Source organism: Cetorhinus maximus, chromosome 10, assembly GCF_964194155.1.
Source record: "Cetorhinus maximus chromosome 10, sCetMax3.hap1.1, whole genome shotgun sequence".
In the NCBI taxonomy this organism is placed as follows: Eukaryota; Metazoa; Chordata; class Chondrichthyes; order Lamniformes; family Cetorhinidae; genus Cetorhinus; species Cetorhinus maximus.
The window spans coordinates 134,924,537-134,996,625 of NC_135888.1; the positions used below are offsets into that span (position 1 = coordinate 134,924,537).

General features: G+C 42.8%; 1 protein-coding gene and 2 pseudogenes across 2 annotated transcripts; all 3 read left to right on the top strand.

The window, feature by feature from the left end:
- Nucleotides 1-11,490: 11,490 nt before the first annotated feature.
- LOC144686060 (protocadherin alpha-C2 pseudogene) lies at nt 11,491-14,629 on the top strand (annotated as a pseudogene). The gene has a single exon (XR_013577841.1). The product of XR_013577841.1 is annotated as a protocadherin alpha-C2 pseudogene (transcript).
- A 7,909-nt stretch (nt 14,630-22,538) lies between these two features.
- Nucleotides 22,539-24,925, top strand: LOC144685368 (protocadherin alpha-C2-like). The gene is given in 2 exon segments (XM_078549772.1): nt 22,539-24,117; nt 24,120-24,925. Coding segments are annotated over 2 exon segments (2,385 nt in total).
- Nucleotides 24,926-43,864: 18,939 nt separating this feature from the next.
- LOC144685369 (protocadherin alpha-C2 pseudogene) lies at nt 43,865-54,347 on the top strand (annotated as a pseudogene).
- Nucleotides 54,348-72,089: the final 17,742 nt, after the last annotated feature.

Sequence of the window (72,089 nt, forward strand, 5' to 3'; positions counted from 1 at the left end):
TATCAAGGTATAACTCCAGTCTGTCCTTCAAGCCTCTGTTGGTTACTTCTAGAGCATTCCAATTAGACCCACTCCACTGTCCTTTTTCCAGTTTCTTGCAATTTTGATCCCTTGAAGTACCTATCCAATTCCTTTTGAAACAAGCTCTAGAGCATATCTCCACTACTCTTTCGGGCATTCTAGTCCACAACAGCATTGCATAAATATTATTGGGTGGAATTTATCATCTACTTGGAGGAGAGTTTGGAAGTGGTGGTGTTGGTGGAGGGCGAGGGTAGGGGAAGCGCTGGAACGTGTAATCCGGTAGAAGGGTACGCTCCCACCTCTCTCCCAGTAAAGTCCATGGCAGGAAGGCTTTCAGGTGACATTCCCGTCTGGAGGCAAAATGAGGCCACTTAAGTGGGCACTCAACATCATCGCCCATCAAAGCCCTTCAGGTTTGCCAGTGGACTACCAGGGAGGGAGGGAGCGGGACCGTCATTCACATTGTGCCCAATCGAGGGGCCCAGCATTGGGAAGACGGGTTCTTATGGGACGCCAACCCTGCCCTTGTTTCAGGCACTTCCCTCCTCGATGGCGACGCCTTCCCCGTCACAATCATTTCGCATAAATCACCTCTATCTGGAGATCCATCAGCGGTCCTCGTTGTTGACCCTACTGTTGTGCCAGTACTGGCCACTGCTGCCGGTGGCGCTGCTGGTGCTGGAATGCTGCAGGCAGCCCTTGGGGGCTGGATTTGCACCCCCCTGTGGGTTTAATCCGGTGGGAGCCCCGACACTGACCAGGTAAGTGCCCGATTGCCTCACAATGCTGTCGGGCCTCCCGGAGAAAAGCAATATGGGGCTACTGCCGGTCTCCAACCGATCAATGAGGCCCTGGACTGCACAGTAAATCCAGATCAACGTTTCCTCATGGGGCCTTTGAATCGTTTACCAATCAACTTACATTTGTGTGCCCTGGTTACTGGCCTTTCCTTGGCTTGGGACAGTTTTTCTTTATTTAGGCTATCAAAACAGTCAACACCTTGAACATCTCTATCAGGTCTTTTAACGTTTTCCATGGAGAATATCATATAGTAACATTGGAGCAGCAGTTGGTAATTTAGATCCGTGAGCATGTTCTCCTATTCATTCAGGTCATGGGCACTCTGCATTTGCCCCCATTGTCTTAATAGCATTGGTTAACATAACTCTATCAATTTCAGATTAAAAATTAACAATTGACCTACTATCAGTTACTAATTGTGAAAAAGACTTCCAAATTTCTACCATCCTTTGCATGTAGAAGTGCCCCCTAATTTCACTCCTGAAAGAACTTACTGTAATTTTTAGAGAACACCTCCTAGTCCGAGACTCCCCAGACAGTGGAAATGGTTTATCTCTATCTACCCTGCCAGTTTCCCTTATTTTCTTGAAAACTTCAATAAATATGTATGAATTCCGGGTAATGCAATCCTAGTTTGTGAAATATATCCTCATAATTTGACGCTTAGTGCAGGTGGCATTCTAGTAAATGTGCAATGCACCCCCTTCAAGGCCATTACATCCTACCTAAGGTGTCGTGCCCTAAACTGCTTACAGTATTGTAAGTGTGGCCTAACCATATCTTTGTATATCTGAGGCATCATTTCTTTCCCCTTGTATTCTAATCATCCAGATATAAAACCCAACATCCTGTTGGCATTTTTATTAGTTTTCATATGTGCTCATGACATATTAATGATCTGTATACATGAACCACTTAGTCTCTTTGTACTTCCACTTTTACTAGCGTTTCACCATTTAGAACGAACTCTCTTCTATCCCTTTAAGGTCCCAACTGGATGACCTTTAATTTGCCTACATTAAGAGCAAGTTGACAGAGTTTTGCATATTCACCTAATCTACAGGCATCTCGCTATAATTGTGTACTCCTTGTATACTGCTTTGAACCTGTCCATATTTGTACCATCAGTATTCTTGGATATGTGTTTTGCATCCGATCATATACGTTGATAATACATTTGGTGAATAATTGAGGCTCCAACACAGATCCTTGCAGGGTACCACCAGGCTGCCAGTTTGACTACTTGCCATTATCACTAATCTCTGCCTCCTGCTGCTCAGTCGCTTTCCTGAACAGGACAACAATTTGCCTTCAATGCCATGGGCTCAACTTTAGCTGACATGTTCTAATGAGGTAAGAACTAATAAATAACACCCACTTGCTTGTTCTCTATGTTAAACTTCTTTTTAAAAATTCAAACAGGTGTGTCAGGCAAAATCAACCTTTAAAAATCCATGTTGGTTTTCTCTGATCAGTGGAAAGTTTTCAGGACATCAGTCACTCCTTCCTTCATTACAGACTCTAGCAATTTCTTAATAGCAGATATTAGGCTAACTGGTCTATGCTCCCTGGTTTCTCTTTCACCTTTCATAATAGCGTAGAACAATACACAATTTTTCAATCTAAGGGAAATTGGAAAGGAGAAAACATTGGGAGGTTACAGTTAGGGCACTTTCAATATCCTCATCTACTTACTTTTAAATCCTGAGATGGAATCCGTATTATGCGGGGGATTTGTCAATCTTTAGTATTTTTTGCATTACGATTATTTTGTTTATGTTAATTTTTCTGTGGCCCGAAGCCTGATTTAACATTAGTTTCCTAAGGATGTCGAGCATGCCATCATTTTCCTCCACAGTAAATACTGGGGTAAAGTATTTGCTGAGCATACTTTCGCAAGGAGAACCCTTGACCATTAGGGTTATAAACTGCTTTTCAACCGTATTGAAGATTTTTTAAACAGCCACCCATCCCTCAGTATGTGCTTTTAACTATTTATGTAAAATTACACACATTTCCTGCCGTGATTGCTGCAGTACAACAGTGACAATACTTAAATAGCACTTCATTGTCTTTATAGCATTGATGGAAGTCCTGTGGTGAAAGGCTATATATAAATACAGGTCTTTCTTTCATTTTTTTATTTACGAATCTGACCAGTTTACTGTGGATAATATTTTCATCACCACATTTAAGTCAGCTTTACCCAAATCTAGAATTAAAAGAAGCTGTTTTTTGTTTCTCCATTTCATATGCAGCATTGTATACGATCATACTGCTATTGGATAACCTTCAAGCACCACTGGTCTGTCGACTAAATCTGTCTCATTTCTCGTTATTGTATCTAATGTGGCCAACCTTCTTATTTGTTCTAGGGTACACTATTGCAGAAACTATCCGGAACACACCCACTAAACTCACTACTTTTCTGAAATGTGCTGGTCTGCTTATCTAAATCTATATGAATGTTAAAATCCCCAACAATCTACTCTCGATATATTACATTAATTTCTAATCTCTGCATATGTACAATGTATCAGCTGCTAAGAGAGGACATAACATTCACGATCGTCTTAACTAGTTTCTCTGTTCCTGATTCTACCCATGGAGTCTCGGTTTACCGCTTAACTATCAATATATAATGTTTTACCACTGAAGTGATTTTATTCTTAATCACTAGCGCTACTCCTCTCTCTGTACCCTATCTTTCCGATAGATTTTATAACCTCGCAGATATAGTTCCCATTCTTAACCGTCCTACAGCTATGCTCAGTAAAGACGACCACGTCATACATTCCGAGTTCAATTTGTCCCTGTGATTCATCCAATCTGTTTCTTACATTTTGTGCCTTTGTATAAAGAGCACATATTTCGGTTTCACAGCCTTATCTATCGTTCTGCTCTAGTAGCTTACTTACACACTTATTATTTATCCCCCTTGGTTTAATTACATTTCAATTTTTACTCTTCCTTTCACCAGTAGTGCCTAAAGCACAATACATAACTTTGCTCTATTTTGTCCCGTTGTCTTTGTTTTCAAACTATTATCTATGCTGCCTTTTCCACCTGGACCCTCCCTATTTGATAGTTCAATTAACTTTTGAGTGAGCTATTTATCCTTTCCACTGGGATCCTCGTTCAAGCCTGGTGCGCGTTGAGCCCATATCAATAGTGCATTCATCCCTATTGCATTACTTCTGCCAGTATACCTAGGAATTCAATCTTTCTTCCCACACCACTCCTTCAACTACCTGCTCATCTCCTTAATCTGTTAATTGTCGTGCCAGTTTGTATCTGACCAGGGTAGCAATCCAGAGATTATAACTCTTGATGCCCTGTTCTGTAATTTATCTCCGAGTTCCTCATATTCACTAAACAGGAACTCTTCCCTTCTTTGTAATTTTGGTCCCAGTGTAGATGGGAGCAGCTGAACCCTTCTCAGTGGAACATAAAAACAGCAGATATAGGGCCAGAAATAGGCCATTTGATCCCTCGAGGCTGTTCCGCCAGTCAGTAAGATTATGACTGATCTGAGCGTGGCGTTAACTCCTTTTTTCTGCTGCCTACCAACTTCCCCACTACCCTCCACGCCCCTCTCCCCAACCCCCACCCCATGACCTCTGGCTCCCTTGCCGATAAAGAAACTGTCTAACTCAGCCTTGAATATATTCAATGAGCCAGCCTTCACTGTTCTCTGGGGTAGAACACTCCAAAAAGTAACGAGCCTCTGAGATAAGAAATTGCCCAGCATCTCCATCTTATATGGCTGTCCACTTATTTTCAAGCGGTGCCCGCCGTTCCAGATTTCCCCACGAGGGAGATGTCCTCTCAGCGCCTACCCTGTCAAATCCCCCCAGAATCTTGCATGCTTCAATAAGATCATTCTCATTCTTCTAAAATTCAATGAGTATAGGTCCAACCAAACCTTTCCTCATAAAACAACCCCTTCACCCCAGGAATAATCATCCTATTGGGTCTTATCTGAACATCCTCCAACGCAAGTATTTCCCTTCTTAAAGAAGGCCAAAACTTTATTCAATGCTTTAGGTGTGGTCTCACTAATGAACTCTACAGTTATAGCAAGACTTCCCTACTTTTCTTCAACACCCCTCTTGCAATAAATGATAACACTGCATTTGCCTTTCTAAGTCCTTGCTGTATCTGTACAGTAACGTTTTGTGATTCATGTACGAGGATACCCAGGCCCCTCCGTACCACAACATTCTGCAGTCTATCTCCATTCAACTTACATCGTGCTTTCCTATTCTTCTCAATAAAGTGTCAACCGAACAGTCTCCCATGCTATACACCATCTGACAAATTGTTGCCTACTCACTTAACCTTCCTCTCCAGTATCCTTTTAAAACAGTTCGAGATGGCCTTCACGCTGGCACAGGTGTTGGGGAGTGGGGGGCGCGTGGGGGAGGGGGCACACACCATGTAGGACTCAATTCTACTTACAAAGGATGCTGTGCGACCCCTGACTATTCAAGCCCACACAAGAGGAAAAACAAATCTTCCCTCAGCTCTTCCTATGCCACCTTTGAGCAAACAGCTGATCCAAGGTGTCAGCATCAATATTTTGCCTGGTCTTCCAACAGTCTGTAACTTTGGCCTCAAGGTAGTAAGTACATTATTTATTTTGCTCAAGTTTTGCATGTGTTCAATATAATAGAAGGTTCTCGTTCATGCTACCATTCGAGTAAATCTAATCTATATCCCCTCCAAGGCCGTGACTTGGCCAATATTTAATATTTGCAAATCGGACTGCTGCCACCCCGTGTGTGCGTAAAATCCGATATGATGACGTCGGGTCGCGTACCGGAAATTGATACGCCAGTTTCCAATAATGTGGTAGGCGGGCAGGTGCCGAAATCAGCAGCCCGCCGGCCATTTTAAAAGAAAACCATGAACAGTCAACTTAGCTTGTTCGCCAGCAAATTGATCTAAATATTACGCTGCCCATGCTATAATGCAGGCGAGAGTGATGAGTCCGCATTTCATTCTCTGTGGTAAAAAAGCTTGATGAAAGAGGGAACATTTTTTGTATGCTGCCCTATGCGCACCCCCCTTGTAAAGATGATATCCCTATTGGTGATTTCCCGCCTGGCCGCCAAATTCCGTCCAGGATTAAACATAAAATCGAGTTGACGCCTAACAAGCGTTTTATGAAGATTTAGCATAACGCCATTTAATTTCAGCTGTCATATGCCTGACGTTTGCTTAGTCAATGCCATCTTGAAGTCTATTAGTACCATCCTCATTGCTTACTAAATTCTCGAGTTTCTCGTCATCTGTAAATTTTTGGATTTATGCCTTGATTATCAAGCCCATGTCATTAACCTACATCAAAATGTGCAATATTCCTTATACTGAAATTTGGGAAAGAACGCTCTATACTCCCCTTGAGCATGAATGACAACCGTTCACCACCACTCTCTGATTTCTGAATCTTTGCCAATTTCGTATCTACACAGCCACAGCCTCATTCATCCCCTTTACTTCCCCTCTCCTCACCGTCCAAGGGCCCAAACACTCCTTTCAAGTGAAGCAGCACTCCACTTGCACTTCCCTCAATTTAGTCTACTGCATTCGCTGCTCCCAGTACGGATTCCTCTACAGTAGAGAGGCCAAACGGCGACTAGGTGACCTCCTGTCTGTCCGCAAGCATGACCCAGACCTTTCTGTCGCTTGCCATTTCAACACACCACCCTGCTCTCATGCCCACATGCCCTTCCTTGGCCTGCTGCAATGTTCCAGTGAAGCTCAACGCAAACTGGAGGAACAGCACCTCATCTTCCGATTAGCCACTTTACAGCCTTCCGGACTTAACATTGAGTTCAACAACTTCAGATCATGAACTCTCTCCTCCATCCTCACCCCTTTTTTGATCCTCTTTTTTCTAATAATTATATATTTCTTTTCCTACCTATTTCAATTATGACTTTTAAAATTTATTCCCATCCATTGTTTTAGCTTACTGTCCACCTTTTAGCCTATTTCGATCCCTTCCCCTCACCCCACCCCCACTAGGGTCATCTGTCACTTGCTCATCCTGCTTTCTACCCTTAATGTCACCATCAGCACATCCTTTAGCTAATATCGCCACCCTCAACAACATTTTGGCCTTTTGTGTATGACACTTTTGGCAATCTCTCCTTTGCCTCCACCTATCACTGGCCCTCTATCCAGCCCCACCTGTCCCAGCCCTCCTTAAACAGCTTATATTTCACAACAGTTATCTTTCTCTTTGGTTCTGATGAAGAGTCATACGGACTCGAAACGTTAACTCTGTCTTCCTCTGCATAGATGCTGTCAGACCTGTTGAGTTTTTCCAGCAATTTTTGTTTTTGTCCCATTCACCCCATCGCCTTTATTTTTTTAATACGTCTATTGCATTTTACTTGTTGCTGTTGTTGCGGTGCACATGGACTTTAAAAAGTGCCACACAACAGACTTGTGAGAAAACTTGTAGCTCATGGAATAAAAGGGACCGTCGCAACGTGGCTACAAAATTAGGCGTGTAATAGGAAACAGCGAGTGATGGTTAATGGATATTTTCGGGGCTGGAGGTTGGTTTGGAGTGGAGTTCCCCAGGGGTCGGTATTGGGACCCTTGCTTTTCTTGATATACATTAATGATGTCAATCTTGGTGTGCAGGGGACATTTTCAAAGTTTGAAGATGATACAATACTTGGAAGCATTGTGACCATTGCGGAGGGCAGTCTAGAACTTCAGAAGCACATAGACAAGATGGTGGAGTGGGCAGAGAGGCGACAGATAAAGTTCAATGCAGATAAGCATGAGGTGATTCATGTCGGTAGGAAGAACTTAGAGAGGCAATATAAAATAAGGGGTACAGCTTTAAAGGTGTGCAGAGGGACCTGGGTATCTCTGTGCATAACTCATTAAAGGTAGAAGGACAGGTGGGGAGAGCAGTTAATAAAGCATACAGTATCCTTGGCTTTATTAATAGGGGCATGGAGTATAAAAGCAATTACAAGGCACTAGTGAGACCTCAGCTGGACTATGGTGTTCAGTTCTGGGCATCATACTTCAGGAAGGGTGTAAGCCCATTGGAGAGAGTGCGGAGGAGGTTTACAAAACTGGTTTCAGGGATGAGAAGCTTCAGTTATTAGGTTAGATTGGAGAAGCAGGGATTGTTCTCCTTGGAGCGGAGAAGGCTAAGAGGACATTTGACAGAGGTGCTCAAAATCATGAAGGATCGCGACAGAGCAGATAGGGAGAAATTGTTCCCGCTCGTAAAAGGATCGAGAACGAGAGGACACAGATTTAGAGTGATTTGGAAAAGAAGCAAATGTGATGCAAGAAAAAGATTTTCCATATAGCGATTGGCTCGAGTTTCGAATGCACTGCGTGAAGTGTAGTGGAGGCAGGTTCAATCGAGGCATTCAAGAGCGCATTGGATGATTATTTAAATAGAAACAATATACAGTGTTACCGGGAAAAGACAAGAATGGCACTGATTCATAATGCTCATTCGTAGAGCCGGTGCAGATACGATGGGGTGAACAGCCTCCTTCCGCACCGTAACAAGTCCGTGATTCCGTGATGTCTTACCAAATGCCGTTTAAACGTCCCTCCGCCATATTAGCCGTGGTAACCTAATAAATCCTCACCAAGTCTGCGCTGAATTTCATTAATGATCCCACGCTATTCCATGGGTCCATGAGTGTCGGAAAATAAATGCTTGCCTTGTCAGTATTGCCCACATCCCATGAACGAGTAATAATATTAATAAAATTGTGCCACTTCCTTTGACTAAACCTTGGATGTTTAGAAAGCACTTACTTCTTAATAGGTTTTATTAGCCTGGCTTACATTTTCGCCAGCAATTTATTTTAGAATTTCTCTTTGCCCCCTCTTGTTGCGCATTTAGCTAACCTCGGAGCTTCTGTGTTCAACTTTGTTGTCTACTGTATCACAAACCTTACATTTGTTATAAACCTCTATTTTTTGTGTAACTTTAGCCTCTACATCTCATTCATCCAGTTCAAGCTATGGAGGCCATTCTTACCCCCGTCGTGGCAATGTTTCTACTCTGTACTCGGACCAAATCCTCTTTAAAGGCCTCTCCTTGTTCAATTACTGCTTTTTCGACAACTGTTTAACTGCATGTACTTGAGCCAGATCAATTTTCCACTCACTGAATTTATTCTTTCTCCAGTTAATCATTTTAAACCGGCTTTTTTTCATGGTTATTTTAAACTATTCACCTTGCAAACTCGCGATCACCACCATGTAGAAGGACAATGGCAGCAGACTCGTGGGAACACCGTTACCTGCAAATCACCCTCCAAGTCCCACACCATCCTGGCTTCGAAATATATTATCGTTCATTCACTGCCGTCGGGTCCAAATCCTGGAACTCTCCTCCTGACATTCTGTCAGTGTACCTGCACATGGACTGCAGCGGTTCAAAAAACACCTCATCACACTTTCACAAAGGAATTTGGCGATGGGAAATGAATACCGGCATTGCCAACGACGCTCAAATCACAGGAACGGATAAAAAGAACGCAGAAGTAAGGTTTAAAAATCTCACCTCATGTTTCCGGTACTTGTAAGAACTTGTAAGGAGTAGCATAACAGGCCAAACTAAAGCTGCACATAACCGCAGACTTCCCAGCTAACTATATGATAACAAAATATATAGGTGCCAGAGGGCTTCCTGAAGGATTCTGACAATGCGTAATTACATCAGTGTGATCAATGGCTTTCAACAACTGGTGGGACAAAATTATCCGACACGTTAGCGGGAAGGATAAACAAGACTAAATTATTTCGCAGCTCATAAAAACGCGATTTAGATGGATAGATGATCTGAGCCATACTTCCTGTCCCTCCTATTCTGTGACTTGTGATATCCACACTGAACCCATAATATCAGCCATGAAAGACTATAAAACTTACAATGGACCACTCATCCAAAATGGCGGGAAGCGTCATATTAATTAGTATTAGAAAGCATTGTTTAATTCAGTGCAGCGAAGCACGGTCAATTATTTTAAAATGCTAAGCATTAATAAGATAGCAACTTATTAGCAACTCTTATCCTGCAGCAGGAGTTAACATTTCGCTTTCAACAACTGTTATTCTCGCTTGGAAGTTCAATGGATTTCCTGGTAGAAAAGTATAGTTGGGAGATGGACTTACTGACAATACTTTTATTCATCTATCTTTAGAACGCTCAACTCAGTTTGCATGATGCAATAATACTATGATTGGTAGCCCACATGCTTTCCCAAGTAATGGGGGTATAGTTCCGCACATAAATCTCCTGACATCCATGCGAAAGTAGTTTGACGTTACCTTTTAAGTAATTATTTTTATTCACAAATACTATACAAGACACTGAAAAAAAAACTCATCAATGCATGCATGCTGTGCTGCTGTTTTGAGAATGTGCGACTAATAAATAGTGCAATGCTTGCTGTAGACGTTTGCATGTTAAGTAAACGCAGTGGCTAAGTGTTTCAAATGCCACCTCATTATGACGGGATAATTCTGTTCTCATCTTGCAAAGAATCACAACCACAATGAAAGGATGACGTCGAAATGCTTGTTGCTGCAGCATCAGACTGGTAGCTGCAGCGATGCAACCACGTTTCGATATTTGCGTTTTGCGGGTTTCGAAACTGGTTAAGTTCAATAACCCACTTGTTCCAACAAGCTTTCATCTGTTAGATGTAAACTGTTAACATTATACCAATTGTTATTAAATGCAACTTATTCAATTTCAAGCTTTTTTCGTGAAAATAAGTTTGTATTTAGGACGTTTAACGATAAACACAGAAAATGCAGAATATGTTCAGCACCCGTGGAGGTAGGATCACACTGAATGTCTCAGGCGGATGATCTTTCAGCAGAAATGATTAGGGCCATACTTAAGTGTTAACAGAGAGCGACATGAGTCGCGTAAGTGAAAATTGTACGAATGCATCAGTTGACCGGATCATCTGCTTACGGGTTTTTTTTACGGAATTAAAGAAGTTGCAAGTGGAGACAAATTGCGATCTAAACTGATGGCATAAATTACTGGAACGGACCATTATGAAGAGCTCAATCCGAGTCAAGCTCACTCGCTAAAGGTAAGCAATGTCTAAAGTTACTTCAAGAAGCCAAACATGCAACTGCCTGACTGAAAGTACAGTGTTCACTCAAAGCGACAAATATTCTCACAAGGCTTTTGCTATTTCATAAAATGACAATTTACTGAATTTACTTGAAATTACGCCAAAAATGTTGCACTTTTGCAAAGGCTGCTCAGAATGTAAAATGCAAACTATTTTGCAAGGAATTATTTTCGTGCGATAAAAATTTAGAAATGAGTGTATTGTACATAAACGTGTTTAATCTAAAAATTACATGAAAAATGCAGTATAAACAAAATTTATCCTTTCAGATTACCTATCAAGGCGCGAACGTTTCCACAATGCAACCGATTGATTCTAAACGCAGTGCAATTTCTTCATACTTACAGGGAGCAGTGTGGCGGCAAGAACACTGCTCATATGAAGATGTGGCAATGGACCATTGACGACTGTTGACATCACGGATGATCTAAGGAACTACATATATAGATATATAAATATTTCGGTTATACGTCTTAACTAGCTTTAAAATAAAATACAATTGCAAAATGACCTAATATCATTTTATACGCTTGCCTGAAGATTTTAATTGCGCACTTCTAAATATAAATACTTTTGAAGCAATGCAGCTTTAAGAACCAATGTTGCAGTTATTGGTTGGGACACTTTGTGTCGCTGTCTACCAATAAGGAGCTGAAACGCTGCTCGAGATCTACCCCGCCTCTCGCAGAGATACACTGAGCAGATTGGAAGGGTGAGAGACAGACTGTTCCTGCGTTTATGCTGAGCGGACGTGCTCAGAAAATAAAACGCTGAATGAATTTATCCTTTCCCGATTGAGTATTAGCATTCAGATGTAACGTCAACTTTTTCTTTATGGTGACACTGATTCCTATTAGTGATTCGAAAACCAAGGCAGAGGAATGGCGAATACGCCTAGCTGCTGGGCGTCTTTCATGTTTCTGCTCTGTATATCGGACCTGGTTTCGGGACAAATTCGCTACTCGATTCCCGAGGAGCAGGAGTATGGGGCCTTTGTTGGGAATATCGCTGAGGATTTAAGCCTAAACGTTCGGGAATTATCGGGCCGCAATTTTCGACTGGTCTCCGACAGCAGTAAGCAATACATGGAGGTAAATCTGGAAAATGGAATCTTATTTGTTAATGAAAGAATCGACAGAGAACAGCTTTGTATACAAAGCACTACCTGTTCCCTTTCCTTTCAAATAACGCTGGAAAATCCATTGGAAATGCGCCGCGTTGCAGTGGAAATATTAGATATAAATGATAATGCACCCAGTTTTTCAAAGGACGAATATGCTTTACGGATTATTGAGGTAATTGCGCCAGGGACACGTTTGCCTCTGGAGAGCGCGCATGACCCGGACGTAGGCACAAATGCAATCAGCACTTACCAGATCAGCCCACATGAACACTTCGGTCTCAGAGTTCAAAGTAGAAATGATGGGACTAAAAGTGCCGAGCTGTTGTTAGAGAAACCGTTGGACCGTGAACAACAGTCAATCTTTCATCTTGTACTGACAGCTTTTGACGGTGGGGTTCCCCGTAGATCTGGTACTACTCGGATTGTTGTTAATATTATGGATGCGAATGATAACGCCCCGGTATTTGATCAAGAGACATATAGGGCCATTGTTCAAGAAAACAACCGCAAAGGTACGTTAGTGATGAAGCTCAATGCTGTTGATTTGGATGAAGGTACAAATGCTGAGCTAAGATATTCTTTCACCAGTCACGTTTCCCAAAAGTCTCGCGAGTTGTTCAAATTGGACCCGATAACCGGAGAGATCAGAGCTGAAAGGGTATTAGACTTTGAAGAAGCAAATATGTATGAGCTTGATGTAGAAGCTGTGGATAAAGGTCACTATCCAATGGCAGGACATGCCAAAGTTATGGTCGGACTAATTGACATGAATGACAACTCCCCTGAGATTGAGGTGACATCGATATCCAGTACAGTCCCAGAAGATGCACACTCTGGGACCATGATAGCTACAATCAGTGTAAGGGATGCCGATTCTAGTGAAAATGGACAGATTCAATGTGAAGTTGATATGGATATGCCATTTAAGCTTCAGAAGTCTTTCAGCAACAACTATAAGTTGGTTACAAGTGGTGATTTGGATCGGGAAACGACCCCGCTATACAACATATCAATCACCGCCCGGGACAGAGGATCCCCTCCTCTTGCAACAAGTAAAATTCTAATGGTGTCAGTTTCTGATGTAAATGACAATGCTCCAAGGTTTACACAATCCTCATATAACGTGTTTGTGATGGAGAACAATGCACCCGGTGCTTCTATATTTACCGTTACCGCTTCAGATCCAGACCTGGATCAGAATGGAAAAGTGTCCTACCTTATTTTGGAAAAACAGATAACATATACATCTGCACCTCCTTATATTACGATTAACTCGAACAGTGGGATCATTAATGCGCTGATTTCATTTGACTATGAGCTGCTGAAGAATTTTCAGATCATTGTTCAAGCTCAGGATGCGGGATCTCCCGCCTTGAGCAGCACTGCCACCGTGAATGTTATTATCTTGGATCAAAATGACAACGCTCCGATTATTGTTTCACCTTTAGCTTGGAACAGTTCCTCGGCCGTGGAGATTCTGCGCCAATCGATATATCCAGAGTGCTTGATCACCAAGGTAATCGCAACTGATGCAGATTCTGGGCAGAACATGAGGCTTTCTTTCCAAATTCTGGAGGCCACTGACCCCAGCCTCTTCAGTGTGGGACTGCTCTCTGGAGAAATCAGAGCAGTCCGACGTTTTAAGGAACAAGACTCCACCACACAAAGAGTGATAGTCATGGTGAAGGACAATGGACAGCCCAGTCTCTCCAGCACGGCTACAATCTTCTTTTCAATCTTACACAATGTTACTGAAAAACTCTCCGTACGAATTCACCAACCCAGAAGTCCTGAACAATTTTCCGATTTGAATGCGTATTTAATCATCATGTTTGGCTCAACGTCCTTTATATTTCTTGCAATCATCATTTTCCTGGTGGTACTGAAGTGCAAACAGGACAGGAATACAAATTATTACAGCCCTACAAATTGCTGTTGCTGCAGTCGGAGGAATTCGAATGACGCCTTTAATCGGAGAGCTGTCCCCAGAGAACTTCTAAATTATCCTGGTGGACGTCAGGCGTTCCCCATTTCTGAAACACAACAGTACACTGTCTGTTTATCTCCAGAAGCATCCAAAAGTGACTTCTTGTTTCTAAAACCCTGCGAAGCAACTTTACCTCTCAACGATTTGAATGTTCGTGACAGTGGCGTGAGAAAATGAAACAAATAAACTTTTATGCTGGAGAAAATTTGTTAAAAAAAATTACTGTTCTGGGGAGTTGATCTGTTGCTCACGACAATCAAAATTCATTTCTGCGCATGAGCACCCCAGAAATGTATAGTTATTAATAATAATGCCTGTTTGGGTTATGCCAATGTTTCGGATGCTGCCTGTAGAGTATATCGTGTTATTGTTCACATAAATCGTTGGCCTGGTACTCGTTATAATTCCTGTTTTGCCGAAGCTCATAAACATTTGGAATCAACAATTCCCCACTATTAATAAATGTGGCTGATTACAGTTCGAAAAGCTTTCTGTTCAAAATCATGATCCAATAAAACTTCCGTTTTTAGATTCGAATTTGGGAAGCAGTTTACTTTTTCAATAATTATAGGGTGCTTAATATTAACATATCTTATTCCCAGATCACTTACATTGCTTTGTAGGGAATAAGTTGAAGAGAAAATTGATCAAATGGAGCGTGATTTTTTTTTTGTTTCTGCCAATACTTACGTCCTGGCCGCCTTGTCAAGACAGTGCTTAAAACAATAGGCACAACATCCGTTTTCTAAAAGCAAAAATGCAAAATGAGCGAACTCTTTTTTGTATGAAATGAGTGGATGTCTCCTCGAGACTTCATGGAAGCATAAATACCATTCAGTGGAAGAAAAGCATTTAAACATGTTCCAATGGCAGATCACCTTTGGGAGGGAATGTCATGTATCCAGACTTGACAACATTGGAAAATTTTCTTACCAGATCTTACCAGTCATATACACAAATGTAGGAACAATATTGGGGGATATTGATACATTTCAATTTCCGCTGGGAAAGGCTGATTAATAAAAAAATGAGCTGCAATTAGTAAACTTAACCCATAGAACTTGTTTAACCATTGTTTAGACACAATAACTGTCTCCAACTTCTGCCCCAAGTCTGCGTCAAATCGGAACCTGATAACCGAACTCTTACATCCCAAAATGCTCAGCCCTGTTTGTGGTCAAATCTATTATTAGTTGTTTCGATCTATTTCATCCTGTTGGCCCTGAAGCTTTTTAAAAGGCTGCTTTGGAACCGTGCCACATTGATGGATATATCTGGCTCATACAATTGCAATTAGCAATGGCAACTTGAATGCAAACCAAGCAATAGAAACATAGAAATAAATCTTCAGTTTTTCGTTGAAAGCTTTACTTGGGAAATTAACATATGATACGAAAGTCGATGCCCGATCGCCGAGCATTTTGAAACTTTTAGAACGTATTTCATTGGCAGGCAGCACAGCAACTGATGAACGTTTGCATAATGGGTGCATGCACAACATAGATATTTTGAACCAATAATTGTAAACGATTAGCATCACAGATATTTGGCACATATCCTGGCAGGAACACCTTATTCTAAGATGTTATTTGAACATAAAATGGTACAGAACATTTCAAATACTCCGCTTTTGCTTAAACACTTTACAGTTGTCTAACAATCTATTACTAGCTTGGTGCACATATGATCCTTTCAATTTTGTGGATTTTAAAATGCTTTTATATTGTTGTTAGCCTGTGTATGTGACTTGGTTGCAAGTAGGAACATCTAATAACAAGGACAGGAAAGGACTGTCTGATCTAATGCACACCTGCAAGACATACATAAACTTACTAAGCATCATAGCCCACCGCTGATCCCTCAGATCATCGGTCATGCAATCTCCTGGGAGAGGAGAATCATCAGATAAAAAATAGCTAGGCCATTTCGAGAGAAGCAAATCTCCAAATCTATCAGCTTAGTTCAGCAGGTCACAGCAACTGCGAGGCACATTTCCTTTCGCCTTGAACTAGATTTGAATATGCTGGAATGGCAAACCCAGCCCTTTCGACCCTGTGAAGCTGGGGGCTGCGACCCTGGGGGCTTGTGCCACAATTAGCAGAGCTGTCTCGCAGGTTAATCAAGCAATAACCCGGCAACCATACTCACAGAAATATACCTTATAGATAATGTCCCAGTGTACCACCATCACCAGACGTGGTGGCATAGTGGAACACAGTTAGGAAGGAGTTGCCCCGGAGCACACAACATCGACTCTAGACTTTATGAGGCCCCTCGACATCATGTCAAAGCTGAGTATGAAAACCTCCTACTGATTATCACATGCCATAACTACCCCCGCCCCCTCAGCTGATGAATCATACTCCTGTATGCTGAACACCATTTGGGGGAAGGACTAAGAGTGGCAAGGGCACAGAATGTACACTGGGTGGGAGACTTCATTGTCCATCACAAAGAGTGGCTCGGTCGCACCATATGGCTGCTACACTGGGTCTGCGGCAGGTGGTGAGGAATCCAAAAAGAAGGAAAAACATGCTTGACGTCAGCGTCACCAACGTGCCTGCGCAGGTGCAACTGTCCATGACAGTATTGGTAGGATTGACCACGGCAGAATGCTTCTGGAAACGAAGTCCTGTCTTCACATTGAGGATACCCTCTATCATGTTGTGTGGTACTACCGCCGTGCTAAATGGGATGGGTATTGACCAGGTCTAGCAACTCAAAACTGAGAGACTAGGAGGCGATATGGGCCATCTTCAGCAGCAGAATAGCATGCAACTGTAATTTGTAATCGCATCGCCCAGCATGCCCCCCGCTCCACCATTACCGCCACACCAGGGGTCAGCCATTGTTTAATGGAGAGTGCAGGAGAGCATGCCAGGAGCAGCAGCAGGCATACCTAAAAATGAGGTGCCAAGCTGCTGGAGCCACAATGCAAGGCTGCTTGCTTGCCAAACAGCATAAACAGAAAACAATAAACAGAGCTACGTGATTCCACAATCAACAAATTTTATCTAGCTCTAGAGTCCTGGCACATCCAGTCTTGCATGACGGTGGACAAATAAGCATTTCACTGGAGGAGCAGGCTCCACAAATATCCACATGCTCAATGACGGGGAAGCCCAGCACAGCAGCGTTAAAGATAAGGCAGGAGCATTTGCAAGAACCTTCAGCCAGAAGTGCCGAGTAGATGATCAATCTCGGCATCCTCCGGAGGTCCCCAGCATCACAGATGTTCGCCTTTATCTAATTCGATTCAATCCACGTGATATCAAGAAGTGGCTGAAGGCACTGTATACTACAAAGGCTGTGGGCCCTGACAATACCCTGGCAGTTCTGAACACGTGTTCCAGAAATTGTACCGTCCCTAGCCAAGCTGTTCCAGTACAGCTACAACACTGGCGTCTGTCCAACAATGTGGAAAATTGTCCAGTTACGCCCTGTACACAAAAACATAAGACAAATCCAACGAGTACAGCTACTGCCCCACCGGTCTACTCTCCATCATCAGTAAAGTGATGGAAAGGGTTATCAAGCAACAATTGCTTAGCAATAACTTGCTCACTGGTGCTCAGTTTGGGTTTTGTCGGGACCATTCAGATCCTGACCTCACTGCAGTCTTGGCTCAAACATGGACAAAAGAACTGAACTCTGGGGGTGAGGTGGGAGTGACTGCCATTGGCACCAAGGCAGCATTTGATCGAGTTTCCTATGAAGGAGCGATACCAAAACTGAAGTCAATGGGAATCAGGAGGAAAACTCTTGGCTGGTTGGAGTCACACCTACACAAAGGAAGATGGTTGTGATTGTTGGAGGTCTAGCTTCTCAGTTCCAGGACATCGCTGCAAGAGCTGTTCAGGGTAGTGCCCTTTGCACAACTATCGTCAGCTCCTCTATCACTGACCTGCCTTCCATCATAAATTCAGAAGTGGGGATGTTTACGGATAATTGCACAATGTTCAGCACCATTCATGACTCCTCAGATACTGAAGCAGTCTGCCTCCAAATGCAGCAAGGCCTGGACAATATCCAGGCTTGAGCTGACAATTGGTAAGTAGCATTCGCGCCACACACGCACCAGCCAATTACAACTTCCAATAAGAGAGAATCTAACTATTGCTCCGGGACATTCAATGGCATTAAATAGCATTACCATGACTCCCCTATTATCAACATCCTGGGGGTTATTATTGACCAGAAACTGAACTGGACTAGTCATAAAAATGCATTGGCTGCAAGAGCAGGTCAGAAGTTACGAATCCTCCCCTCCTGACTCCGCAGAGCCTGTCCACCATCTAAAAAGCACAAGTCGGGAGTGTGATGGAATGTTTTGCACTTGCCTGGATGAGTTCAGCTCCAACAACACTCAAAAAACTTGAAACCGTTCAGGACAAAGTAAGTGGCTTCATCGGCACCCCATCCACAAACATTTACTCCGTACACCGCCGACGCACTGTGACAGTAGAGTCTACCATCTACAAGAAGCTCTGTAGAAATTCACCAAGCCTCCTTAGCCAACACCTCCCAAACCCACGACCACTACCATCTACAAGGACGAGGACAGCAGACGCATGGGAACACCATTACCTGGAAGTTACCCTGCAAGCCACTCACCATCCTGACTTGGAAATATATCGCCGTTCCTTCACTGTTGCTGGGTTAAAATCGTGGAACTCCCTCCCGAACCGCACCTACACCACATGGACTGCAGCGGTTCAAGAAGACAGCTTATCGCTACTTTCTCATGGAGAATTAGGCATGGGTAATACACCCACATACCATGAATGAAGGAAAAAAGAACTGACTTCATCCAAGGATTTGATTGGCAGAATTATCAGCTTGTGAAATCATTGGCCAAGGGCGTAGAATACATGAAAGGAATAACGGACAATATGAAAGCATAACATGTTTTTTAGGGCGGATGTGGTTATGGGGGCGGGTGGATGGAGGGCCGATGCGGTGGTGGCGGGGGTCGGTGGGAGAAAACAGCACACTTAGTGGCTGATGGAAGAGAAATGACAGAATTCGATTAAGTGCGATCAGCTAATCATTTCCGCCGTTAATGTTATGGTCAATAATGGTCAATTACCGTTACTATCATATGTTCAATCTGAGAATGTTTATCTATGTTGCTTTGGCCTTTTTATCTTGAGGAGTAACTTATAGTTAAGAATGCCCTTCATCTAATACTTTTATGCATTCGTTTAAACCATTACAGCATCATTCATCTGGGACATTGTTGCCAGAATGAAAAAAAAATGAAGCATACGAAGTTCAAGTCCTGTAGCGATTTGCAACCCTGCATCGTATGGCCAACATTGTTATAGCACAACAAATGTAATGACAATATACACCGGACAGCGTAGAAATATGGAATGAAGATGAAAAATAAAAAGTACAGCACTGGAACTGCTTAAAGTTGCGCCGAGTTTTGGAAAATATAGTTCGAAAGCTTCGTCTTAATTAGGCTATCATATAAAGACCCATATCTGAAAGAGGAAATTATACTGCAGCCCACAGTTAGCAATTGGAATGCAGTCCCATGCGAAGTAGCCATTTTGGCATAGATGGGCACCCAAAAGCCTCTGGAATGTGCGCGTTTGCTGCAATACAACTGTATCTATAAATTACTTTTACAATAATTATTATTCATCAAGCATATACGAGACACATTTCAACGTCCGATAAATTGCCAAGAATATATGGTGCAATGCACGCTATTCACATTAAGATAAGTGAGCAACAAAGAGTTATTTCTAGATATTTTTAATCTTGTTTTGCAGAATGCGTGACATCTAATGAGGTTTCAAAATATTATTTCACAATAATTATTAAGAATTATCATCATACAGAGATGGAAGGAACATACTGATATCAATATATTACGTGAGGGTCACAGAACATTCTCAATTCATTTTGAAATTGAACACTATTGCAATTGCCTAAGAAACATCCACTGGATCGAAGTGCAATGTTCATGATGCTCATCCTTTCACATAGCTGGTTCCTAATAGGAAAAAGAATATCTTCATAATTCATAACTAATTACACGATAAAACACATATAAGTACAATTTTAAAATATTAACAAAGTACATGCTTTTAAATTCATCTTGAAGTTTGACATGATGTAAAATCAACTCAAGGATTATTTTCATTTGATTAAACGCCGGCAAGTAGAAGGTTACATGAAACAGCTTTAGCAATGAAATATTTTTCCACTCTGTAAGTATTGAATTCAAACTCCTAGAAAACATTGCTCTTGTTCCACCACCAAAACCTATGGAAATGGGCACAGAATATCATGACTAGATCTTGAGTGTTGTGCATAAAAGTTATCAGTAGCATTAATTGTAACCCATTGATACAAGGGATGTGAACATCAGCACACTTTGGGCACTGGATGAGAATCAATCAAAATCAAAAACATAACGTTCCTTAGAAAGTCCATTTTAAGTCAGATTCTACAACCTTTGCTATCAATGAAAGGAAGAGCATGGACATTTGAAGAGTTAAGCACTGTTTTCCCATGGTAACCCACCATATTTATGATTGAAATGCATTATGTGACAACGTTTCGGCCATATAGCTCCCAGTTTGTTTCTTTTCTTTGTTTTTATTCGTTCATGGGGCGTGGGCATCGCTGGCCTAGCCAGCATTTATTGCCCTTCCTTAATTCCCTTGAGAATTGAGTGGCTTGCTAGGCCATTTAAGAGTCAACCACATTGCTTATGGGTTTGGAGTCACATATAGGCCAGACCAGGTAAGGACAGCAGATTTCCTTCCCTAAAGGACATTAGTGAACCAGTTGGGTGTTTTTTAATGACAATCGACAATGGTTTCATGGTCATCATTAGATTTTTACTTCCAGATTTTTATTGAATGCAAATTCCACCATCTGCCGTGGTGTGATTTGGACCCGGGACCCCAGAGCATGACCCTGGGTCTCTGGGTTACCAGTCCAGTGATGATACCACTTAAGCCACCTCTTTTCTCAACATTACAAATAATTAAACATTCACATTACATCGTGTTGATCACACTATTAATCACATCATGATTTCACCTGCATTATCACAAAGAGGAGAAAACATTAAGTGCACTTATACCAATGAACAGAACTGACAGAAGTTGAAACGTAAGTGAAGATTTTACCAACTGATGTGAATTTAGCGACGCTTTCTTTGAGTCCTGGAAACATGGAAGAGGCAATTGGAGGTAAGTATTCGATGTACTACCTGCGAGAATATGTACGAACAAACGATTACCAAGTGCTCAATCCGAATACAAGCTATCCAAACTAACCCAGGAAAAGTAAGCAATATCTAAAGTTAATTGAAAATCCCCAGCATGTGACTATCTGACTGGAAGTACATTGATCTGCCTATGGAACAAGGTTTCTCTCCAAATATATGTTGCTTCACCAGAAGAAGGCAATAGAAAATATCAAGGAAGGGAATAAACATATTGTGAATACACTTCAACAACTTGCATTTATATAGCGCCTTTTAACGCAATTAAACGTCCCAAGTAAGTCACAGGCGCGTTGTTAAACTAAATTTGACACCGGAGTCACATAAGGGCAGATGACCAAAACTTGTAGGTGTTACCTCCGGAAAAGTAGGCCTTGAGTGTCTTCAATGAGCAGAGAGATTTAGAGAGCTGGAGAGATTTAGGGAGGGAATTCCAGAGTTTAATTTCCAGATGTCACGGCAGCCAATGAAAAAGAGAGATTAAAATAGAAGCCAGGATTGCAAGAGCGCAGGGGTCACTTAACCAAACGAGCGTAAGTACGCCTAAACTGCCGTGTAAAGGGAATGCTGATGTTCAAACATTTATAATGCCGTGTAATGTTGTAAAATGGAACCGCTTGATTAGACTTTATTCAGACTTAATTCAGACCTCATACTGTGGCGCGTAATTGTAGGAGTACAAGACATATGTCTGGGCGGCAATGAAGCGTTGACAATTGCCGGTGCCAATGATGTTACTGAGGGGTCACAGGATTTCGGTGGCACACAATGCACAAAGTTAAAATAAAAACGAAAAGAAGCCAACGTTATTAACGTTGCCTATCTAAATATTTTAGTTGCGCACTGGTAAATATATTGGATCGCTGGATGAAAATATTTTCGAAGCAATCCTGCTTTAAGAACAGTTGTTGCAGTTATTGGTTAGGACACTTTGTGTCGCTGTCTACCAATAAGGAGTTGAGATGTTGCGAGAGATCTACACTTTGCTCCGGCAGGGAAACAGAGAACAGAGACGGAGAGAGGAAGGGAGACTGGCAGCCCGTTCCTGCGTTTATACTAAGCGGCCGCGTCGGAAAAACGACTGATTGGTGGTTATTTCTCGGTTCTGGATTAGTGGAGAGGTGAACAATCGCGTGTCCTTCTGATTATTTAATATTACTGACTGGCGGATATTTAGCACGTTTGCAATAAACAATGGCGAATACAGTGAAGAGCGTGGCGTCTTTCATCTTCCTGCTTTGCGCGTCAGATCTGGTTTGGGGACAGATTCGCTACTCGATTCCTGAGGAGCTGGAACAGGGGGCCTTTGTTGGGAATATCGCTGAGGATTTAAAACTAAAGATCCTGGAGTTATCCACTCGCAAGTTTCGGCTGGTCTCCGATGAACGGAACCAATACATGGAGGTAAATCTGGAAAATGGATTTTTACTTGTTAAAGAAAGAATCGACAGAGAACCTCTTTGTAGACAAAGCTCTACCTGTTCCCTTTCTTTCCTAATTGCGCTCGATAATCCGCTGGAAATGCATCGCGTTGCAGTGGAGATCCTAGATGTAAATGACAATTCACCCAGTTTTTCAAAAGACGTTTATACTTTCCGGATTATTGAGCTTACCGCGCCAGGGGCGCGTTACCCTCTCGAGAACGCGTACGACCCGGACGTCGGTACAAACACCATCAGTACTTATCAGATCAGTCCAAACGCACACTTCGGCCTCAAGGTGCAGACAAGAAGCGATGGGAGTAAAATGGCAGGATTATTATTAGAAAAACCGTTGGACCGTGAACAACAGTCAACATTTCATCTTGTGCTGACGGCCATTGACGGTGGCATTCCGCACAGATCTGGTACTGCTCAGATCATCGTCAGTGTTATGGATGCGAATGATAATGCACCTGTATTTGATCATGAATTATACAGGACTAATGTACTAGAAAACTCCCCAAAAGGCACGTTAGTGATAAAAGTCAGTGCTGTTGATTTAGATGAAGGCACAAATGCGGAATTAGAATATTCTTTCACCAGTCACACATCGCCAAGAGCTCGCGAGTTGTTCAGATTGGAGAGAGAAACTGGAGAGATCAGAGTTGAAGGAATACTGGATTTTGAAGAAAACAATATTCATGAGCTTGATGTAGAAGCTGTGGATAAAGGTCCGTATGCAATCGCAGGGCATACCAAAGTAATGGTGGAGCTAATTGACGTGAATGATAACACCCCGGAGGTAGAGGTGGCGTCCGTATCCAGTACCGTTCCGGAAGATGAGCCAACCGGGACTGTGATAGCTGCAATAAGTGTAAGGGATCCAGATATTGGTAAAAATGGGCAAGTTCAATGTGACGTTGATGTAAATATTCCGTTTAAGCTTCAGAAGACTTTCAGCAACAACTATAAATTGGTTTCAAACGACATTTTGGATTGCGAAACGGATCCACTGTACAACATAACTATTTCATGTTGGGACAGCGGATCTCCCCCGCTTGCAACAACTAAAAACATATTGGTGTCTATTTCCGATATAAATGACAATGCGCCAAAATTTACACAACCCTCATATAATGTGTTTTTGATGGAGAACAATGAACCCGGTGCTTCAATATTTGCTGTCACTGCTTTGGATCCAGATTTACATCAGAATGGAGCGGTGTCCTATTCAGTTCTGGAAAACCAGATGCAAAATGTGTCTACGTCTTCTTACATTACAATTAATTCGAAGACTGGGAACCTTTACGCGCTGCATTCCTTTGACTATGAACAGTTGAAGAATTTCCAGATCAGGATGCTGGGTCTCCTCCACTGAGCAGCACCGCCATCGTGAATGTTATTATCCTGGACCAAAATGACAATACTCCGATTATTGTTTCACCTTTAACGTGCAACAGTTTAGCACCAGTGGAGATAGTCCGGCAGTCCATATATCCAGGATGCGTTGTCACCAAAATAATCGCAACTGACGCAGATTCTGGTATGAACACACGGCTTTCCTTCCAAATGTTGGACGCTTCTGATTCCAGTCTTTTCAGCGTGGGCCTACACTCTGGAGAAATCAGAACAGTCCGAAGTTTTAAAAACCAAGACGTCGCCATGCAAAAAGTGGTCATCATGGTAAAGGACAATGGGCAGCCCAGCCTCTCCAGCACGGCAACCATCTGCTTTTCAGTCTCCGCCAATGTTTCTGAAAAGTCTTCGGTCCAAAGTCGTCAACCCAGTAATCTTGATCACTTTTCCGAACTGAATATTTATTTAATCATCACTTTTGGCTCAACATCCTTTATATTTCTTGCAACCATCATATTTCTGGTCGTGCTGAAGTGCAAACAGGACAGGAATGTCCATAATTATAATCCCACAAATTGTTGCTGTAAGCGGAGCAATTCGAATGATGCTTTTAATTGGAGAACTGTCCCAAAAGACTTAAGTTACAGACAAGCACTGCAAACACTCCCCATTTCTGAAGCTTATCAGTACTCTGTCTGTCTATCTCCAGAATCATCCAACACTGATTTCTTGTTCCTAAAACCCTGCGAAGCAACCTTACCTCTGAATGACTTGAATGTTCATAATGCTAGCGTGAGAAAATAACAATTATGCTCTTTAGACAAAGGCAATACATCAAATATCATTGTTTGGCTGTACAGAACTTGAGTACTGGTGAAAAAAAAAAACATGCTATCGAAGTTTTTCGACTTGCAATCATCAGGACAACAACGCAAGATGAACCAACAGTAAAGGGAACAATAATTTGTACTGTAGGGGAAGTGAGAGCTGATTGGTTGGCAAGTGGGCTCTGATTGATAGAGGCGCTGCCATATATAACGTAACAGAGAACAGTTAACTGTAAATTGCCACGCTTTGGTTCAAATTCAAACCAGGCAGGTCGACTTTGATTGATCAAGGCATTGCCATGGGGGACGAACCAGGGAACGGCAGCCCCCCAGGCTTTTGTTTAAGTTGGAAAAAGGTATAATTCTCCTTCTATCTGCAGAGGCACGGCCCTATGTGTGTGAATATATGTGGCTTCTAGCCACATATATCTTACATCTGCTTGAAGCCACACACACACACACACACACACACAAACACAGAGCCTTTGCAGACATAAAGGCATGTCCACGCATTACACCTTCTCCAACTAAAGAAAATCTTGGGGTGACACCATTGCCTGCTTGATTCCCAATGGCAATACATTGACCAATCAGAGTCGACCAGCCTGGTTGAATGTGAAGCAAATGTTTGATAGTAAACAGTTAACTCTTCGCTGCTGCATTCTCCATGGCAACGCCTCTACCAATCAGAGTCCACTTGCCAATCAATCAGCACTCTCTTCTCATGAAGTATAAATTACTGTTGCGTTTACTGTTGGTTTACCTTGCGTAGCTGCCCTGATGAGTACAAGACAAAAAAACTTGTGCAGCAGGTATCCTTTTTGAACAATATCAGAAATTATTCTCGCGAGTAGTTCACTTATATTGTATTTCAATTTACATGGCTCTATATAAATAAATCCATCCAAATATATGTAAGTAGCCACAGTAATGATTAGTAGCTCTATCCTTGTCTGCTGAATGCCATCATCAGAACCTATTTTGTGAGTGTTCACTGAAGTACTTTGCCGTTTTGTGGTCTTACTATTAGTGTTGCGTAAGCGCACCAATCACAGAGGTAAAAGCTTTGTTTTCAAAACGTTTGTTCTATTAAAATATTCAGTTATTGATTTGAATGCGGTGAGGAATTTGTAGTTTTTCCAATAAATATCAGTTACTCACTGTTTTCCCATTCTATTCCTAGATTACATTGTTGCTACGTGAAACAAGTTGAAATAAACATGATGAATGAAATCAATTATGATCTTTCCTTGCTCCAATACATAGGATGTTTGCTGAAGTCAATTTAGAAAACAGTTGATGTTTTACGGATCGATCGACCTGCAGCATCGTTTTACCTGCAATGGGGGGATTTATCTTTTAGATTTCATTCAAAACATCCTCCTGGAGGCATTTGGACAAAACTCGATGACAAATGTCTCATTGGCACTTGAGATACGGAATAACAGAACGATTCTTGAAACAAAAATCCAACGTTTGTTCCTCAGTTGTGGAAAAGAGTTTAACTGAGCATATATACAACTAAAATGAGATTATTGGAATAATTTCAATAAAATAGGATTTCAGTTTGCGGCGTCTATTGAGTGAAACGTGTAATTAGCAAGGGCTCACACTTTATCATAATAAAATATACCAACAATGCCAAGACGCAAGTCAACAAATCAAGGCGTGAAAGTGTCCTCCACTTGATCTCAGATTGCTCTTCGAAACTCCAATGAGGGCCTCCAACTTTATGCCCTGGGGCATGAAGATTCCTGAGCCCAGGTCATCCGGCTGTCAAGCCACGAGCAACTCAGTCCTGTTTATGATTATATTTCGTTTTATTTGGTTGCCCGAGTTTGAAGTCTTGGCGCTGAAGCTTTATAAAGAGTTGTTTTAGTGCTTTGCCCGATTTGCCAATTCGTTTGAATCATGGGAATAAGATCCACGAGTATTAGCAGTTTGGATATAAAGACAACAGGGTTTGGTTGCATACCGCCCGTACGTTTTATTCAATAGGCATAATTTCTTGTCCAGAGGGGAGTCCGCAGTGTGATCAGGCATTTCTGGTGTGCACTGCACTCGATGCCATTTTGGCTAGCTTGTTAGCATGGACACCGAACCTGTGAGTCAGGACAATGCAAAGGAGGCAGGTTGTGATGTCATTAAGCGTGCAATGCTGATTTTACGAGCGGTCCAATTTTCAACCTTAACGCTCTCGTTAACGCCCACTTTTAACACCACACAGACGAACATGCATTCCGCAGCAGTAAGAATCCCCTACCAGTGCTAGTTAACAGGATCTTCAGCCATTTTCAGGTTATTTGCTGGTTGACTTCTACGAGTGTTGGCTGAGTTGGTAGAAGTTTTTGGAGGTTTGTAATGTTACATAAAGCTGGTAAATGCTATAGGGAGTGGGCCGACAACTGCTAAAACCTTGGTTTTCCCACTCAAAGGTATTCTCATTCCATCTGTTGCCAGCCATGGGCCCTGCAGTTTCCATGCCCCTTTGCCTTCAACCTGACAAGAGCATATGAGCGGATGAAATGCAAAGGATGCCATGCTGCTCGATAGGAGGAGAAGGATGGGAAGAAGGGTTCTCACGAGGAAACCAATCCTCCCACAGTGTTCAGGGACTATTTCACCTATCTCTTCACCAGCGATAAGGAATTTGTGCAACGTCTCCATTTCACGAATGAGCTGCCCACTGAAATCCACGATGTGCTCCTGAAGCTTCAGAGGAGAACAAAATTAGCATTTCCAGTGTCTGTAAAAGTGACCATAGCTAGGAACTTCTTTGTACGGGCTTCTTCTAAAATGGAGCAGGTGGCATCACCAAAACCTCATGGTTCACCGTCCATTGTTGTCTAAGGCAGGTAAAAAAGAGGGGGATATATTGCATTCTCTCCTTCCACAGAGAAGCATGCAGTGCAGGAACGTGACTTCTACTGGAGAGCATATTTCCCCAATGTGTACAGAGTTGTTGATTGCACCCATATTGCTTCGAGAGAGTCTCATGTAAATTCAAGAGATGTACCACAACAGCAAAGGCTTCTGTCGGCTCAATGTCAAGCTGCTGTGTGCTCAAACCCTCATGCAGGTCATTGCCCGGTATCCTGTCAGCAATAATTTTGATATTTATTCTGCCCAGTAAGCGTACCAACAAGACTTGTGACGCTACGAGAATCCAGGTCACTTTGCGATAACGGTTAGACATTGGCCAACTGGTCCATGATCCTGGAGCACAACTCACATTTATATGTAATATACAGTGCTCTACGCAATGAAAGCTCTGTTGGTAGATGAAATGTCATTCAGCAAATCATTGGCATGCTGCGGCAAGGTTTTCCTTGTTCCTCATTGCCTGCATAATCTCACCATCACGACGACACAACCCTTGTCACTAGGTATATGGAGAACAGCTGCTGAGGAGTGGGATAAGCAGAAGGGAAAGTACAGGAGGTAAGAAGGGCGAGGTCAAGAAGAAGAGGAGGAAGCTGAGTAAGCAGGGATGAAGGAAATTGGGATGCACATCTCCTTCCGAGCCTGGCTGTCTTCGATCGGCTTGTCTCACTGGAACTCCAGTAAATGAAACCTGAATTCCCGATTCCAAACAGTCTCACATTTTATCTTCCCTTGTCCACACCCTGCTCCAAGACCCCAGTGCTTTTCTGGAGAAAATCGGCGCACATTCTCTGCCTGTTGCACCACTATTCAGTGCTCATCCTGTATAGACACTGTCCCCCTGCCACTTGCTGTATCTGCTACTCTCAAAATACTCCCCCTCTTTGACAGTTCCAGTTTGGCTTTAATGCTGCTAGCTTTGAATTGTGGTAGCCCCTCATGGTTTTGTTCTCTGTCCTGAGATGTGCAACAACTGAACAGCTCACTTAGCACTGGAGGCACGCTACAATCATCGTAATGATCAACTAGCAATGGGTTTACATTGTGCCCCAATTTCAATCAACGTGTGCAGTTTTAAAAAAAAAATTTCTTCATGGGATGCTGGCATGGCTGGCTAGAGCAGCATTTATTACCCATCCGTAATTGCCTTTGAAGAGGCAGCTCGCCATCATCATCTCAAGGGCAATTAGGAATGGGTAATAAATGTTGGCCTAGCCAGAGGCGCCCACGTCCCCCGAATGAATGATAAAAGGTCCGGGCCGCTGCAGTCCATGTGCTGCAGGAACACCAATAGTGCTATGGGGAAGGGAGTTCCAAGATATTCGCCCAGCGACGTTGAAGGAACGGTTATATCGTATACAAGATGGTATGTAGCTTGGAGGGGAACTTGAAGGTGCTGCTGTTCCCAAGCCCTTGCTGTCCTAGCCGTTCTAGAGGGTAGAGGTCGCCAGTTTGCAAGGCGCTGACGAAGGTGCCTTGGTGAGTTGCTGCAATGCATAGTGCAGATGGTACACACTGCTACTATTGTGCTTCGGTGATGGAGGGAGTGAATGTTGAAGGCGGTAGGCAGGGTGCCAGTCAAACGGGCAGTTTTGTCCAGGGTGATGTCGAGCTTCTTGAGTGTTATTGGAGTTGCACTCATCCAGGCAAGTGGAGAGTATTCCATCACGCTCCTGACTTGTGCCTTGTGGTCATGCTTTGGGAAATCAGTGGGTGAGTTACTCACCGCCAAATTCTCAGCCTCTGACCTGCTCTTGTCGCTACAGTATTTATATGGCTGGGTCCAGTTCAGTTTCTGGTCAGTGGTAATCCGCAAGATGTTGATATGGTTAATTGTGCATTGCAAACCCAATACCCGTCTTTGAACTTTATCAAATCTCGTGTGAAATTAAATTCCAGGGAACTTGCATTAAACGTTTATTTGGAATGATAGACGTTGAACGGTGATGACAGTACAACATCAAAAGCAACAGTAAGTTCAATTTATAAAGCACCTTAAACATTATAAAATATTCCAAGCTGCTTCATAGAGATGTTAAAAAACAAAATATGACACCGAGCGCCATAACGAGATATTAGTCGGTAACCAAAACCTTGGCCAAATAGATAGTTTCTAAATCGTGCTTAATGAACAAAAGCGAGGTAAAGAGGCTGACAGATTTTGGGGAGTAATTCCAGATTTTAGGGCCGAGACACCTGAAGGTACGGCCTCCAATGGCGGTGCAATTAACATCGGAAATTCTCAAGTGGCCGGAATTCGTCGAGTACAGACACCTCTGACGGTTATATGGCTGGAGGAGATTACAGAGATTGGAAGAGGCGAGGCCATGGAGGGATCTGACAAATGGAACGAAAATTTTAAAATCAAGGCGTTATTTAACGGGGAACTAGTGTTTGTCAGCGAAAACAAAGATGATGGACGAAGGGGATTTTGGGCGAGTTAGGACATAGGACAGAATTTTGAAGGAACTCAAGTTGACAGAGGGTAGAATGTGGGTGGCCCGCCAGGAATATACAAGAATGGTTAAGTCCGAAAGCATAGGTGAGGGTTTCAGCATCAGAAGAGCCCAAGCAGGCTCGGATTCGTGTGCCGTTTTGGAGGTAAAAATAGGTAGTAATAGTAATAGCTTGAATATGAGGTTGGAATGTCATGTGAGGGTCATCTATGACACCACGCTTGCCAACTGCCTAGTTTAACAAGTATGTTGGAAATCAAACCCAATACACTCAGTCTTAAATATTTAATTGTAGTTAGTTTCAGCACATTAGCACAGGAATTGAATAAGCTGTCTGATAATTTAGAGACGGAGAAGTGGTCGAGAGAAGTGATAGTAAAGGGAAACTGAGGTGTTTGGAAGATGTTGCCAAGTAGTTACGAATAGGTGGGATGGAAGGATGGAAACTTGGGGGGACATTAAAGTTAATTCGGCGGTAATAGGGACATCAGCCATTGGTGATGTTTCCCTGCCTAAGGTTAGATAGACAAGAACTGAACCAAGCAAATGCAGGCCCAACCAGCAGGAGCAGCATGGTGTGATCAGCTCTGTCAATCTACTGGCAGGTGAAGAAGAACCAGCAGGGATATTTGCTCTTTGTCACTGTCTTAGAGGATATAATTTTCACTTTGACAAGAGGCTATTGGTACTGTGAAAGGCTCTAAAACCTGATTGTATGGGTACAAACATGGAGCTGTAGGAACATAAGAATAAATTTGGGACTGCACAAGACTTCCAAGCACTTGAGATGGGAAAATACGTTTCGAGATGATGGTAGGGTGGGTTGGGCACTGGCTGACAAGGAAAGGGTGCTCAAATTTGTTTTTTTAGGAGACGGTTGATGGCTACAGATTTAAAGGAGATAGGATCAATAACAGAAGGACGACATCACCCCTAACGGATAAACACAATTTGGCAGCATGACGCATCTAGAACAATTTTGGTAGAAAGTAAAAAAATACATGAAACCTCGGAAGACTGAAGTGTGCTTAAAGATAATGGAATATTCTTATGTTTTGTGGCACATCATTTCAAATAAAGTAGACATGATTGAAGCACATTGGGATGTAGATATTACAGAAACATGAAAAATGTTACAGGACATTTCAATTTTGTTCATCCATTAATTAACGGCATAGATCTTCCATTTGAATTAGCAGCGAACTTTGAGACATTTGCCGGTGTTGCATGTCGGAATCCAGAGTAGCTTCGAACCCAGAACATGTACCGTACTTATACTCGAAATGATCGAAACTCGTCCGATGGTCAGAGATTCGCTGTTCGCCTGATGCCACCAACACTGACGCCGGTACAGTAGGCTATGGCTCGATACGCTGAATTTGCCCTGAAATTTACTCCAAGATGTTTATACTTTTAATTACATGTGCAGAACACAGAAGCGCTATCGGGGAGGGCTCAAAAATGAATTCAAAAATAAAGTTGTTGAACAATTAACTTCTCGCTCACCCACTCATACTCCCCATGCATCCGCAACCTCCTTCCACCAACTCGCGAACCCAACCATCTTCAACCAACCCGCAAACCTACCCCAAACATCCTCTATCAGCTCATCAGCACTCTACCCCACCAAAGACATCCCACAAAATCCTCTACACTCCAAATCATCCCAGCCCCTAAACCACATCCCACCACACATCCATCCCTTCACGCACCACCGGTTTCTAAATAAACCTTGTCAACTGCAAAACCTTTCTGTAATAATAAAAAAAAAACAATGCTCACAGAACCCTAATTCATCGGGAAGGAAATAGGCCATGACCTAGGCCTTCTGCGACTGGCCAGTAATCCTCGACGCTGCTTTCATCGATGGCTGAATTCTGCGGCCAGCAGCAAAAGGCCCTAAACCTTCAGCGGAAAATGTTAAGGTCGAAGTTCTAACTGTGGTCAGCGGTGTGGCCTGGGCATCGCCGGAGTCACTATTTTATTTGTCTAAAACCCTCTACGGGCTCCATGTAGATTGGGAAAATCAAATTGGCAGAGGTAGCCAGGAGCAAGAGTTCATAGAGTGTATTCGAGACAGTTTCCTAGAACACTATGTGTGTATCCAACCAGGCTATTTTGGACCTGATAATGTGTAATGAGACAGTTTTAATAAATTATCTCAGAGTAAAATATCTCTTAGGAAACAGTGACCATAACATGGTGGAATTTAGCATTCAGTTTGAGAGCAAGAAACATAGTTCGGGAAAAACTGTGCTGAACATCAATAAGGGTAATTAGAAAGGAATAAGGACAGAGTTGGCTGCAGTCGACTGGGAAAGGAGTTGAGCAGAAAAGATGGTTGATGACCAATGGCAGACGTTTAAGAAAATAGTTCATGACTCACAACAAAGATATATCCCAGTGAGGAAAACGGGTTGTAAGAAGGGGATAAACCAACCGTGGTTAACCAAGGAAGTTAAGGGTAGTATCAAAGCGAAAGCAAAAGCATACACCGTGGCAAAGTTTACTGGTAAGCGAGAGGATTGGGAAAGTTTTAAAAACCAACTGAAGATGACCAAAAAATTAATTAAGAGGGAGAAAACAAAGTTTGAGGGTGAACTAGCAAGTAATATAAAAAGTAATAAAGAGCTTCTTTAAATATACAAAAAGGAAGAGAGAAACCAAAGTCACTATAGGCCTCTTAGAAAATGAGACAGGGGAAATAATAATGGGGAACGAGAACTTGGCAGAGGAGTTGAATAAATACTTTGCACCAATCTTCATGGTAGAAGACACTAATAGCTTATCGAAAGTATTAAATAATCATGGGGCAAAAGTGGGGGGAGGAAATAAATACAATAGGTATCACTAGAGAAAATGTACTAGGGAAGCTAATGGGGCTAAAGTCCGATAAGTCCCCTGAACCTGATGGGTTGCGTCGTGGGATATTAAAAGAAATATTTGCAGAGATAGAGGATGCACTGGTAGCAATCTTCCAAGAATCCTTGGATTCTGGGAAAGTCAAAGAGGATTGGAAAACTGCCAATGTGACACCCTTATTCAAAAAAGGAACGGAAACAAAAACAGGCAACTATAGACCAGTTAGCTTAACATCTGTCATTGGGAAAATGTTGGAGTCTATTATAAAGGAGGTAATAGCAGAGCATTTAGAAATGCATAATATGATCAAGCAGGCTTAGCATGGCGTCATAAATGGGAAACCATGCCTGAAAGATTTATTAGAACCCTTTGAAGAGGTAACAAGCAGGATACATAATGCAGAACCAGTAGATGTAATATATTTGGATTTCTAAAAGCCGTTTGATGAAGTACCACACATAAGGCTAGTTAATAAAATAAGAGCCCATGGTGTTGAGGGTAGTATATTAGCATGGGTAGAGGACTTGCTAACTAATAGAAGACAGAGAGTTGGGATATGGGAGGCATTTTAAAGATGGCAACCTGTAGTTCGTGGAGTGCCACAGGGATCAGTGCTAGGGCCACAATTATTTACAATATGTATAAATGACTTACATGAGGGGAATAAAAGTACTATCACCAAGTTTGCGGATGACACAAAAGTAGGTGGAAAAGCAAGTGGTGATGATGACGCAATGAGACTACAGAAGGATCTAGGCAGGTTATGTGAGTGGGCAAAAACGTGCCAGATGGAATATAATGAAGGAAGTTGTGAGGTTATGCATTCTTGCCGGAAGAATAGGGGAGCTGAATATCATTTAAATGGAGAAAGACTGAACAACGTTGCAGCACAGAGGGATTTAGAGGACCTCGTGCATGAATCCCAAAAAGTTAAGTGTAATAGGTGAGGCAAATGAAATGTTGGTATTTATTTCAAAGAGAATAGAGTTTAAAAATAGGGAAGCCTTGCTAAAACTGTACAAGGTGCTAGTTATGCCATACCTTGAATACTGTGAACAGTTTGGTCCCCTTATTTAAGGAAAGATATGCCAGTGCATTGAAGGCAGTCCACATAAGTTTCACTAGGTTGATCCCGGGGATGGAGGGATGTTTCTGTGAAGAGACGTTGCGTAGTTTGGACCTGTACTCATTGGAGTTCAGAAGAATGAGAGGCGACTTTGCTGAAACACGTAAGAATCTTAGGGGACTTCACAGGGTAGACGCTGAGAGGTTGTTTCCGCTTGTGGGAGAGTCGAGGATCAGAGGGCATAATCTCAGAGTAAGGGATCGCCCATTTAAAACAGAGATGAGGAGGAACTCCTTCTCTCAGAGGGTAGTCAATCTATGGAACTCCTCACTGCAGTGGGCTGCAGAGGCTGGGCCGTCAAATATATTCACGGCTGATATAGACAGATTTTTAATCAGTCAGGGAATCAAGGGTTATAGGGAAAAGGCCGGAAAGCGAAGTTGAGGATTATCAGCTCAGCTATGATATCATTGAGTGGCCGAGCAGGCTCGATAGGCCACTCAATGACCTGCCTTCCTTCTTCCTTAACTGAGGTTTCCCACCCACGGCGGTTGACAGGGCCCTCAACTATGTCCGGTCCATCTCCCACACCTCTGCCCTCGCACCTTCCTCTCCCTCCCAGGACCATGATAGGGTCCCCCTTGTCCTCATTCTTCACCCCACCAGCCTCCGCATTCAAAGGATCATCATCCGCCATTTACGCCAACTCCAGCAAAATGTCTCCACCAGACACCTTCACCCCATCCTGTCGGCATTCTGTAGGCACCGTTCCCCCCCGGGGCACTCTGGCCCACTCCTCCATCACCCCCAACACTTCAAACCCCTCCCACAGCACCTTCCCATGCAATCGTAGAAGGTGCAACACCTGCCCCTTTACTTCGCCCCTCCTCACCTTCCAAGGGCCCAAACAATCCTTTCAAGTGAAGCACCGCTTCACTTGCACTTCCCTCAATTTGGTCTACCGCATTCCCTGCTCCCAGTGCGGTCTCCTCTACATTGGAGAGACCAAACGCATGCTGGGTGACCACTTTACGGAACACCTTTTGTCTGTCTGCAAGCATGACCCAGACCTTCGTGTCGCTTGCCATTTCAACACACCACCCTGCTCTCATGCTCACATGCCCTACCTCGGCCTGCTGAAATGTTCCAGTGAAGCTCAAGTCAAACTGAAGGAACAGCACCTCATCTTCCGATTTGATGCTTTACAGCCTTCCGGACTTAACATTGAGTTCAACAACTTCAGATCATGAACCCTCTCCTCCATCCTCACCGCTTTTTGATCACCTATTTTCAAATATTTATTTTTGAATTATTATACTTATTTTTCCCATCTATTCCTATTATTATTATCATTTTAAAAATGTGTTCCCATTCATTGATTTATCCCCATCTTTTGGCCTATTTCGATCTTTTCTCCCACACCCACCCACCCCACCCACATTCGGGCCATCTGTCACTTGCTCTTCATGCTTTCTACTCTTGATGTCACGATTAGCACCTCATTTAGCCAGTATCACCACCATCAACACCCCTTCGCTCTTTTCTTTATGACATCTTTTACAATCTCTCTATTTCCTCCAACTATCGCTGGCCTTCTATCCAGCTTCATCTGTCCCAGCCCTCTTAAACAGTATATAATTCACCACATTTTTACTTCCCTTTAGTTCTGAGGAAGAGTCATACGGACTCGAAATGTTCACTCTGTCCTTCTCTCCATATGTGCTGTCAGGCCTGCTGAGTTTTTCCAGCAATTCTTGTTTTTGTTTCCGATTGCTAGCATCCGCAGTATTTTGCTTTTATGCAATCTTCTATATTGTTCTGCTTCTATAATGGCTAATATTATTTCAATGTGCTTATGTGGCTTTATTGAAAATAGAAAATGCCTATATTTCATGGCTGTCATTTTAAAGCACCTATCCTATACCTTCCACCATATTTTTATTATAACTTCTCTCCCTTATGTATACCAGGCCCCATTCAAGTGATGAATATTATTTGCATCAACCACCCCATGTGACTGGGAGCTCCTGTCTTCACAGATTATCTTACGCTGAGTTCTCAAGGGCGATTAAGGATGGGCAGTAAATGCTGGCCTAGCCAGCGATGCCCACATCGCATCAATGAATAAAAAAATCAAATGGCATTTACAGAGAAACAACGTGTTCAATGAAGCTCAGTTTGAGTTCTGCCGGGGACAAATGGACACTGACTGCAATACAGCCTTGGCTCAAACTTGGACAAAAAGGCCAAACTCAAGAGGTGAGCTGATAATGGCTGCACTAGACATCAAAGCAGCATTCGACCCAGTGTATTATCAAGGAGCACTAGAAAAAATGAAATGAATGATGATCGGGGGAATACTCTCCACTGGTTAGTGTCATACATAGCACAAAGGAGAATGATTATGCTTGTTGGTTATCTCAACTCTAGGATATCACTTCATGAGTCCCTCAGGGTGTTGCCCAGGGGCAATCCTCTTCAGCTGCTGTATCAATAACCTTCCCTCTTTAATTAGGTCAAAAGTGATGATGGTTGCATCAACCTCCTCAAATACTGAGGCAGTCCATTCCGTAAGGCAGCAAGAGCTGAACAACATCTAGGCTTGGAATGCTAAGTAGCAAGTAACATTCACGCCACATATTTGCCAGGCAATGCCCATCTCCAACAAGAGGAAATCTAATAATCTATTCTTGTCGTTCAATGGCACAGCCATTGCTGAATCCTCAGCAACAGCGTCCTCGGGATTAGCATTGGCCAGGAGCTTAACATGGCTAACCAAAAAAACGTGTTGAGACAAAATTCTTGTCCAAGGATCGATATTCTGGGGCGAGCAGCTCATCTCCTGACGCCCACAGCCTGTCCAGCATCTATAAGATACAAATTGACAATGTAATAGCACACTTGACTAGATGGGTGCGGCTTCAGCAACACGCAAAAAGCACAAAAGAATCCAGGACAAAGCAAGCTGCTTGATCGGCGAACCATCCACCAACTTAAATATTCATTCATTCCACCTACGACCCATACTGGCAGCACTGTGTACCATATATTTACGAACATACGAATTAAGAGCAAGAGGAGGCTACTTGGCGCCTCGAGCTCGCTACACCATTCGATAAGCTCAAGGGCTATCTGATTGTGGCCTTAATTCCACTTTACCGCTCACCCCTGATACCCTTTGACTCCATTGTTAGTCAAAATTCTAATGCATCTGCCTTAAAAATATTCAATGACCCTGCCTCCACTGCTCCATGGGAAGGGAGTTCCACGGACTCAAGGGCTTCTGAGAGAGAAACCAACATTTCCCCACATCGCTGCCTTAAATGGGAAACGCCTTATTTGTAAATTGTGTCCCTCAGTTCTAGCCTCTACGACAAGGGGAAACATCGTTTCAGCATCCACTCTCTTATATCCCCTCAGGATCTTATATGTCTGAATAAGATCGCCTCTCATTATTCTAAATGCAAATGGATTCAGGCCCAACCTGTCCAACATTCCCTCATAAATAACGTCCCTAGCAGAGGGATCGGTTGAGTGAACCTTTTCTGAACAGCTTCGAATGCAGTTATGTCCCTTCTTAAAGAAGGAGGCCAAAACTGTACACAATATTCTGGATGTCATCACGCCCTGTACAGCTGTAGCAATATATTCACATTTTATGCTCCATCCTCCTTCCAATAAACAACAACATTTTATTTTCCTTTCTAATGATTTGTTGCATCTGCATACAAACGTTTTGTGCTTCATTTATCGGGACACCCAGATCGCACTGTCCATCAGAATTTCTGCAATCTGTTTAGATAATATGTTGCTTTTCTAGTCTCCCTGCCAAAGTGGCAACATCACAATTTCTCATATTTAACTTCATCTGCCATTTTTCCCCACTCATTTAGCCTATTTAGCTTTTCAGACTCCTTATGTTCTTTTCACAAGTTATCTTCTACCTATCTCTGTGTCAACAGCAAAGTTAGCAACCATACATTCGGCCCCGTCATCCAAGTCATTGATACAAGATACATTACAGCGCCTCACAAAGCGCCCTTCTACAGCACCTTCGAAACCTGCGACCTCTACCACCTATAAGGACGAAGGCAGCAAATGCATGGTAAGAAAGTCACCTGCAAGTTATCCTAAAAAACACATGCTATCTTTTCTTGGTTGCAGCGACGTCAAAATCCTGGATCTCCCTTCCAACACAGCTCTTGGTGTATCTGCACCTGTTGGGCTGCAGCAATTCAAAACGCGGTTCGAAACCACCTTCTAAAGGGCAATTATGGATGAGAAACAAATACTGGAATTTCCAACGACGCTAATATCTGAAGAAAGAATAAAAATATGTGCTAGCCCAAATAACTTATGTTTATAATGAAGCACAGTTGTTCCGTCACTGAGGTGGGGCATTACTTCCGCTTGATGCTCCTCGAAGAAATCGCTCGGAGCTCTTAGCTTATCTCTGTGTTCAGGAAAATCCATTTCTCCATTTTTCTACCTGGCCTCTGACATGCTGCAGCATTTTTAAGAAGTCTCCGATATCACAACTTATCAAAGGTCTTCTAAAAGTTCATGCATATCCCACTCTTACGTCCTCTCTCGGTTAATTCATTTCAAAAGATTCCAAAAGAGAGGAATCAGTAAATGTGAAGTTTCTTTTGGACACGTATAGTATATGGATACTAATAAATGGATCCCTCAGACATATCCTCCTTAGTTTTTTTTAGTATTTCAGTGCAATCCATTTGAAACCAGTTTCCGTATTTTCTCAAGTAAAATCCATCGAGTATTGGACTTCCTATTTCACATTCTCAATTTCCACTATGAAGCAAGGTGGCTGCTGACTTCCAACAGACCTTATTGACAGATGCGAATAAGAACAAAAGATAATAAAAAAAAGGACCAGCCTTCGTCTATTCCGTCGTTCAGTAAGATCATCACTGATCATTTACTGCAACTTGATCTTCCCACATTATCCCCATATCACTTTATTTCCTTACAATCCAGGAAAACGTATATATCCAAGTTTTGAATGTACTCAAGGGCTGGCCAGTAGCAGCCCTCTGGGGTTTTTTGCCACAGAAGATTATAATACTACGGCACAATTGGTTTCTTACATTTTGCAGTCGAGAATTAACTCCGGCTCCGTCGTTCGAATTAGCTTCATCACAACGCAGCCAAATTTACCCTCCATGGGCAAAGGTTACTCAGTAGGCAAAAATGACCGCAAGCTATGAATATATGGGTGCAAATAGTGCGTTTTTATGTACAGAACGTATGTTCGACACTAGGTTCATTAGTTGAAAACAACAAACCTGTTTTTTTTCTTTTACTACACACGTCCGTCGTAAGTTTGATCTTCACATCGATATCGTGAATTAGCTCGTTGGACAATATGCTGTAATTTATTTATTTATTGACCTGATAATTTTTGAATTCTAATTATGTACTTTTCATGCCTCTATCATTTTATTAGAAACCATAGCAGCAATTTATTTTTTCACCACTTGTGTCATTGGATTTTATTTACTCTGATTTTGTGGCGCTGGTTTTAACACTCAGAGGTTGACCTAGGGAAAGCACCGCATTTCAAGGTTGCACACTGAACACAGGCAATTTCAAAATACAGCAGATGACAAATGCCTGGATCTTAAGCATGTTACTCTTCACGGTCAATAATGATAACATATAGTTGTTTGGTAGGACATGACTTGAGTGTTGCCTAATAAAGAGTTATGCTTGTTGAAGCATTCCATCTTGCACTCATCAGTCAATTCGCAGGATAACAAATGTATGGGGAAAAAATAAATTTATACTGCATGGGAAGAGCGCGCTGATTGGTTGGCAAGTGGACTCTGAATGGTAGAGGCGTTGCCATTGAGAAGGCACCAGTTGAAGACGGCTGGCATTTAACTGCCAAGCAATTTTTAAAATTTAATCCAGGCAGCTTGAATCTGATTGGTCAAAGAATTGCCCCGTGGAATGAACCAGCGAATGGCAGTCACTTATTTTATTTGGCTGAAACAGGCACAAATTCTTTCTGTCTGCAAACATCAGGGCCCTGTGTATTAATACACAGGACACGCAAATGCCCCACACTGTCAGCCTGCCTGACAACCTGAAATTGGTTGTCAGCGTAATTCTTAGCACACTGAGGATTCTATAACAAGTGATGCCCAATCGCTGAATCACACCTAACGTTGGGAAACTGTGTTTTAAATTTTACATGCACGGGCTTGTTGGGTACAGTCTGTACCTTACCCATTGTGAACAGCGGAAGGGACATGCTGGTTGACATGTTCTGCCAGTCTTTGGGACATACGGCCTACATACCTAGCATCACACTGGCACTGAAGTTCATACCACATTACTCATTTATTTGATAGGCAGGACGTTTAATTGGCTTTATGGCATCATCCCATTAGTGGTGAATGCCATTTATGCTGCTACGGCATAGACTCAAGATGAAAAGCTAATTTCACCTGCTGCTCAAAAGTTTGAGGTTCCTTGTCCTTCCAGAGTAATCTGAGGTAGACTGGGCCTCAGGCCAGTTCATCAGTTTGTGTCATATACAGCATGAAATGATCTGATCAGGGGAACCAATATTTTTATTTTTAAAAAATTCATTCAAGGGTTGTGGGCTTCGCTGGTTAGGCCAGCATTTAGTGTCCGTCACTAATTGCTCTTGAGAAGATGGTGGTGAGATGCCTTCTTTAACAACTGCAGTCCATGTGGTGTAGGTACACCCATATTGCTGGTTGGGAGGAAGTTCCTGATTTGTTTCCTAGCAACTTTGAATGGACAACAATATATTTCCAAGCCGAGATGATGAGTGGCTTGGAGGGGAATTCCAGGTGGTGGTGTTCCTATGTATCTGATGCCCTTGTCCTTTTGGATGGTAGTGGTCGTGGGTTTGGAAGGTGCTATTTGAGGAGCCTTGCTGAGCTTCTGCAGTGCATCTTGTAGATGGTACACACTGCTACCACTGTGCTTCTGCGGTGGAGGGAGTGAATGCTTGTGGATGGCATGCCAATCAAGCTGGCTGCTTGGTCCTGGATGGTGCGCTGTTGGAGCTGCAGTCATCCAGGCAAGGGGCGAGTATTCCATCACCCTCCTGACTTGTGCATTGTAGATTGTGGGCAGGCTTTGGGGTTAGGGTTAGGGTTAGGGAGGTGAATTACTTGGCACAGGATTCCAAGCCTATGGTCTGCTCTTGATACGACGGTATTTATATGGCTATCCCAGTTCAGTTTCTGGTCAATGATAACCCCCTCCTACCCCAAAGGATATTGCTAGTGGTAGATTCAGCGATGGCAATGGAATGAATTGTCGAGGGGCATGGTTAGGTTCTCTGTTGCTGGAGATGGTCATTGCCTGGCACTTGTGTGGTGCGAATGTTACTTGCCAGTTGTCAACCCAAGCCTGGATATTGTCCAAGTCTTGCTGCATTTGTACATGTACTGCCTCAGTATCTTATGAGTCACGAATGGTGCTGAAAATTGTGCAATCATCAGCGAACATCCCACTTCTGACCTTATTATGGAAGGAAGGTCACTGATGAAGCAACTGGAGATGGTTGGGCCTCGGACACTACCCTGAGGAACTCCTGCATTGATGTCCTGGAACTGACATGACTGATCTGAAACAACCACAACCATCTTTCTTTGTGCTACATATGACTCCAACCCAGATACCGATTAACTCAAGCTTTTGTGGGGCTCCTTGATGCCACAGTTGGTTACATGCGGCATTGATGTCAAGGGCAGTCACTCTCAGGGTGCCTTTGATTCACCCTATTTCAGCACCAAGCTGGCATGGTGAGCAAATGGCTTAGGCCCTATTTATGAGGTTGCCGATAAGGCCAATCTTATAGTGTGCCAGGATCCCAACACGTGTATTGAGAAGTGAAGGTTGACTTGCGGTAGACTATGGTAGAGAATCCCCCGGCAGATTTCTCAACCAGCACTTCAAGGAAGGTAGTTCATTTGGCTGCTGCATTTCAAAGTTGAATTTGAACACAAAATGGTATCCATTGTAAGGAAATTACTACATGGAGCTGCAGATTTAAATATAGCAAACGTATCATCTACATATCGGAAATATGCAGGGGGTATGAGGTTATGTGTCATTCCATCGAAGACACATTTCTCAGGGAATCTCTGCGCTTCAGTCGAATTTCTTTTGGGGAGCCTTACTTCATTTCGATCATTTGCACAATTTATGTTACGATATCTATTCAATATCTAAGTCAGGATAAGGATTGTTTCTAGGCAGTAAGGCGACTTCTCAAAACCTTTCATTCGGCTTTAGTATTCATAAATAAGCAACGATATATGTTTATATAGCTCTTATATATCGCCTTTAAAGTAATAAACGTCCCAAGGCGTTTGTAGGAACATAATCAAGTAAATTTGGCACTGTACCACATACGGAGATATTAGAGGAGCTCAAAGAAAAAGCTTGGCCCGGCCTAATGACATATACCAGAATTCCCTATGTATAGTTATTTTCTTTCATTTTGGATGTTGGGTGGTCGGAACGAGGTCATTCACCCGACTGAGAACAGGCTTCAGCTGCCGATGCGCTCATCTGATAATGTTGCTGAGACATTTCAGTGCTTTAGAGTGTTAACACCAACTCTATGCTTAATGTTTTCGGGAGGAGCGTGCTTGGAGCACCTGCGAGTGCTCCCATGCTGGTGATGATGTCATGAGGCTCAAGGTTCTCACCGCATTTGAGGTACAAGGACTTTCTTTCATAGGATTTTAGTCATTGGTGAAATTGGAGGGCGGCCTGCTTCTGGTGAGATGGCTGAGGTATCATACTGGGTGACAGGGTGAAATGATCACGGAGATTTTAAGGTGTATTGGCGAAATGCGAGGTGTTTGGGGCTGGGGTTGCACACTCGGGACCTTGGTAAACGTCATCAGGGGGCACAAGTTTTCGTTCATAGATTCAAAGTTGCCACGGAGTTAATGAATGCATGTCTCGCCGTGTGGAAATGTATCTGAGTTAAGATTTAGACGTGACGCTTTTCATAATGTGCTAACCGATGACCCCCAACCTAAAATAATTCCGTTCCTTACAGGAGAAGCCTCTTCAGTGCTGTCTCCATCAGAGAATATTGAAAAACCTCCACCCTCGTCTGAAGATCAGCACTGGAGTGTGCACGGTCACATCAACTCTCAGCATTCAGCACCATCGCAGGTACTGGCACTTCGGCAGGAATCAATGTCTCAGACAGGGGTAATATATCTACTGGTGAGGGCACTTCACTATCGTAATTGCAGCTTACAGAGAGTGTGGAGAAGGAGTCCTCAGGCAGTTCGAGAAGTCCCTGGGGTGAGCTAGAGTCTGGATCACAGTCAGATGATGAGCCTCTGGAGTCGTCCATAAGGCTGCATTTGCAGGATGTGCAGCACGAGATCCATGAAGATATTGCTGATTTGCTAGAGGGGTTGCCTGCTCTGGCCAGGGTTGTGGAGGTATCCATACAGGCCGTTTGCACTGTGATCACCCACTCTCTAGAGTGCCGAGCCTCCACCAATGACAGACTGGCGACTGCCCTGGAGAGGCAAACTGATAGCAGATGCGATTGTCAGGATACGCTCTGACCTGCACACCATTGCCCTGACTCTGAGCTCAGGCGCTCAGGCCCATGGTGACAGGGGAACTGGAGGCTTGGTCGCCCACCCAGGTCCTGGAACTTCACCTAATGGTGGGGGACGAACAGCTACAACCTCCTTCTGTGAGCTTCTCTCCTGGCACTTACGAAGGGGACAGCATCGCTTCTGTCCAGCAGCCATTGACACAGGCCTCCACCAGTGCCATGGTGTCTGAAGACTCAAATGTCTTTGTGCAAGAGTCTCCTGAGGTGGATGGCATCTCGAGGCTTAAGTCATGCAGGACGGCCGCCAAATTTATCCAGGGCCAAGAATATGGTAGATACGATGCCGCTTTCCAGTACAGCCAAAAGCGAGGGGGAGCACTGTGTAAGCATTTCGGTCATTATTCACATTACTCACAATGAGGAGCACAGAGGCAAGACCTCTCATTGTCAATGTTTTTTGTTTGCAAATTGTTCTCACTAATCTGTAAATTCACATTTCCTCATCCTTGTGTTCTTTTTTCTAGCTGGGAGATGTGGGACCTGTGTCTGTGTGTGAAGGTAGGATTTCCAAATTTGAGGGAGGGCTGAAAAAGATTCCTGTGGGTTATTGGAGAAGTGTGCCTTGTGAAGGCTTCAGGATTTGCTCATTGTAATTCGGAGATGGGTCGATCTTTTCTCACTTATGTGATGGTGTTTGGCAGGGCTCTACAGAAACCATTGCTGTATTACGGCTTCCCTCGTCTTGCAGCCATCTGCCCACTTCTGGCCAAGCACGTGATCCGTGGCATTGCTGTGTTCCCCTGCCTCACCCTCAGGTGACTGACCCAATCTGGCCTTTGATCATCCTCCAAAGTGGCTCCTCTTTGCGTATTATATTGTGGACGACATGGCAGGCCAAGTCTTCAGGGAGGCCCATGAGTGGGAGTACTGCAAAGCACCCGCTTACCTGAGTCGCCCGAAGTCATCACGCCCGATATTATCAGTTATTCAGTGCACTAACGGACCACATCTAGTTTACTGAATACAGTATTGGTCACCTTATTTAAGGAAAGATTTAAATGCCTTGGATGCAGTTCAGGAAATGTTTGCAAGACTAATTCTTGAAACGGGCGGGTTGTTTTATGAAGAAAGGCTGGACAGACTAGGCTTGTATAGGCTGGAGTTTAGAAGAGGCGACTTGATTGAAACATATGGGGACTTGACAGGGTGGATGTGTAAGATTAAAGCCCATTGGATTAGGGGTAATATATTGGCATGGGCCGAGGATTGGTTAGCAGACAGGAAACAGAGAGTAGAAATGAACGGGTCTTTTTCGGAAAATTGGACATTTAAAAACCAGGACTTTGAACTGGCGTGATATCGGTTAATGTGAAGGATGTATATATCTATATATAAATATATATATACACACACACACACACACACACATATATATATATATATATATACTTATAAATAGTTGTGTTAATTGATGTGTCTGGTAATATAATAGTGTAAGTAGATAAATAAGTATAGAAGATAGTATAAGATCGGTTGATAAAAATGAAGCCATCTTTTTAAATTGTGACTATTCATTTTTTAATAAGGAGGAGGATGTCAATAATATATAATAATTCTCATAATGTTATTGGAATTTATTGTAACTTAGAGTAATAATGGGATGCGCCTATGTGCCTATATATGTCTGTATGTTTTTGAGACTTAATTGAATAATAGGCAGCTAGTCTGGATGCTTTGATTTAAGAAGAGAAGTTAGGTTTGAGATGCTAATTAGGTTAACATGGGGGAAGTTTAAAATGTAAGGTGAAAGAACATTTGCATTTCAAATAAGCCAGACTAGATTGTTTTCAAAGGAGGGATGAACTGTGCAATCTAGCCAGGTGAAGCAAGTAACAGTGCGTTTATTTTTCCCAAAAGTTACTGGTAAAACTTAGTGCTATGAGAGGTTTCTAAATCCAAATACATAGTGAAACAATGGGTATTTGTATTCAAATGGGAAAATATGTACAAAGGAGAGAAGGCTGTAAGGGCATCCATTTTAAGACCTTACAAGTGTACAAAGCCTTCAGCAACTATGCCTCAAGCTGCTGTTTTCAAAGGACTGAATATAATAAAACTCACTTTGAATTCGAATTGTTCAGTGTATCATGTTTTCTTTCCTTGGTCTTTAAAAATTTATATATCTTACTGTTGCCTTAACGAAAGTGTAACTGGCAATTGGATTGATTAGGGGATTTAATCAAGGGGTAAAATGGGGCTGGGGGGCGTGAGGATTCGGGACCTTTTTGACCCAACCCTACAAGGTAATATCTAGAACGATCATGATGACGTCGGGAAAGCCACTTGACGTCATCACGCCCGACATTATCAGTTATACACTGCACTAGTGAGACCACATCTCTACTGGCCTACAGTATTGATCACCGTATTTAAGCAAGGATGTAAATACCTTGACCCTTTTAAAAACTATGTATCTTACTGTTGCCTCATCGAAAGCGTAACTGGGATTTAATGAAGGAGAGGAAATAAAGGCAATAACTATCATTAGCAAAAAATTAGCTAGGGAAACTAATAGGGTTAAAGGCCGTTAATTCCCTCGACTTGATGTGTTGCTTCCCGGGATTTTAAAGGAAGTAGCTACACAAATATTGGATGCACTGGTAGTAATCTTCCAAGAATTCTTAGATTCTTGAAAAACCCCAGATGATTGGAATACTGCCAATGTAATGCCCTTATTCTAAAAGGGAGCGGGACCAAAACATGTCGTTGGCTTAACATCCGTCTTTGGGAAAATGTCTGAGACTATTATAAAGGATTTTAAAAGCAGAGCATTTCGAAATGCACAATATAATCAAACAGAGTCAGCATGGCTTCATGAAGGGGAAATCATGTCTGACAAATTTATTAGAATTTTTTGAGGAGGTAATAAACAGGATAGATAAAGGCGAACCAGTAGATGTAATATATTTGGATTTCCAAAAGGCATTTGATAAGGTACTGCACATAAGGCTACTTAATGAGGTATGAGCCTATTGTGTTGGAGGTGGTGCATTAACATGGATAGAGGATTGGCTAAGTAATAGAAGGCCGATAATTGTGAAAAGGGGGACATTTTCAGAATGGTAACCAGTAACGACTGGAGTGCCACAGGGATCAGTGCAGGGGTCATGATTATTTACAATATATATTAATAACTTGGATGAGGGAAGTGAAGGTACTACTGCCAAGTTTCCGGATGACACAAAAATAGGTGGGAAAGTTAGTGGTGAAGATGACACAGAGGAAAATAGAAAGGTTAAGTGAGTGGCAGAAACTTGGCAGTTGGAAGATAACGTGGGAAAATGTGAAGTTATGTATTTTTGCTGGAAGAATAGAGGAGCTGAACATTATGTAAATAGAGAAAGGCTGCAGAAGCTACATGTACATGAATCCCAAAAAGCTAACACACAAGTCCAGCTGATATTAAGGAAGGCAAATAGAATGTTATCCTTTATTTCAAAGGGAATGGAGCATAAAGCTAGGGAAGTCTTGCTAAAAATTATACAAGGCACTGGTTAGACCACATGTAGAATACTGTGATTCCGGGTATGGAGGGATTTTCTTATGTGGAGAGGTTGAGTAGGTTGGGCCTGTACTCTTTGGAGTTTAGAAGATTAAGAGGCGACCTTATTGAAATATATAAGATTCTTAGGGGGCTTGACCTGGCATATGCTGGAAGGTTGTTTCCGCTTGAAGGGGAATCTAGGATCAGAGGGGATAATCTCAGATTAAGTGGCACCCATTTAAGGGAGAGATGAGGAGGAATACGTTATCTCAGAGGGTAGTGAAACTATGGAATTGTTTACCATAGAGGGCTGTAGGGGCTGGGTCGTTAAGTATATTCAAGCCAGAGATGGGAAGATTTTTAATCAGTAAGGGATTCGAGGGTTATGGGAGAAAGGCAGGAAATTGGAGTTCAGGGGTATCAGGTCAGTCATGATCTCAATGAATGATGGACCAGGCTCGATAGGCCGAAAGGGATACTTCTTCTCCTACGTCTTATGGTCTTATGGAGTGGCAGGTGCTGACTAGTGAGGTACTGCAGGCATCAGTGCTTGGGCCCCAGCTTTTCACAGTATTTATCAATGATTTGGATGAGGGAACCAAATGTAATATTTCAAATTTTGCTGATAACAAGGAACTTGTTGGTATTGTGAGGGTTGAGGAGAGCGTTAAGAGGCTTCAAGACGATTTAGACAGGTTGAATGTGTGGGCAAATGCATGGCTGGTGAAGTATAACCTGGATAAGAGTTACGTTATCTGCTTCATTGGGAAAAACACAAAGGCAGAGTATTATTTAAATGGTGATAGATTGGGAAATGTTGATGTACAAAGGGACCTGGGTGTCCTTGTACACCAATCACTGAAAGCAAGCATGCAGGTGCAGCAAGCAGTTAAGAACGCAAATGGTATGTCGGCATTCATTGCAAAAGGACTTGAGTAAAGGAGCAAGGACATCTTGATGCAGCTGTACGTGGCTTGGTGAGGCCACACCTGGATTATTGTGTGCAGCTTTGGCCTCCTTACCTAAGAATGAACATACTTGTCATAAATGGAATGCAGCGAATGTACATCAGACTGATTCCTGGGATGGCATGATTGTCGTATGAGGAGAGATTGGGCCGACTGGGCCTGTATTCACTGGAGTTTAGAAGAATCTAGAAAGGACTTTAGAAGAGAGGGATCTCATTGAAACATATGACATTTTGACAGGGTTGAACAGACTGGATACAGGGATAATGTTTCCTCCGGCTGGCAGTTCTAGAACAAGGGGTCACAGTCTCAGGATACGGGGTAGACCATATAGGGCTGAGGTGAGGAGAAAGCTCTTCTCTCAGGGGGTGGTGAACCTATGGAATTCTGTACCACAGCAGGCTGTGGAGGCCAAGACACTGAATATATTTGAGAAGGAAATAGATAGTTGTTTCGACTCCTGGGGCGTCAAGGGGTATGGGGAGAGCACGGGAATATCGTGTTGAGATAGAGGATTAGCCATGATCATGTTGAATGGTGGCGAGGTCTCGAAGGGCCGAATGACCTACGCCTGCTCATATTTTCTATTTTTTCGATAATTTGACAGGATGCATGTGAAGAGAATGTTTCATCTTGTGGGAAGATATAGAACTAGGGGGTCGCTGTTTAAAAGTTTGGGCTCGCCCATTTAAAGCGGAGATGAGGCGAAGTGTTTTCTCTCAGAGGGTCGTGAGTCTTTGGAACTCTCTTCCTGATAAGGCAGTGGAACCAGAGACTTTGGATATTTTTAAGGCAGAGGTGGATATTTTCCTGGTAAGCAAGGGCGAAAGGTTATCCGGGGTAGGCGAGATGCAGATTTGAGGTTACTATCAGATCAGCCATGATCCTATTAAATAGTGCAGCAGGGCGAGGGTCTGAATGGCCTATTCGTGCTTCTTGTTTGTATATTCGTATTACTCTCCGCTGAGCAAGAAACGGTCCCGTTCATGGAGCGTAAAATTCAGGTCTATATGTCTGTATACGTGTGCGTTTGTGCCTGCTTGTGTGTTTGATGGCGGGGGTTGGTGGGGATCGCGGGTGGTCGGGGCAGTGGTGCAGTGTTGGTGGGGGGAAAGGGCGAGTAGTCTACCGCGTAGTTGCCAAATGCATTACTGATGAAGTTATGACAACCAGCAGTGCCAAAACTACACGTACAATTCGATCTATGTTTACGATTTCATTAGAAATTAGCACAGGAATTTTTCAAAAATGCTTCGGTCACCAAGATTAATGGAAGTATAGAAATGCGTATGGAACAAAGCAGCATGCTTTCAAGTGCTTTGAAGTTTTGTTTATTATGTTAAAACAATTCAGAACTGTTTCGATGGAGCTACACATCGATGATTATAAGGCTAGGTCAAACAATTACAGCAATATAATAATATTCTAGTGTGAAACACTCTACTCAGACTGCTGTAAACATAAAACGTTGTGATTTTTTGCAGTGCTATAAGCTGCGGACACAGGCGCGAAATATCAACAAAAGGAATAGAAGCTTATGTAAAAAAAAATGACCAGTCGCATTAACTGGGACCCACTAAGACCAATTTGGAGAGTGGATGTGATACGTGTAGGACCACTTTTCTTAGCACCAATTAGCGTTTCCAATTCCGATCATGCTATACTGGCTTTCTTATCGTTGGAAGAAATATCATATGCTTAAAGGATAGTGAAACATGGTTTTCCTCATGGCCAATCAATATAATTAAACATCATAGCGATAATATATGGATTTATTTGTAACTATAGCCTACAAACCTGTCTTTATATCAAGATCGAGAGGACTAGAATATAAAAGCAGGGATGTGCTGCTGAGGCTTTATAAGGCTCTGGTCAGACCACATTTAGAATAGTGTGAGCAATTTTGGGCCCCGTATCTCAGGAAGGATGTTCTGGCCCTGGAGAGGGTCCAGAGGAGGTTCACGAGAATGATCCCAGGAATGAAAGGCTTAACATATGAGGAACGTTTGAGGATTCTGGGTCTATACTCGATGGAGTTTAGAAGGATGAGGGGAGAATACTGAACGGCCTGGATAGAGTGGACGTGGGGAAGATGTTTCCATTAGTAGGAGAGACTAGGGCCCGAGGGCACAGCCTCAGAGTATAGGGAAGACCTTTTAGAACAGAGATGAGGAGAAACTTCTTTAGCCAGAGAGTGGTGAATATATGGAATTCATTGCCACAGAAGGCTGTGGAAGCCAGGTCATTGAGTGTATTTAAGACCGAGATAGATAGGTTCTTGATTGGTAAGGAGGTCAAAGGTTACGGGGAGAAGGCGGGATAATGGGGTTGAGAAACTTATCAGCCATGATTGAATGGTGGAGCAGACTCTATGGGCCGAATGGCCTAATTTCTGCTCCTATGTATTATGGTCTTATGGTCTAAGATTTCATCTCATTTGCTGCTTACACCATTAGTCAAATCTTACCATTCACAATATCGGAAAAAGAAAGGAAGGTCATAATTGATTTTATACCAATGAGCAGAGCAAACAAAAGGTTGACGCCTAAGAGTTGAGTGACACTATTTTACCAACGAAGTGTTAACTTGGCGACGTTTTTTTTGGATTTTGGAAATAAAGCAGATGCGCATTGAACCGCTTCGCAGGCTCAAGCGTTTCTCGAATATATCTGAGCTACTATTACGAACTGTTCAACCCGAAGGCAAACTGCCTAATTGAACTAAATACAGGTAAACAATCTCTAAAGTTAATTCAAATCGCCTTTCATGTGATTACCTGAGTACAAGTAGGTTGTTCTACCAGTGAAACAAGCATGCACTCTGTATCTTTGGTACTTCATAAATTGAACACGGTGTTATTTTTCTTATGTCCATTTGCGGCAGCAGCAAAGAATTTTCAGTAATTTTTTTGCAAAAAATTAATTTCGTCAAATAAAAATGTTAAATATGAGCACCTTGTACGTAATTGTATTTAAACTAAAATACTCAAAAACTGCAGTGTAATCAGAATTGATCATTTTAAGTACACACATAAAACCAGCTTAATTTTAGCGCAACACTACTAACTGATTGTTGACGCTTTATTTATATTTTCAGAGGTTACAGTAAACCGCATAATTGTGGGTATACTGCCCAAAAGAAAATGTGACAATTGAGGATTGGCGACTTTCAAAATGTAATTAAATCCAAACCAATCTCCCCAGCTTCCTACATTATGGAAATTTAAAATAGAATGCAATAGAATAATGAACTAATGAATAATAAGTTAGCGTTTCCTTTAGCCTGAAGATTTTAATAGCACAGTTTTAAATAGGAGGGAACATAAATAACTCTGAAATGTCCAGCTTTAAGAGCAGTTGCTGCAGTTATTGGTTGGGAAACGTTGTGTCGCTGTCTACCAATAAGGAGCTGAGACTGTTCCAGAGATCTATCCCCTCCTCCGGCAACGACACAGAAAGTGTCGAGGAGAAAAACAGACGGTGCCTACATTTACGCTGTACGGCTGTGTTCAGAAATCGAGCTGAATTAATTTGTATCTCTCCGTTCAGAATCTGCTTGTAGATGTAGGGTCGACTTAATCTTTTGGTGCTTGAAAAATATTCAGACATTTTGCAGCAAAATCCAGCCCAGAATATGGCGAACGCAATCAGCAGCCTGATCGGCTTTTATTTCCCTTCTTTGTGTGTCGGCTTCGGCACAAGTTCGCTACTCTATTCCGGAGGAGCTGGAGTATGGGGCTTTTGTTCGCAATATCGCTGAGGGTTTAAGCCTAAAGATTCAGGAATTGTCGGCTCGCAAAATGTCGCCTGATCTCTGATACCAGTAAGCAATACATGGAGGTCAGTCTGGAAAATGGGATTGTATTTGTTAATGAACGAATCGACAAGGGAGAGCTTTGTAGACAAAGCTCTATCTGTTCCCTATCTTTTCAACTGGCACTCGATAATCCGCTGGAAATGGATGGTGTTGTAGTGGAGATAGTAGATGTAAATGATAATTCACCTAGCTTTTCAAAGGACGAAGTTTCTTTACAGATTATTCAGGTAATCACACCAGGAGCACGCTTCCATCTTGAGAGCGCGCACGACCCAGATGTGGGCTCGAATGCTATCAGCACTTACCAGATCAGCCCAAACGAACACTTCAGCCTTAAAGTGCAGACTAGCAGCGATGGGAGTATAATTGCTGAATTGTTGTTAGAGAAATGTTTTGACCGTGAGCGACAGACAACATTTCACCTTGTTCTGACAGCCATTGATGGTGCGGTACCTCATAGAACGGGCAGCGTTCAGATAATCATCACTATTATGGACGCGAATGATAACGCACCTGTATTTGATCACGAAACATACAGGACTAATGCTCTACAAAACATTCCCAGAGGCACGTTAGTAATAAAAGTAAATGCTGTTGATTTAGACGAAGGCATAAATGCTGGTCTAACATATTCTTTCGCGAGACACACTTCCCAAAGGGCTCGTGAGATGTTCAAGTTAGACCCGAGAAGCGGGGAGATTAGAGTTGAAGGGATTCTGGATTTTGAAGAATCAAATACTTATGAACTTGGGGTAGAAGCTGTGGATAAAGGTCCATATGCAATGGCAGCACGTGCCACTGTTATGGTCGGATTAATTGATGTGAGTGATAATGCCCATGAGTTAGGGATGACGTCGATATCCAATACTGTCTCGGAAAATGTGCAGCTGGGATACTTGATAGCTGCATTCAGTGTAAGCGATGCGGACTCAGGTGATAATGGGCGTGTTCACTGTGACGTCGATATGAATGTTCCATTTAAGCTACAGAAGTCTTTCAACAACAACTATAAATTGGTTACAAACGATATTTTGGATCGTCAAAAGACCGCACTATTTAACATATCTATCACCGCACGGGACAGAGGATCTCCTCCCCTTGCAGCAAGCAAAGACATACTTGTGTCAGTTTCTGATGTAAATAATAATGCGCCGAAGTTCACACAGGCCTCATACAATGTAGTTGTGATGGAGATCAATAGACCTGATACCTCCTTATTTTTTGTTATCGCTTTGGATCTGGGTTTGGATCAGAATGGAGAAATTTCATTTTCTATACTGGAAAATCGTCAAGAAGGTTTGTCTTCCTATGTAAATATTAGCTCAAGGAGTGGGAAGATTTATGCGCTACTTTCCTTTGACTATGAACAGCGGAAAAATTTCAAGATCAATGTTCAAGCTCAGGATGCTGGATTTCCTCCAATGAGCAGCACTGCCATCGTTATTGTTATTATCCTGGACCAAAATGACAATGTCCCGGTTATTGTTTCACCGTTAACTTGGAATAGTTCAGCAGCCATAGAGATTGTGCCCCAATCTCTATATCCAGGATACTTGGTCACCAAGGTAATCGCGACTGATGCAGATTCTGGGCAGAACATGCGGCTTTCCTTCCAAATTTTGGGAGCCACTGACCCTAGTCTCTTCCGTGTGGGTCTAATCCCTGGAGAAATCAGAGCAGTCCGACGTTTTAAGGAGCAGGACGTCATCATACAAAGAGTGGTCATCATGGTGAAGGACAATGGACAACCGAGTCTATCCAGCACAACCACAATCTTCTTTTCAATTTTGCCCAATGTTACTCAACAACTCTCCTTACGAAGCCACGGACCCAGAAATCTTAAACACCTTTCGCACCTGAATATTTATTTAATCATTATTTTTGGATCAACCTCCTTCATATTTCTTACAAGCACAATTTTTCTGATCGTGTTAAAATGCAAACAGGACAAGCATGCCGATCATTAGAACCCGACAAGTTGTTGTTGCTGCAGGCGGAGGACTTCCATTATTAGGAGAGCTGCCCGCAAAGAAATGATAAATTTTACTGCGGCTAGTCAGGCGCTCCAATTTCTGAAACTTACCACTACTCTGTCTGCTTATCTCCAGAATCATCCAAAACTGTGTTTTTGTCCCTAAAGCCCAGCGAATTCACCTTACCTCTCAATGATTTGAATTATTTTGACCACACGGTCAGAAATTAATGTGTAACATATTTGAGTTGAGCGCGATTAGTGATACTCTACTGCGTCAGGAAATTAATCTATTGAGCACCACTGTTCAAACTTGTCTATCGAAGTGAATCACATGCATAGATATTAATAGTGATGTCTGCATAATTAATTGGCTGCTTGACGTTTTTAGTGCAAGTTTTCTTGAAGCTCGTGCAGGTTTTGAAGCAATATTTCCTCCATATGACTGAAGTTATGAGCGATCATAGAGCTGAAAGCTTAGTTTAATAACCAATGATGTATTATCGCATTTGGTTTTACACTTAAATGTGGTTAGAGGTTAACAGTTTTCAATACATATCATCCGTTTAAAAAGAATCACATTTTATTCCGAGATTGGGTGCAAATTTTTGCATTCAATAAATTTACTTGAAATGGATAGTTCAATCAACTATGATGTTTTCTCCTGGTAGTACGTTATGCCCTGGACACTTGGCAATTCGCAAGGGATCATGCATTTTATTATTTCTGTTGTGCGTACGGTCAAATGCAAGGTGAAAGTGGGCAATCGAAATCGAATCTACTAAATCACCGCCCACTTAATCTCAAATTTCTCTCAGGAACGTTTGCAAGCTGTCAATTATTTCAAACAAACGTGGTGTTTCTGCAATCGTACACCACGTGGGAGCACATGCGATTTGGAGCTGTCGAAATTCGGCTCCCAAAGTAAGGAATTATAGTTCAACAACTTCAGATCTTAAACTCCCTCACCCCATCCCCACCCCGTTTCTCCCCCCTCCCTTTGTTTTTTTTTCAATAATTTATATAGATTTTACTTTTCCCACCTATTTCCATTATTTTTAAATCTACAACTGTAATACCTTGTCAGCCTTTCCACCCCACCCCCACTAGAGCTGTACCTTGAGTGTCCTGCCATCCATTCTTAATTAGCACATTTTCTTAGATAATATCACCACCTTCAACACCCCTTTGTTCCTTTTGTCTGTGACATCTTTTGATTATCTGCTCCTATCACTGCTTGCTTGTCCCTACAACCACACCCCACCCCCCGACAACTTCTCTCCCCCCACCCCCTACCCACCCCCCCCACCACCTTAAACCAGCTTATATTTCACCCCTCTCCTAACTTTACTCAGTTCTGCCGAAGGGTCATGAGGACTCGAAACGTCACCTCTTTTCTTCTCCACCGATGCTGCCAGACCTGCTGAGTTTTTCCAGGTAATTCTGTTTTTGTTAAGGAATTATAGTTCTGCTCGTGCTTACATATTTGCTATTGGCTGTTTGAATATTTTGTGCTGGGAGATTTTTAAAGAGCTTATAGACACTTGCACTTTGGTCACTAAACATGAATATGGCTGTGTTTATTTGCAACTGCTCAGTTGTAGTCTGAAGGCCAGTATCAGAACATTAGCTTGCAACATTAAAATAGCAAGTTGACTTGACACAGACGAACAATAAAGTCGAAGTTACTCATTTTTAGATCTGTACAGTTCTTGTATCTAGTCCACTTTTCATTTAGCAACCGTTGCCTTTGCGAAACATGCTTTTGACAATTCAGCATACGATGAAGATAAATAATCAGGAAATTGCAGTACATCCGATTTTCAACTTCCAAGGTCAAGAGTTGATTACAACATTTAGTTTAAGGACACCTTTTGTTAAAAATAATTTTAAAAAATGTCTAATGTACTTAAGAAAATATCATTACCCAATGGGGTTTTCGAATTGTTGACCCAGGGATTAATTTTCCCATCACGCACCAATTGACCTAGAAAATGCCGAACGGGAAAAGGCATAAAAGCGGTGATATGTTGTGGACTTGAACCATGCAGAATTTATAATGCAAGGTCGCTATTGTTTTCAGTAACTAACTAGTATGAATGCACAAAGTTCGGAGTAATATATTGAAATGAAGGAGTAATTGAAGATGAAAAAGTTCACAGAATATACCAGCCCACATTTGCAATAAAATAACTTGTTAATTGTCTATGCAGCTACAGAGTATTGGTCTCCGTGTTTAAGAAATGATGTGCTTTCCTTGAAGGCAGTTCAACAAAGGTTCAATGGATTGGTTCTTTCGTTAAGACGTTTGTCCTAGGATGAGTAAATTGGCCTATAATCTCTGAAGTTAAAAAATAATGAGAGTTGATCTCATTGAAACTGACAAGGTTCTGAAAGGGCTTTTCAGGGTAAACAGCCAGGGTTGATTCCCTAGCTGGGGAATCTAGACTACGGGGGCAAAGTCTCAAAAGAAGGGTGGATAATTTAGGGCTGAGGTAAGGGCAATTTTTTCACTCGGAGGGTTGTGGATCTCTCCAATTGTCCAACTACGATCTTTGTGCATGCCCCATCTTTGAGCATATTTAAGGTTGAGACAGACATATGGTCGGCCCAAAGGCATCACGAAATATGGGGAGACAGTGGGAAAGAGGAGGTGTGGCGCAAAATCAGCCAAATTCGCACAGAATGGTGGAGATGGATTCAGGGCCTTATGGTCTACGTCTTCTCCTATGTCCAAGTGCTTGTCTCCCACGACTTTTAAGAACGAACAATTATATTAATTACTATTTAGTTTTAACCCTGGATCTTTCATTCATTCGTGGGATGTGGGCTGCATAAGTATAGCCTACATTTATTGTAGGTTTTCATTTACCCTTGAGAGAATGGTGGCAAGACACTTTATTGAACTGAATGTTCCGAGTGTTTAATTTCCACTCAAAGCCCTGTTAGGTAGGCAATTCCAGAATGTTCAAATAGCAACGAAGAAAGAACCACGATATATTTCCAATTTCCAGGATAGTGTGTGACCTGAAGGTGAAATTGATCGGGGCCCTGTCTGCTTGCTGCCCTTGCCCAGTTAGATGGTAAAGATCAACAGTTTGGGGGTGAGGCAATAAAAGAATTTGTGAGGTGCCCCAGTGCACTTTGTATTTGGTAGACGTTGGAAACACAGTGTACCGGTGATGGAAGGGCTGAATGCTTAATGTGGCGGATCGGGCACTTATCACGCAGTTTTATTTGTCTTGGTTGGTGTGCAAGTCATTGAAGCTTGTTAGAGGTGCACGTATCCAGACAATTGGACACATTACGCACTTGACTAGGAGGAAAAGCTTTGAGGAGTCAGAAAGCCATTGAAGAATATCGAGGCATTAACCTGCTCTTGTAGCTACAGGGTTTATGTGGCTCTTCCAGTTATGTTTCTGGTCAAGGGTAACTTCCTATTTGCTGATGGTTGGGAATTCACGATTACAATGGCACAGCTCAAGGGGAGCTGATTAGATTGCATTTTATTGAACATGTTCACTGTTTTGCAGTTTTATGGCACAAATATTACTTGCCACATATTAACTCAAGTCTGAATGTTGTTCCCACCTTGATTCATGCAGTCATGAATTGCTTGACAATATGAAGAATTTCAAATGGAACCGATCACAATGCATTTGTTGGCAAACATCCATGCTTATGATGGAGGGAAGATCATTTCTGAAGCTGCTGACGGTGGATCGGCCTAGGACACTATCCTGAGGAACTCCTGCAGTGATGTCCTCGGGCTGTCGGACGAGGGTGATCGGCCTCCAGGAATCATAATCACCTTCCTTTGTGCTAGGTATGGTTCCAACTAATGGAGAGTTCCGCAACCCCCCCCCCCACCTCCCCCTCCACCCCCCCGCACCCCACCACCAACCCCCCCCCACCCCCCACCCCACCCCCCCCCCCCCCCCACCCACCCCCCACACTCACACCACACTAAACCCGCGCCCCGATTTCTGTTGACTTTTGTCAGGGCTCTGATGCCACGCTCGGTCAAACACTGCCAGGATGTCAAGGACAGCAATTGCCACCTCCCCTCTTCAGTTGTGCTCTTATATCCATATATAGGCCAAGGCTGTAATGAGATCAGGAGATAAGTGACCCTGGCGGGACCCAAGCTGAGCATCAGTGCGCAGGTTATTGCCCAGCTTTCAATTGATGGTTCTGTTCTGAATCTATCCCATATAGCACGGTACTAGTGCCAAGCAACACAATTGAGAAGATTTCGTCCTTACAAGCACCGTGCGGTTGTCACCCCTACGAATGCTGTCATGGGCAGATGCATCTGTGATATATAGATTAATGAGGACATAGCTTAGTGTGTTTTCCCCTCTTGTAAGTTTGTCCATCAGGCCAGTCTGGCAGATACGTCCTTCCGGACTCGCCCAGTGGTGGAACTGCAGCGAAAATCTTGGTTTTGAACCTTGGAGAACACCACCTATTGTACATTATGTGCCCTTGGCACCCGCAGTGCTTCATCCAAGTGGTATTCAACATAGAGAAGTATTGATTCAGCAGCTTTGTGAGAGGGCAGTATGTACTAATCAGCAGGAGTTTTCCTTTCAGATGTCTGACCTGATGCCATGATACTTCATGGGGTCCGGAGCTAATGTTGAGAATTCTGAGGGCAAATCCCTATCGACTGCATACCACTGTTGGCTATAAATTATGATTTAGTGGGTATGTCAATGTCAGGCTCTTATTTGGCTAGACCGCGGGGAGGGGGTGGGGTGGGGAGCGGTGCTCTACTAATTTTGGCGCAACCACCCAGATGCTAGTAGGGACGAGTTTGCAGAGTCGGCAGGGTTGGGTTTTCCATTGCTGCTTCCGGTGCGTACCTCTATGCCAAGTTGTCTTTCCGGTTTTATTCATTTTCAACTGTTCCGTAGTAGTTGCTCGGCCATGTTTCTGTGCTGTTGGTCTGGAGTCACATGATCGACCAGACCAGGTAAGGCCGGCAGTTTTCCTAAACGTCAGATGCGTATGTTATGACCATTACTTATGAACATTATGATCAGCTTTTAACTCCAGGTTTCTTTTTTACTAATAAATGAATATAAATTTCACCAGCTAAAATGGTGTGATTTGAACGCATGCCCCAGGACATTATTCTGGCCCTCTGGGTTATTGGTTGCGTAATATTACTACTGCTCGACAGTCTCTCCTGGATATAGACCACTGTGACAGGATGCTTCCCCTGCCTCTAGATTGCCGAAGTTGCCTTTAATCTGATTTCTTGACTTGACAGCTTTCCTCAGTAGCTAGCATTCTGAACCTGAATCAGAGCGTTGGAGTTTCAAAGTCACTACTATGGCTGCTTGCGCAGAAACGGGGCATGGAAGCAGATTTCCCCACACACATTTATTAACCTCCAACTGCATGAGGGCCGGCCAATAATGATCGGTGGAATAAAGACTTGGCAATTAAAGGGTTTAAAGGCATCACCCTCGAAAAGCCAAGATGCTACACTAATCAAGGGAGGCTTTCGAGGAATGGCTGCAGTTGGATGAAGCTTTACACCCGGTTTAGCGATGCCTCCTTGGAGGTACTGCTGCAGGTGGCACGGGCACGGCACGAAATGCGTTTCCCTGTTTACAGGAGGGGGAGGAGAACAACTCCACCGAGAAGGTATGGCTGGGGGTCGCACAGCAAGTAAGCAGAAACGGGGTCGTCACACCAAAATCATTGCAGAACTGCAAGCTACTCAATGAGCTGCTGCGATTTGGCAAAGCGAATGGATTTTGTTACACCAAACTTGCAGCCTTAGGTTTTATATAAGGCGCCAAAGAAACGTGAGATTGACGACACAGGCATTGAGAATGATCAGACGTCGACCACCACGAGACATATAGTAACCGGACAGCAGAGGCCCCCATTCACCATCGTTAATGATTGCATTGTCAATACTAAATGGCTCCGAGCAACAGACCTCCTAGTGACACAATATTGGTCCTAAAAATGTGGTACAAAATAGTGGAGTCAGCTGGGCTCTGAGAGACAAGTGACATAATGCATGTCAGTGCTTGCAGCAGAAGCGAGATGCACAAGCTTGGGAAGTGAGACGAAATTTGAGGAAAATTGCCCCCTGATATCCCTATTAACGCCATTTCAGGAGAAGGAGACAATGGAGCCGGGAGTGGTTGCAGCAGGGCAGCCTATGCATGAATGCTAGGTGGGTGTAGAATAAAATAGAGAATTAATCACTTCATGGAAGCAATTATTGAACTTCACAACAAAAACTACCATGACACCCCTTGTGACCAGTAATGAACTCAGGGAGAGCCGGATGCATGACAGGCAGAAGCAGTTGGTGGGAATCGCAGCACCCCAACATCACTCTAACTCTCTCGCAGGTCAAGTAGCAGATGAGACAACAATGAAAGCAGAGCAGCCGTTTTAGGCAACAGGGTCTGAGCACCATACAAAGAGACAATGTTGCATTACTCTAGTGCACTCCCCACCAATGCAAATATTCACACATCTGTAGAAATTACTGCGTGTTTGGGAAGGGTGGTGCTAGCTGGTGAGTTCTTAAGAAGGAGGTCAAGAGAAGGGCTGCACTGCAGGAGAGAAATAGTGAATAAATGCCTTGCCGTTCTGTCACGGAGGGCCAAGTAGGATGTTAAGGGTGCGAGAATGGAAGTCTTTAAAAAAACATTTTGGAGTATATTGTGTTATTCTGTAATTAAAACTGGGTGTCTCTGTGTGGGTGTGATTTAATTAAGCTGGGTGAATTAAGAGTTTCATAAGAGTCAGTGTGCCTGGGGTTTTGCAAACATGAAGAGGATAGGCGTGTTAAGTTTTAGGTGCAAATAAATGAATTAGATCTAGCATTTGCATTTTTAGATAAGCTGAGAGGTTGCTTCAATTTCAAAGTGGAGTCAGAGGTAACGAGGGAAATGTTTGCATCTTGCAGGGTTCATAGCCAATCAAGGAGTGGGGATATGATATTTTATTTACCCAGAAGCAAAGACAAGATGGAAAATGAAAGACCTTATATTTGGATGGGTTTGAGTTTTAAAGGGGTGTGAGAAAAATTGGACGGAGATGAAAGCGAAAAAAGGTGTATTAGAGTTACAGTGCATAGCTGGCTTTAGCTGTTGAGCTGGAGCTGCCTGGAGGGAGCTGGAGCTGTTTGAATTCTTGGGAAGTCTTGGGCTGCAGCAAGCAGTTTTATTCTAAAATGAATTCTACCGTGGAATGTTATGTGATAGATCTTTATTGAAGCTGCAGCAGTCTGCCTTGTGTAATATTACTGGATTTAATATTTAAATATCTATAAGGGAATGTTGCCTGGAAAGTGTTTACTTGTGGGTTTGACCAAGTAGAGAGTTCTGGGGAATGTTTTGTAAGACCAACCGTAATTGTGTAACTGTAATCTTGTGTGTTTAAGTTTTATTTTCTTTCTTGTTAATGAAACTTCTAACATTAACTTTTAAAATCCGAAAGTGTTACTGGACCTCTTATTGCTATGATCGGTACGCTTTCTTCTCAGTTTGTGAATGCAAAAAACAGGCTACGGTACGTAAGCCAAGCTTCCCTCTGGGGTTTGATTTGTTTAGCAAAGATCATTGGCTGTTGGCATAACCAGGCACATCAGAGAAAGACTAAAAGGGCTGCATGAGGGCGAAAAGTGAGGTGCATACGCAAGCGTTTAAAGTAGACTGAGGAGAAGCATGTCTGTATGAGTAATTCGTGTCTCTCGCTGACATATCTGTCAATGCCCATTTTTACAGGCCCCTCAAGTGTTTTGACATTGACTTCCTGGTCTCGAGCCCCCTTCAGACCTTCCTTATACATGGAGGAAAGATCAAGGAGATTCTCATTCTCCAATGCTACTGCCGTCTGCAGCGTCAGCTTGTGCAAAGCCCAGCACAGGAATATGTGAGATCCTAGATGGTGCGTGCTGCAGGGCACGCCCAATGTTCAGCGGGCCTCTGTCTGTTCAGTGAATGCTCTTGTAGTCACCAGACACTAGTTGTAATTTTTCTTTACCTCTGTGGTGGGATTCAGCACTATTGCAAGGAGCTCTCCCTTCAGGGTGTAGCCTTTGTCATGCATTATCGATGCACAGAAGCCTGCGAAGTTGAGGATCTTGGGGCTGCCTCAGGATGTAAGAGTCGTGGCAAATTCCCGTGAACCTTGCGCATAACTGCAGGAACCATTTGCAGTGCTCTTCTACTAGATGTACATCAGCGAGTGGAAACCCTTCATGTTGATGAAGGCTGCTGTGTAGGGACTTTTATGGCAGCATGCACGCAATTGGCTGCCCCCTGCATTTGCCCGAATTCAGCGATGGCCCCGAACCCAACTGTCCTTTCGCCTTGCTGGCCCGATCTGTGCGAAAGCACGTGTATTAGTTTGCTTTCTGGTGGAAGGCATGCATTACCAGCTTGTGCCAGCGAGCGGCGCTGAGAGGGAAATCCAGTTGATCTCTGCAGAGGACCACTGGAATGACCCTGAGATGTACATGTTGAGGGTGACGGTGTCCCTCACTGCTACAGGCAAGGGATAACGATCACACCCCAGTGGCTTCAAAAGATCCTACAGCATTACGCACAGCTCCGAAACCACCTACTTGACAATATTTCCATGCAGCAGTGTCCTTTCCGATATGGCAGAGCATGGTAGAGCCTCCTACGATCATATTCCTCCATTCTTGGCAGCCTTAGCCGTCATCGTCGGTGTCGCCTTTTCACCATGGTGAGTCATCTTGTTCTCTGAGTGTTACAGCCCTGCTCCCTGTGAATTCATCTATCTCTCTCTGCCCCACACTCCTCCTCAGCGGACGAGCCTAAATCTGAATGCGTTAACCCATTCCCCACTGCTGCGCACAAGTCTGAAATTTTCCGAGTCCCCTAACTCTGCTGTCATGAGTTACACAGCAAGGATATGGTTTTCGGAATCTGCTCCCGACGTTAGCAATCCCGTGCTTTACTGCCTCACAGGCTCTGAGTTGAAAAGCTGCTGTTCACAATGGTTTCACAGTCAAACCATCACTACCTGCCCCGCTGAGCTCTTGCCTACTTATTGCTGATGAGTCCCTGGAATTCTTGGATTCCATGCGCCCCGGGCAAACGTTAACAACCTGCTCTAAATAGCTTCTTAATTTCCTGCCCGCTGCCATTAAGCGTGCACGAGGTCCCGCCACCCAGGCGCATTTGTCAAAAATAGGCAGTGGCAGGAATATATTGGAGTTTCATCCCACGCACTGCACTGATATTTTACCCCCTCCTTCCACCCCCCACCCCATTTCCCGTATAACTGAGTTCCCCAAACGCAAGAAGAGGAAATTCGTTTCCGTTCTGTCCAGTTTTCGATGAAAACGCTGTGTTCTATTTAGCAATTACGCCTGAGACATAAAAGCAAAATACTGCGAAAGCTGAAAATCAGAAGTAAAAACAAAAATGCTGGATAACTGACAGGTCTGGCAGCATCTTTGGAGAGAGAAAAAGAGTTAACGCTATGAGCCCGTAAGACTCTTCAGAGCTGAAGAAACAAAACACGATCTCCCATCATGGTTCTGGGGTGGGAGGGGAGGGTTGGGAGCACACTTGTAGGAAATGGGTTGGACAGATCCAGGGCCCTTTATACCTCGGAAGCACAAGTGCATCATGACGAATTTGAAAAGGTCGATAATTATAATTCGATGTTGTGCATTTAATGGGTCATCTTTCCTTGCATGCAGCAAATGAGGATTTTTTTTTCAATAGATTCAATGTCACCAAACCATAATTCTTTTTAAGTTTTTATTTTGCCATGATGGCAACACTACGTTTGTATTTTTGTGCAGTATATTCGTTGTGTGACTCTCGATGCACGGTTTACAGTAGTTATTTAATTTCATAGCGAACGTATATATACTGCGTGATAAAGCGGAGAACCCGTGTGCTTAACGGTTGTCTTGGGCATACCTTTCACTCTAGGATTCTGCAAATGCAAGCCTGCAAATACCAGCCATATTAGGTCAAGTGTTTTACTTGTTTCTTCGACTCCTCCCCAAGGCAGTTGATAATCTTAGTGTGCATTCGAGCCCACGTGATAAGTGAGTATAGAAATAGGAGGATATAGTAGACCAATGGACGGCTGGAGAGGAATTGCAACAATTGCTACACTATCGGTCGACATGCCAGACGGTTCTAGGGGAGGACGGTCCTGTACACGGTAGACGAATTGCACCCGAACAGGTGGGGATGAACGTCCTTGCAGGGCGTTTGCTCGTGCTGTTGAGGAGGGTTTAAACTAATTTGGCAGGAGGGCGGAAAGCAGCAAGAAATGAATAAAAAAAGGAATAAAGGCGTGAAGGGCTTGGAGAGACAGGCAGCATTAAGGTGGCCTTGGGTGGCTAAGAAAGCATGCGGGATCCTAGATTTCAGAGATAGTATAAGTGCAAAGAGGTTATGGTGAACATTTTTAAAACTGAAGTTTGACCTCAACTGGAGTATTGTGCCCCATTCCAGGCAGCAAACGTTGGGAGGGGTTTGATGGCATTAGAGAAGATGAAGTATAGATTTACATAATCAGAGAATCACAGAATGACACAGTGCAGAAGAGGCCCTTCTACCCATCGAGTCTGCACCGGCACGTAAGAAACACCTGACCTACCTAACTAATCCCATTTTCCAGCACTTGGCCCATAGCCTTGAATATTATGACGTGCCAAGTGCTCATCCAGGTACTTTTTAAAGTGTGTAAGGCAACCCGCTTCCACAACCCTCCCAGGCAGTGCATTCCAGGCCGTCACCACCTTCTGGGTAAAAATGGTTTTCCTCACATCACCCCTAAACCTCCTGCCCCTCACCATGAACTTATGCCCCCTTGTGGATAACCCTTTAACTAAGGGGAACAGCTGCTCCCATTCCACCCTGTCCATGCCCCTCATAATCTTGTACACCTCGATCAGGTCGCCCCTCAGTCTTCTTTGCTCCAACGAAAACAACCCAAGTCTATCCAACCTCTTTTCATAACTTAAATGTTTCATCCCAGGCAACATCCTGGTGAATCTCCTCTGCACCCTCTCCAGTGCAATCACATCCTTTCTATAATGTGGTGACCAGAACTGCACACAGTACTCCAGCTGTGAACTCACTAAGGTTCTACACAACTCCAACATGACCTCCCTACTTTTGTAATCTATGCCTCGATTGATAAAGGCAAGAGTGCCATATGCCTTTTTCACCACCCCACTAACATGCCCCTCTGCCTTCAGAGATCTATTCAGAGTAATTAAAAATTTGGATCAGAGCCCCTGCAATCTCCTCCCTTGCCTCCCTCAGCAGTTTGGGACACAAATCATCCAGACCTGGTGACTTGTCCCTTTTAAGCCTGCCAACACCTCCAATACCTTGTCACTCCCTATATCAATTTGCTCAAGAACGTCGTAGTCTCTCTCCCCGAGTTCGATACCTTCACCCTCACTCTCTTGAGTGAAGACCGATGTGAAGTATTCGTTCAACATTCTTCCGATGTCCTCTGCCTCCACCATAGATTGCCCCCTTGGTCCCTTCTGGGCCCTACTCTTTCCCTGGTTATCCTCTTCCCATTGATATACTTGTAGAATATCTTGGGATTTTCCCTACTTTTACCAGCCAGAGCTTTCTCATATCCCCTTTTTGCTCTCCTAATTGCTTTCTTAAGCTCCACCCTGCACTTTCTGTACTCCACTAATGCCTCAGCTGATTTGCTCCCCTTGTACCTGCTAAAAGCCTCTCTTTTCCTTCTCATCGTATCCTGAATATCTCTGATCATCCATGGTTCTCTGAGCTTGTTACTCCTTCCTATCACCCTAGAGGAAACATGTTGAGCCTGTACCCTCCCCATTTATGAGCTTGGTTCCGGGTATGAAGGACTTCAGTTATAACCATCGATTTGAGAAGTTGTGTTGTTGTCCTTTGAGTGGAGCTGATTGACAGGATATATGTGATTTAAATCATTGTGGGCCTGCAAAAAGTAAATAGGGAGAAACGGTTCCAATTGCTGAAAGGGTATATGATGGCTCTACTATCCTTACCCTCGTGATGGGATAGACCTATCCCTTCGACTTTATTGTTACTCGTAATCCTCCAGTGGGAGTGATTTTAAATAATTATTAAAGCTTAGCCAGCTACACAGACTTGCAGCATATAGTCTAAAAATATATGTTATGACTGACGTGGGAGGCGTGTGCAGCTTCTCTAGCCCCACTACTCCAAATGTTGCACCATACTTGTAAATGTTTAGTTCACTCATCAAAATGGCAAATTGTTTACCTTCGCTACTGCTAGACCCAGATTACAAGAGACTTTAAGAAGCCTTCTTTCAATAAATTCAGAATAATTGATTGATTGTGGAACAAAACGTTTTTTGAAAGAAATTGCAAAACTGGTTTACATTGAACTTGTAATCCAGAAGCGTAATGATTTACCCGTTTTACCATCCCAACACGCATACACACACACACACACCCACACGCACACACAATAAAGAAGAACACAAATAAGGTCTCTGCAGATGTTGGCGTTATCCTTTTTATGAAAAAGGATAATGTTCAAAAAGGTGTTGATGCTTTCGATTTCATGATCCTTCATGCAAAGATGGAGCACTAGTTACAGTAGTTGGCTGGAATTAACATTGAGTTCAACAACTTCAGCCATGAACTCTCTCCCCTATACTCACCCCTTTTTTATTCCACTTTTTTCTACATTCATTTTTATTTTTATCCGCCTACTTTTATATTTATTCATTTATTCATGGTCTTATCCCCCTATTTTATCCACCTTCTATCCCATTATCTAACTTTTTCTCCACCGCTCCCTCCCCCACCCCATCCCCTAATGGGCCACCTGTTACTTGTTCCACGTTGTTCTTTCACAGAATGCTGCCCTTGTTCCGCTTTTTATCATATTCTGCTCCCTTGCCTTTATGCCACAATCAGCACCTTTGTTTATCCTTTACCACTACCATTAACACTCCCTTTGTCTCTTGACTCTGAGTTCATGACATCTTTGTCAACCTCGTCTTTGTCCCCAACTATCACTGGCCTTCTATCCAGCTTCACCTGCTCCATCTCCCTCAAACAGTATAAATTTCATCACATTTCCACTTCTCGTCAGCTCCTAAGAAGGGTCATATGGACTCGAAATGTTAACTCTGTTTCTCTCTGTAGAGATGCTGCTAGACCTGCTGAGTTTTTTCAGCATTTTCTGTTTTTGAGCAGGAACCCACAACCTGGCATCAACATTTTTAAAATACATTTTAACTCAAGTAAACAAAGTAACTCTTATGTCCCCAGGTGCCTTGCTGGTCATTTAGCTGAAGTCATGTGATTTCTTGGTAAATGCAGCTTGCTCACAGACCAAAATCTCAGTAGATTGTCCAAATAATTCAATGCCCTTACTTTTCTTAAAATAATATAGTTCTTGGAGATATGGATTCGCCGTTCATGCCTCCACCCTTAAGAAATGAAATGCAACTTCCAAATGTGTTTCATTACAAAGTTTACAAGAAAACATATAAAATATATTTAAAAAAATCAAACGTGGAATCATTCCTTCTCACTCAATCCTCATGCAGAACCAATTAGCTTTATCTGATCGTCTTGATTTCCAGAGAATTCCACAAAAAAATATACATTCTTGATAATGCATCAGGAATCACATTATCCTTCCCAACAATATGGACAACGTTTAAGTAATCATGCTGTATGAGCAAGCTCGAACAGAACAGTCTGTTATTTTGAGTCTTAAAAATTTCCAGAAAAGGCCAAGGTATCTGGGTCAGTTTCTATTCGTATTTATTTACAGCCATGATGAATGTATATGTCATAATGTTTAAGCGCAAATAACAACCCAAGTGTTTCCCTTTATACCCACTGGCTTCTCTGCGCCCAATTCAACTTCTTGCAATTAGACCACACCCACTTCCAAACCGCTAGCATTGATTGCCATCTCGAAGGTTTTAGTCAAGTTATGGGCAGCTAACAACAGCTCATTAATTAATATTGCTTCAGCTTCTCAAATGTCGTCTGGCATTTCCTTGACCGTATTACCTTTGCCTTCTTTTGCAATCAGTCTGTTAGTGGAGAACCCATTGTGCAGAAGCTTGGCTCAAACTTATGATAGAACCACACATCCCCCAAAATCTCATGGTTTCTCTTTTAGTTTAGGGGCAATGGATAGCACCAACACTTTCAGTTTTCTTGGCAACACTTCTCCTTGCCATACGATATGCCCTAGCTACGTTACTCATGCTTTCACAAACTCACTCTTGGCAAGGTTTATTTATGAAATCTGCCAGCTGTAATTGTTTAAAACTGGCTTCCAATTCTTTTAAATGACCTTTCGCAATGTTGCTGTAAATCAGTATAACGTCCAAGTAAACCACACAGTTATGAACACTGATTATAACTTGATTCATTAGTATTTGGAAAGGCTGGAACATATTTTTTAGCCCGAATGGCATCACTCGGCATTGTTATAGGCTATTTGGCGTGACAAATTCCGATAGCTCCTTAGCTCACGATGTTAAAGGTACTTTCCAGTATCCTTTCAATTAATTTATCTTAGTAAGGAATGCGGCACTGCCAACCTGTCAATAGAATCTTGCAAACGAGACATTGGATAGGAGCCTGTTTTTGTTATGCATCAACCTTCCTGTAATCTATGCAGAACCTTGTTCACCCATCAGGTTTAAGCACTAACGTAGTGTTATTCAACATATTTTGAAAAATCACATAATTGAACCTGCTGAAAACAGTTCGAGTTCTCCCGTAGTGGGAGAACTCGAACTGTTTTGAGTAGGTTCAATTATGTGATTTTTCAAAATATGTTGAATTTCTGCTTTCACCTGAGCCAGTTTCTCCAGCTTAATGATTAAAATGTTTTACAGGAGAAGATTTCCCTACATCTACACCATGCGTGACTAAAATTGCACACCCTGGTTTATCCCCTACAGATTCCTTTGCATTTTTAAGTCGCCTTATCAGGTCTTCTCGTTGTCCTGCCTCTAAGTATGAAAATATGGTGTCTAGCCGTCTGTGTTAGCTAACCGGTTGGTAGGAGGTTCATTTGGCAAATTGCCTCATTCTCACTTTCTCTTTCGCCCCCCACTGTCCATACTACCTGATGTACCTGCTCCTTCTTATCAGGCTCACTCCGATGATACTGTTTTAACATATTGATATGACACAGCCGATTCTCTTTCCCACGATCTGTGGTGTCTATCAAATAATTTACTTTCCCAACCCTCATAGCTACTTTATATGCACAACTGAACCTTGCTTTCAGAGGTTCCCCTGTAAAGGCAATAACACGAACCCTCATCCTCTTGTTGAACTCTTCGGTCGTCAACTGCCCAATCCTCACCGTGCAAGGGCCCAAATACTCCTTTCAAGTGAAGCAGCATTTCACTTGCACTTCCATCAATTTAGTCTACTGCATTCGCTGCTCCCAATGCAGTTTCCTCTACATTGGAGAGACCAAACGCAGACTGGGTGACCGCTTTGTGGAACACCTTCGGCCTGTCCACAAGCATGACCAGGGCCTCCCTGTCACTTGCCATTTCAACACTCCACCCTGCTCTCATGCCCACATGTCCGTCCTTGGCCTGCTGCTTTGTTCCAGTGAAGCTCAACGCAAACTGGAGCAACAGCACCTCATCTTCCGACTAGGCACTTTACAGCCTTCTGGACTGAATATTGAGTTCAACAATTTTAGATTGTGAACTCTCTCCTCCATCCCCACCCCCTTTCCGATCCCCCTTTTTTCCAATAATTTATATAGATTTTTCTTTTCCCACCTATTTCCATTATTTTTTAAAATGTTTTCCCATCCATTGATTTATCTCTGCCTTTTAGCCTATTTCGATCACTTACCCCCACCCGACCCCAAATAGGGCTATCTGTACCTTTATTATCACATTCCTTATATAATACTACCAGCTTCAACACCTCTTTGACCTTTTGTCTATGACAGCTTTTGGTTATCTCCACCTTTCACTGGCCCTCTATCCTGCTCTACCTGTCCCATCCCCCCTTAAACCAGTTTATATTTCACCTCTTTTCTATTTTTCCTTAGTTCTGTTGAAGTCATACGGACTCGAAACGTTAACTGTGTTCCTCTCCGCAGATGCTGTCAGACCTGCTGAGTTTTTCCAGGTATTTTTGTTTTTGTTTTGGATTTCCAGCAGGCGCAGTTTTTTGCCTTTATCTGCCCATCCTTGTTTGCGAAATTTTAAGATGTTCTTGAGCCACTGTGCAGGCTCTCTTGAGCGGTTCCTGAACACAGACACACAATTTAGGATACTGGATTTCTTTCTCTGTCCTAGAAAGTATTTCATTTGATTGATTTAATTTAATTAAATGATTTCAAAAGGGCTAAACCAATACATTAATTTGTTAGGTACCAAATAAAAGAAAGCCCTGTCCCTTGTCTCAGTCATGGGGATATTCATGACAATATGCATTGATCATTGTTTTGAGATTTTGGTGGTACCTCCCGAAAGCTCCCTCTGTCTGTGGATGACATGCCGTGGCATATAACTGTTTTATACCCAGAGTATTCATTATGTTGTGAAAATAATTGCAACCTTGATACGAATGCATCTCCATCAGTAATCCATATTCAGTAAATAATTTGGTTGACTTCTCCATCAGGAACTTAGCTATAATTGTTCTCAAAGCGATGGCCTCTGGGAATCGAGTTGTCATATCCATGATAGTTTCGAAGGCTTGGTGTCCCACTTTCATCTTCGTTAACAGTCCCACACAGTCTATTGAAAGCTTACGATATGGTTCCCCAAAGACTGGTATGGAAATTATGGGTGCCAGTTTGATTTTAGGTTGTGGTTTCCCCACCATCTGGCACGTATGGCAGCTTTTAAAAAACTGCACCACCGTCTTTTTGAAGACCTGACCATTAGAAATGTCAATTTGTCCTTGAATGAGTTTCCTCTATACCAAGATACCCTTCCAGAGGAATTTCATGTGATATCCATGCTATATCTTTACGATATTTGGGTTGTACAACTACCTGATGAACAACTGTCCACTCTGCATCTGCAGGTCTGTGAGGAGGATTCCACTTCCGCATTAAAATTCCCCTCTTAACATAATAACATTCTGGAATTCCCTCAGCTTCACTTTCAGTTTCGGCTGATTGCGCTACCTTACTTAACTCCACAACAGTGTGTTGAGCCTCGAATTGAGAAGATTTACTAAATGTCTCTTTCAGATTATCTAAGCCTTTAAAGAAATTTCGGCTAAACAAATATCTGTCTGTGGTACCACTTTGACTTCCAATAATGGACTTTGCTGAGCCATTACTCGGGTCATTACACACGATGGAAAAAATCTTTGTCAATTTTCCTCTAACTACTCCGTCTCTTTAACCTCACTTGGGCTTTCCATAATTATGGGAGAAGCTACAACCTTCGTTCCAGATAAATTATTTCAAAGCATTAAGTCAACTCCATCTACGGGTAACCTCAGGACCACCCCTAATGTCACCTTGCTGGGTGCACTTGGAGTGTGAGCCAATGAGTGGAACAAAGATACTAGCATTTAATTCCCGCCAATGCCATTTTTTATTAGAACTTTGGCGTCAATGCACTCTCTGGTGGGAAAGTTATGCCTTTGCCCAGCAGAAGTGTTTGACTGGTTCCTGTACCTCTTAATATATTTATAGGTTTAGCTGTCTCACTTGAGGGTTAAGGGGTTACTTTTCCTCTCGACAAAAAATCTTTATAACTCTCATATAGCTTAGTCACCTCCCCTGAACTCAATGCAGTGTTCACACTCGGGCTCACAGCTTCAGTTATCGCGACAGCTTGATCTGTTTTATTTGGATTTGGAGTTTTTTGTTCTGAATATCTCTTATATACCCCAGTGAGTCTAATCGATTTCCCATGCAACGTCAAACAGTCTGCACTAAGGTGTCCTCCCTCATTACAATGGAAACACGGAGGCCT